The sequence below is a fragment of the Triticum aestivum genome, chromosome 7D (genome assembly GCF_018294505.1).
Source record: "Triticum aestivum cultivar Chinese Spring chromosome 7D, IWGSC CS RefSeq v2.1, whole genome shotgun sequence".
NCBI classification, from domain to species: Eukaryota; Viridiplantae; Streptophyta; class Magnoliopsida; order Poales; family Poaceae; genus Triticum; species Triticum aestivum.
In genome coordinates, this window is record NC_057814.1 from 47,108,657 (window position 1) to 47,180,029 (window position 71,373).

The following is a 71,373-nucleotide window of genomic DNA, read 5'->3' on the forward strand; positions in this document are numbered from 1 at the left end:
CATCTCCCCCGCCGGTTCCAGCAAACCTCGTGGTCGGATGTAACATCTAAATTTGCAGCGCATCAGAGGGCATGGCGTCATCGCCCCCAGCCGCCCCTTGCTGCAAAAATCGGGTGCGGCCGTGTCAGGGGAGAGGTAGACGCCGTCCCCTGTTCGTTCGCCGACTTCGGGCTCACCGCATCACCGAAGTTCACTGTCGTGCGTCCTCGTTCCCAGTACCCCGGTGGCTTGTTTGCAGCATTTTTCTGAGCCGCCGTGTGCCGCTCATGGAGTGGAGTAAAAAAGACGGTCGTTTGGTGGCACCGGCAGGCTTGGGCATGGAGCCATGGATTGGGAGCACGCGGGGTTGCTTGTGTGGCCGGAGAGCAAGATGGAGATTGGGGAAGAAGAAGAAGAAGAAGAGATAAGGCAGCAGTGCTATGGGTCCACAAGAACATGTGGCTGGGACGTGGGAGGGAAGGAGCAGCGCCGTAGGATCTGTTGTGATCCGACGCAGCGCGCGAGACCGGTCGAAGACTCGGCCGGTCCGCCGCTGTTAAACGTTTCCCTTGTTTTCGTCTCCAAATAGCCCCACGCAAACGTCTCCCAATCTCCCATCCGCGGATCCGCCCGTCTCAACTCAGCGCCAGCCCTAGCCCCATCCATGGACCGCGACCGCGGTGAGGACCGCCACACCACCAACCACAGCGGCGAGGACCCCCACCGACGCCGCCGCTGCGACAGCGACGGACATCACCACCGCCACAAGGCTCGGGATTCCGTGGGGCGCCGCGATTCGGCCGGCTGCGAGCCGCTGCCGCCGCCGTCACGGAAACGGAAGGACCACGACAGCGGCGAGCCCGGCCGGGAAGGGGGCAAGCGGCCTAGGGACTCAGTGGATCCGCCTCCGCCGAAGGAGGAAAGGCCACGGCGAGAGCGCAAGCAGCTAGAGTCAGGTGCTAATGGAGATCCACAGCGCGCCGCACCGCCTAATGTAAGGGCGTATCCTTTACTGTTTGTTTTCTTATACTCCATAGTGATGTGATTTATGTTTCTGAAATTTGCGAAGTGATTCCTGATATGCTTGAGTACCAATTTGATGTGATGAACTCATAATTATGCAGTTAGTGATATACCTCTCCTACTACTTTCTGGTTATAAAACCTGTGAGGAAAGGGTTGCTGTTGCATTTGTGTAGTACTCCCTCTGTCCCATAATATAAGAACGTTTTTGACACTACACTAATGTCAAAAACGTTCTTATATTATGGGACGGAGGGAGTAGTTCATAGCGCACATTGCTGCTGAAGATGATATTTACATTGCTGCTGACTGTGATACTTATTTAGTGAATGTATGTATGAGGGCAAGCTGGACTAGTACTTACCGTTTTATGTAGAATAAATTTGGTCTACAGTTCGTTTTCTTTTTAATTAAAACGTTCATGTCAGGTTCATCATTGGATCCATTCATATGCTGACTTTGCATCTTAATTATATTTTTGCAGGATGGTGCTCGGCAGCTGCTCAATTCTGCACCTGCTGTTGCGGTGCCATCTGCTGACCCTGTTCCTTCAAAGGTATATGCTCAATTCTGCATCTGCTGACGAAGTTACTGGAAAATCTAGTGCAGATGGAACTGCAAATTCATCCTCTGGCACAAGTAGCAACTTAAGTCTTGATGCTTTAGCGAAAGCTAAAAAGGCTTTGCAACTGAAGAAGGAATTATCAGCAAAACTCAAGAGATTACCTGTGGTAAGACAATACACCTATTACTGCTAGTCCTTTGCTCCATTCTTCTTTTTAATCTTTTGTAACCATTCTAAGCTCATCTTTGCAACTGAAGAGTGAGGCTGCTGCCAAGAAGGTGTTCGTAGATGCTAAAGTTGCACACTACTGGGACCTGGCTGTCAACTTCTCGGAAGATTCGTCTTGAGCTCAAACTGGTATTCAAGACAATGAGAGCGATTGCTGTGGATCACTCTACTATGCCATTGATTCGAACATATCATTGTCAGACTGTTGATCAACTGAACACATTAAAGAGCTGTTGGATTTTTGCAATATGCTTTCAAATATATCTGCTAAGGCTTATCAATTTGAGAGGAGAGGTTCAGGACCATGGTCCACCCGAACCCATGGTTGGTGCCCTTTGATCTAGTACTGGTTCCCATGTGGACCTGTGCCTGGTTAGTATTCAAATTTCTTGGTTTAGCTTAATCCTCCTCTTCGTTAGCTTGCTCGTAGGGCTGCACCAGCTGGCCTTTTCTGAAAAGGATGGACTGACACTCTTCCCTATGTTACTATAGATTATGAAGCACAGCCCAAAGAATTTAAAAAACATTCTGCTCAAACCTGTCATAGTACAGTACTGTTTATTACTCTGGTTATTTCCCATGAGTTCGGTTGGCTCAGTATTTGTTTTGTGTACACTAGGTAAATTATTTGTACTGAGTAGAACAAAACATAGGTAAAAAGAACCTTTCATACAGTTAATTCTGCTGGTAAGATTTAATCCTTTTTTCTGCAAAATGGGGGAGAACACGGTGGTTTGATGACGTATTTATCTGTTGGTTCGAGTTATGTGTGGTTGCCCTCAGTATCCAACAATTACTTTTGCTTACTCGAAAAATTATATGAGACTAAAGCTCAACATTTTGGATAGACATGTGTTGCTTTCTAAAGAGTGTTGATACAGAAGTGCATCTGGGAAAAAAAACAGATTTTTTTTTCTAAACTCCTTCAGATAGGCGAGAACATGTTTTTTTTTCTTTCCTTTTCTTTTCTTTTCTTTTCTTCTTGAACAACTATGAGAGACTTGGCAATTGGTTGGACATGTTTTTCACGTTATTCAGTACAACAACTCATAATGAACATTTTATTCTACAGTGATGTCAATGTCTACACCTGGGAAGCAGTGCGGTTCATTTCAAAAAAGGAAAAGGAGATTCATTTGACATAGGAATAAGGTCATTTTCAACAAAAAAAAGGCAAAGTTAGAAAAAAAATTAGAACTCATGCGAAGTCGTAGGAACTATCATGTGATGTACGGCCTGGAGCATGGGTTCGGCTGAACCATGGCTCTACTTACTATTTTTCATTGTCAGAAGTTATTATGCTGTTTTTTGATGGACGTTGTTGTAAACTTTGACCTAAATTTTTTCGTCACTGAGTATATATTAAACAAGAGCTAGCTAGTCATGCAAAACCACATCTTTTGTTGCTAGGGTTTCACTAAATAACATGTTTGAATTTCCCTTTTACAAAACCATATCTTCTCTAATCTTTCACAACGGTCCCTAAATCAACCTTAGTGGCTTTGGCAGCAAAATTGGCAGCTCAGGTGGTTTTGCGCTAATTTTGCCAAGCCGCTTCCCTTCTCCTCTGTGCTAATTTTGTGCCCTCCCTCCCCCCCTTATCCCCTGCTTGACGATCTCATTGAGGAACACCGGCCGATGGCTGTGACTTATATCCTTCAGCTCACCTCACACCATGCCTCAAGCAGTCAAGCCTCTCCCTCTTCCTCCTTGCCCCCCTCCCCCCCAAGCGCCCACTAGGGAGAAGACGAAGCATGGGGATGCCAGTGTCAATTACTCCCTCCGTTCCTAAATATTTGCCTTTTAAAGATTTCAAATGGACTACCACATACGGATGTATATAGACATATTTTACAGCGTAGATTCACTCATTTTACTTCGTATGTAGTCACTTGTTGAAATCTCTAGAAAGACAAATATTTAGGAACGGAGGGAGTATTACATTGTTCCCAAAATTAAAAAATGTTCGCAAAATTTTAAAAAAATAATGAATTTTCCCAAAATTTTAAAAATTATCTTGACTTTAAGGAATAAAAATGTTCAAATTAACTGAATAATAAATAAATAAATAAATTTATAAAATGTTCTGAATCTAAAAAAGCGCGGTTTTTAGAAATGTTATGGAATTTAATAAATGACCCAAAATTTCAAAAATTATCTTGACTTTAAGGAATACTCATGAATTGAAAAATGTTTATGAATTGAAAAATCTTCCCTGATTTCAAAATATATTCTTGATTTTGAAAATGGAAATAGAAAAGCAAAAAGAAAAACAAAAAACTAGGAGAAAAGCGAAAGAAAAACCGGCCAAGGACCTTCCCACAACCAACCGGTGGAAGAGGCAAGCATGGGCCGGCCCAAATATAGCATGTCGAAGCGACTTCGGCAGACATTTTTAGCGTTAAATATTGTGACGAATTAATAAAGCTTCACAAGATTGTCTAAAAAAAAGTCTATCTCATCAGGAGGTACAATCGCCGGAAGATAGATGTTTTAATGAGATTGGATCGAAAAGTGAAAATCCTAGCGTCAATGGTACCTACCGGCAAAGTTCTCTTACACTACTGCTATAGAAAAATGTTTCTGCGTGTTTACCAAATATTCATATTTCCGCTTGCTGGCCCACCATGTCCATCACATGCAGGCATGGCAGGAATATGGCAGAGCCACTCTCTCTTCTCTGGCACAATAAATCAAACATTTTATTTCACCATTCTAATTTAAATCAGCTATATCATTTTTACCATAAGTTTATTTTTGAATCTTTTTATATATTTGACCTCTCGGCGCAAAACCTTGAGAACAAAATCAATCTTGGATATATTTCAAATGTGTTTCGTTTCAACCGACTTATTTCACGTCATCTGTTTCAGTCATTTGAAGTTTCGATTTCAATTATTTCAGAAAACATATTTGAATTATTCCAATCAATTATATCAAAAAACAAATTCACAAATTGTTTCACTCAATTCTGGAATCTAATTTCATTTCCCCCCTAAAAAGTGTTTCAATTATAATTCGAAAAGACCGGTTTCATTTTCTCTTTCAAAAACCTGATTCGAGTTATTTCACATGATGATACCATTTCAAATATTTCAAAACATATATTTAAAATGTTCAAAAACCAATTTAAATAGTTTGAACAAAGAAATTTCAATTATTTAGTCCATCATTTTAATTACTTGAGAACTATTCAGGTCATATTTCACTATTTCAAAAATTAAGTTCCTGCATTTCACTTATTTCAGAACATATTCGATTTATAACTAAACAAGATCAAATATTCCAAAGAAAATTTCCTTGTTTATAAAAATAATTTTACTTAATGCAGATAAGATTCCACTATTTCAAAAACTTGAGTTCACTAATTTCAAAACATATTTCACTCTTTGGAAAAAAGCAAACCTTTTCCATAAATTGAAAACATATTTCACTATTTGAAAAAAGTGTATGTTGTTTTAAATGAAAATATGTGTAAGGTATCATGGTGAAAATACGTGACGGGTAATTAATGAACTTTTGACCAAATACACTTTGATCATTGATCAATTTCTATATGTTAGTTGTCCCACGACACGGATCACTTGTTCCTAGAGCTTCCCTTGCCGAAGGAGAAACTGGAGAAGTACATCAATGAGGCCTCGATGACTGGACCATGGAGCCAGAACGCGCTTCGCACCACCACAGATGCTTGGTTGAAGGAAGGGTTGAAATCTCGCTGCATCACTAGGGATTTGAAATGGGGCGTCCTGTCCCACACGAGAAGTAGACAAGGTTTGCCATCTGAGCACTTGGAGATTCTTTAGTATAATTTATCTCTCTCCATGTTTATATCGATGTTCGTCCATGCGATGAATGGGTTTAGGTGTTCTATGTCTTGTTTGATGTGCCGATTGGATATATTTCTAACATGACGTGCGACGCAACCGAGTGGGAGAAGCGGTGACATATCTCAACTATGAATCAGGTATCACATAGGTTTGTGTTTTCGCCATTTCCAGGCCATTATTTCTTCTTCTGGCTTTGAGTGCCTCATGTTAGAGATTTGCAGAGTCTTTAGCAATGACACCAACACAAATATCCCTACTGATTTTTCTCAGTAACACACAGGTGATATCCTATATGCTTATTTTCTACATATTTGTTGCAACTATTCATGTGCACCTATTTTAGTCTATAACCAGAAAGAACAAATGGTTCTTGTGCACATTATCTGCCTTGTACGATGTTCATATTGTTGAGACTTTGAGGTTTGTCCGGAAAGGTTGGAGGACTCGAAAATGAGTTGCCATCTATAGACCTTCAAGGGTAAGCTTGCATTAACCTATGTGAAATTCAAGTCTGCTTCTGTAGGTTGGTCAGAATCCTACATGTGATAACTTCATTAGTTTATTCCTGAGTTTCTTAGTTAATTTATGAGGTAATATCATCGGTAGTCATAGAACTTGCGCTCGATGTTCAATTTGACGCTAGAACTTTAAAAATACAGAATTAAAGTTACTCAACTTGACTCAAGCATGCACATATATACAACCACAAAGTGCATATCTGGGCGTATTCGTGTGTATGGCCTCACCCGTTAGTGAGTGATGGCGCTTAGACGAGGCATTTTTGCACAAAACCCACTTTTATTTTTTTATTCAACAAAAAACGACCACCATGATGCATTTTTGCACAAAACCCCCTCATGATTTTTTATTTGCAGAAAATAAGGAAACCAAAAATTAACACCAAAAATGGATGCGCCGGGTCTCGAAACAACAACGCTTACAGCCAGTTTAACCACTCGACCAAACATGTTCACATGTCCACTATGGATAACAAATTTATATGTACTGAACAAAAACACATGGGGAGCTTAAATGGGCTGTAGATACTGCGACCCATTTTGCACGTGCTATTAGTGTGACGTGATGGCCGTAGTGGCCAGACTAGCCTGTTGTAGACGATGGTCCTGGGCACGGCGCCCCCTCATTTTTGGTATTAATTTCCGTAGTACAGTGGTTGACATTTCTGTAATTAAAAAGATTGTGAGGGGGTTTGTGCAAAAATTTGTTTCCATGCTTGGTTTTTTTGGCGAATAAAACAAATAGAAGGTTTTTTGTGAGTGTAGTGACTCACTGACAGGTGGGGCCATACACATGGATACGCCGCATACGCATTTTGTGACCGTATGTGCACGCGTGAGTCAAGTTAAATGACTGCAATTCTGTATTTTCGAAGTTCTAGCATCAAACTAAACATCGAGCGCAAGTTACATGACTCCCAGTAATATTACCTCTTAATTTACATATGAGATTAATATCTATTTGAGCATGGCTCTCCCGTGTAGGTTTTAAATTCCGCGACATTTGTTTCACCAAGTTTGGAATATGTTGGGACTTCACCATGGAAGTGATTCGTGTTTTCCATATGTTTCGGTTGACAACTAGCGTGACGATCTGCATTAGTCATGGTTTGCTACTGATTCTTTTTTGTTCAGTTACGTATCTTTGACTATCCAACTCCACGAATGAATACATGTACATGTCTTTATTTTCCTGTTTTGTCTTGAGAACACACATACTGAGTTATGCAGTGTACATGTTCACCAAATCCGTGTCCGTAAAGGTTCATGCAAGTTTTATTATTTAAATCTAGGAGTAGTATTTTTTTGAATTTACTATTCATAAGCGAGCAGGTGATATCATGTTCAAAATCCGCGTCCGTAAATGTCCATGCAAGTTTTCGTTTTAAATATTAACCGTACACTCTGATGCATCTGACACACAAACACATGCAAGTTTCTCCTTTTCTCAGTCAAACCATCCCATACAATACACGTTTCCCCAAAAAGAATTCCATACACGTTTTCCCAAAAAAAGTTCCCATACACGTAGCACCAGTTTGACATAATGCCGATTTTTAAAGATAAAATAAAATAAATATGAACATTTGATCATCAGTTTAACAAGATTGTTAATCAGATCGTTCTAAAATATATTAGTCAATACATTTGTTATTGTGTAAATAAATAATAAAACTTTATTTATATGTTGAAGCTGCAAATAGTAGAAAAAAATAGCAAACCAATTTTCATTTCAGGTTGGATTTAAAAATAACATTTCCTTTTCTTTCATTGAATGAACGCAAAATATTCACCACACACTCTGACGCATCGAATACACAAATGCACGCAAGTTTTCCTTCCTTTTTTCCCATCAAAGCATCCCATACACGTTTGCTCAACAACAACAAAAATCCGTTAGACGTAACAACAGCTGGACGTAATTTTGATTTTTTAAGCTAAAATGAAATTAATATGCACACTAGACCATCAGTTTAACAAAACTATTAGTCAGCTTGATCTAAAACTATATTAGTAAATACATTTCATATTGTGTAAATAAATAATAAAACTTTATTCAGACATTGAAGCTGCAAATAGTATAGAAAAATAGCAAAACCGTTCTCATTATGTAAAAAATCAGGGGCGGAATATAAATATAAAATTTTACCCGTAAAGATGAATGTGAAATATAAGTCTAAACAAAAAGGCAATACAATTACCACTTGATAGAAATGTAAGTTTCGGTAGAACAGCAAGGACACAAAAACTATATGACTTAAAATTCAAGGGATTGACTATTTCTCAGTAGACTTAAAAATATTGTTTATCGATGATATTCATAGCAATCCAACGATAACCTTCTTATTCTTTCTAATTACATGAAGCTATCAAGTGGTTCTTACCAACTATCGCAAAATAAATCCTTTACATAGCGACTATTTATCTTACACTTGTCCAAGAACTCGCAGAGCTAATATGTTTCGTACCAATTTCATATAAATATTTGGTTGCGGGTGAAAATAGTGGCAATAAAAGATTAGTTAGAGAGATACATAGATAGATTTTTCATTCATGGAATAAGATGAGAAATTTGTTGTTAGATAGATAGATTAATTTCTCTCTCTCTCTCTCTCTCTCTCTCTCTCTCTCTCTCTCTCTCTCTCTCTCTCGCGCGCGCGCTCGCATATGGAATAAGATGAGGAATTTGTTGTTTTTCCCCTGCGAGTTTTTTCATAGGTGTGCATGCATGGTTATCGATGTTTTGTTTCGTATCAATCTGGTTTTAGTGAGATGTTTATATGCAATCTGGATCACACAGGTATGAAAGAAAAATGAAACGTGCTTTATAAATTAAGTTTGTACCCTAAATAACATTTCAAAACTATTTAACAAGTAAAATAATATCATATTTAGGTTTTACATATTTTTCTAAGCAAATTCCATATATAACATGTTAAACTCGGAGTTAGAGTTTAAAAGATATGGTAATTTTTAAAAAGAATTTGTTTTAGATGGACCGCGAATTGATTAACCCAAAAATCAGTGGTTTTCTACTAAAATACAAAAAACGACTCATTTTGACTTAAATATGGATCGCGGGTTAATTTCTTGAAAAGGCAGGGGGTTTTCTGGAAAGCTGCAAAAAAGGTTTACCTCTCACTCAAATGTGTATTGTAGGTTAATCCAGAGAGAAGACATGGGTTTTTCTGTATACTTGTGTGACACACATGCAGAAACACTCCTTCCTTTATTGGTAGTACTAGCAAAAGAATTTGTGCATTGCAACGGGAGAAAAAAATACGACACAACCTAACTCAACAACCATAACTCAAGACCCAATAGATCCACTTCCTTTATTTCAATATGACATCCCATATTTGTTGCCGTTTATACTCCTTTCCACCCTCGTCGACGGTGGCCTCAGTGCTCACAAAATGACAACTTGTTTGAATGTAGTCAATCCTAAGGCGTCTCTCTCGCTTAAGATGAGAAATTTGCTTTATCATCGCCGCCCCCCCCCCCCCCCCCCCCCCCGAGGTTTTGCTGAGGCATTCATACGTGCTTCTAGGATGAGGTTTTTCATAGCCAATCTTGCTTTGCTTAGGTTTTCTTTTTCAATCCTGATTGGCAGAAAGAAAGACGGATCATGCACTATTGCTTAATGTTGCACCCTAAATAACATTTTAAAAATGGTTAACAGGTAAAATAGTATCATATTTATATTCTACATATGTTTTAAGCAAATTCCATATATAACATGTTAAAATTGAAGTTAGGCTTTAAAAGGTATAGATATTTATTAAAAGCATTTGATATGGACTGCAGGTTGATTATCAAAAACAACAGAGAATTCTCTACAAAAGCGAAATATTTTCCTAATGTCACTTCAAACCAGGCTGCTGGTTGATTACCTGAAAAAGCAAGGGGTTCTCTGCAAAAGCAGAAGACTCACTTAAACTGCATTGCAGGTTGATTACTAGAAACATCATAGAGTTTTATGCAAAAAAGCGACTAGGCATAGATGTATATATAAAGTGGTATAGATAAAGTGCAATCGTACGTGAATATACGTGAAGTTTTTCTTTTTTCAAAAACATGAAGTCTGAGGGCTCTTTAATGACAGGGACACAACTGTCGGTATGTAGTATTTGGATATTCATCCCCTCAAGCGGTCATGCATGATGCATCCCGTTGCTTTTCCCACACACCGCCTTCGTGATTCGCTAGATCGGCTCCCTCCGGTAGTAAGAAACCACTGCCTCGTTGAAACCAGCCCAGGGAATGAACCCAGCTGAATTATGTTAAGGAGGTCTCAGAAAATCAAACCCCACGCAAAATTTAACCAGATGGCTAAATCGCTGGCGAGGAGGTGAGAAAGATGTCTAATTTTATTTTTGGACCGCGACGTTTATCAAAAAGTTCTTTATGCATGTGTCATTTTCTTTAATGACATATGGCGATATTAACTAGTTTCTCGCGCCATGTGTTTTCTAATCAAAGAAAAAACTTTCCCGTTCATTATCTAAAGTTTACACCCAATTTCTCGCCCCATTTTTTCCACCCTGCAATTCCCCCCCTAATTTATTGCGCCTTGTGATTCCGGCTTGAGGCCATGTGTTTCTAGCTCAATTTGTCAGAACATGTGTTTCCTTCAGAAATTTTCCGGCCCAATTTTAGGCGGGAAAAAGCTTCCAAACAACCGACTGATCTTCTCGCCGCATCTGCCGCTTGCGCGGTCGTCAGATTGCAACCCTCTGGTCCTTTGGATCATGGTTGCACATGCGCCTTGGTACCACGCACCGATTGCCTTTGGCGATAGCATGCAACGATGACCACATGTGCGAGGCAACGATTTTGCAGAAACAGAAATCAATCGTTCAATCCCCTCGACGAATCTAGCACCTACTCCCTCGTTTTCTCGCCTTCAATCCCCCCGGTCTCGTCTCTCTCCCCATGATGCTCTAACACTTCCTCCCTTCAATCTGCTTTTAAAATCATCCACGGCCCAAGCTCAAGCCATGGCGGACGGGGGTGTCAATCTGCTTCCCAAATCATCCACAGTCCAAGCTCCATCCATAGCGAGCGGTGGTGTTGATCTGTTTCCCAAATCATCCATGCGGCCAAGCTCCGGCGATGGTGAACGACGGTGTCAATCTGCTTTCCAGATTATTCACAACCCAAGCTCTAGCCATGGCGGAAGGAGAAGATAGAAGATATTTGATTTTGCAGCAAAGGGTCTGTTGCAACTACAACAAATCTCTTTTTGCAAAAGGCCCTACTGAAGTATAAAAAAACTCACAAAAATGATTCTGTAACAAGAAATTTGTTGTGAAAAAGTTTCTACAACAAGACCTTTGTTGCGAAAAAACTCGTAAAACTGACTCTGCAACAAGATCTTTGCTGCGAAAAAAAAATCTACAACGAGCCCTCAGTTGCAGAAAAACTTATAAAAATGGTTCTGCAACAAGACCTTTGTTGCAAAAAATTTCTAAACAAGACGTCTGTTGCAGAAAAACTCAGAAAAATGATTCTGCAACAAGACCTTTGTTGCGAAAATTTTTTATAACAAGACCTCTGTTGCAAAAAAATTCTGTAACAAGACCTCAGTTGCAGAAAATACCGCAACAACACATTTGGTGCAAAGATGACTTGTCACATAGATAGATCGGACGCCATGCGCAGCTCCATCCAATGGTCACGGATGCGGCGGATCTTTTTATATTATCCGCCGGCGGACGCGTAGCATCGCCCATTTCTGGCGTGTGTTTCCCACCTAAAATTTTCGCATCGTGTGTCTCCTGGCTATTTATTTTGTTGAGTGATCGAGGAAGACCTAGCTACTAGCTAGGCCCACTCCAGCACGCGCTAACAAAACCTACTCGGGCTCTACAACCAAAACGAAACCAAACCGGATACAAAACGAGTAGGATACGGACGCCTACACAATCGTTCAGCACGCATGCCAACTTTGTATGCGTTTCACCTTTCAAAAGAGTTGCGCGAGCACGATCCGTAGCTACAGGGTGTGAAGCAACAACACACGCCCGCCACCGGTGGAAGAAGCCATCGCCGCATCATAAAGAACAGGCCGCATCACAAAGAACAAGCCGGTGTCCGGACGAGAAACATCTACAAGAACTGCAAGCGTCCCGAGCAGCCCCGGCCGTCGTACGTCCTTCTCTGCGCCCCCACCGCCCGTTTCACGAGCAACAGGCAGCAGCATCGAGGAACATGAATGGAGGGGTCGAGAAACCGGCAAGCAGCAGCGCATTATTCAGTCCCAAGGATGCTGGTTTAGGCAGACGCAGATCGTCGTACAGGGAGATGCTGGAGGACGAGGAAAGGGACATGGTTACATATCGTACTAACTGGGAACACGTTTGGGGCCCCACATGTGGTTCCTTCTAAGACTACAGTCAGTAATCTACTCTTCTGATCCATGCTCTATTATTACTGTACTAATTAGAGGCATGACAGGAGCTAACTAGTTGCATCTTTCACTTTGTTTGGCTGCAGCGTTTGTGACTCCCACACTATATACATATGGAAGGATCCCAATAGATGCTATGCCCCGCAGTTTCTTGCAGAGCTTCTCCATACAAGTCATGGAGAATGAAGAGTGGAGAATCAGGTGGCCACTGGAGGTATAGGGCTTCATTGCCGCTCGAGACTATGTGGATCACAACCGCAACATTCTCTTCAGCCGTACGAGGGATGATCCCCAAATCCTGACCCACCAGGTATTTTCTTCTTCTTAATTCTCTTGTCGTCGTTACTAATAACATAACCTAATCTGGTATATTGCCCTCTGCACCAGCGCATCTTCCTCATCCAGACTTGACCTGTATCTCTAGACATAACACCAAACTGAGAAGCTTTTTCGCTGCCTGCATATATATATGGGTGGAGAGGGGATGGCGGTCGCTTGTTAAGTTGGTTTTATTTTTGAAAACATTATTTAATTGTAAAAGGAAACTGCCTTTAGGGTGTTCAACTACTATTTGGATATGGTCCACTGAATTGTAACAACTGATGCTCTTGCAGGATCCATTTTTGCAGTTGACTGGCCCTTTGTCGCCCAATTGTGTTGTCGGACCCTATTGACTTCGAAATTCAACTAAAAGTGAAGGGCACAACATATTCTGAAGATGAAACACTGATGGATCGTTGGTTTCAAAACGGACATTGTGAGGGACCCTATGATGAACTTGCCTGCCGTCGCTGGAGGGGTAATTTTTGCGCATTAGAGGTCACCTCTGCGCTGATTGGTAGCACGGTTGCAGCAACCGTCATCTGTGCTGATATTATAGAAGGGTCATGGCCTGATGATTTCAGAGGTCGCGTGGTTTGCCGCATTGCTCCCTTGGATAAGGAGCTTGTGCTGCTGGACTCTGGAGAAGGACCGTTGCAGGTGGATCCAGATGGACGTATCATCCTTCAAAGGGGTGTTGCGAGTGTGCAATGCGAGGGAATGCTCACGGTTTCGGTGGATGCCTACTCAAAGACAGGTGTTCGTCATGCAGACTGCGTTGAATTCAGGCCCAGAGTCTCTCTCACAAGTAAAGGTACTTGCAACCTTGGATTCTGCAGGGTGCAGTTTATTGTTGGTTGGTCCTATATCTGCAACAAGGATGATCTGATGTACAGTGGCAACTGAGCTGAACTGCATCTATATCTAGTGTTCCCATCCCAGTTGAAAACATGTTAAGGATGTCGGGGAGCTAATTATGTGGTAGTGTAACAAGTGTGCAAACATTTTCAGAGGTCATGTTACTATTTATAAGTCGTGTTTGGTCAAGTGTCAGTGGCTGCATGCATCACTCTGATGCAGAGACCTGGGGCTATCCCCCATTTCAAAAAAAAAGGTGCCAGTATCTCGGAACACCATGCTTCAGGAACTGTTTAACTGTTGTGGCCAGTCTATATGCTCTACTTTGTTGTTCTGTTATCGTGAAATGGTAGAACCGGCCGTGAGATCGCTTGAAAAAAAATGTTTGGAACTAGTACACTTTCCATATTTGTGTATCGGGTGTAATTCTCTTTTGCGGTTTTGATTTTATGTCTGCAAACAAAATGCCGTTAAGTGACAGTCATTGATTGATCCCTCAACACACAATGGGCATCACTGGCTCCTTTTCTCCAACTCTTTCTTACATTTTAGACATATAAGAATAAGAGACGAAAAGGAAAGTTATTATTTCCGTAAAAAACACCAACAAAATGCCTTAGTTGACTACGCCACCAGCAAGGCCGGGCCAATAACAGGGTGAGGTGGACGTTTTTTTTCAGCCCTGTTTTTGGTGAGGGTTGGTTTATGGTTTTCTTTTTCTGGTGTTTTGGCTTAGGGTCTATCTAGGATACATCTAGATGTTACATGACATAGTTATGTCACATCTAAACTGATTTTCACTCTGTTTGTGGTCTATTTTTTTGTCCTAGTTTTTTAGTTTCTTATTCCTGCATTATATATTTGTGGGAGGTTAGATGTGACATCCTTGAAAAACATCTAGATGTGAATTAGACAAATTGTTTGGCTTATATATTTTTTGGTTTCCTGTGTATCTCTTCTGGTTTTCATTTTTTTTTTAGAACCATGCATACACTATGCGATGGTAGTAATATACTCCTCAACCATCTGTTGCCTCACTGAATCATGCACTCCTGCCACCACTTTGTGATCACCTGATGCCCTTGTTGTGGCTGCAATCTGGTGAGCCAGCTCGTTCCGAGCTCAGTTGATCACCCTGACCTCAAATCTTTGGAAGGCATTTGAGGTCTTCTTTATGTCAGCTATGATTGCATAGCTAGACGACTTGCAGGGATCCTCCGAGAGCAAGTTCCGGCCCACTGCAGCGCAATCCACCTCCAGGATTATAGGTCCCCCATAAACGTTCAACCGTTCAGACATTCCCATCAGTACAGCAGCTGCCTCTGCCTCTTCTACCGAGGTGCACTGGTTCAGCCGGCATCCGACAGACAAGTGGACAAAACCCCGATGATCTCGAGCTACTGCTCCTCCCCAAGTGTCCCCTAATTCTTTAAGAAAGGCCGCATCACAGTTGATTTTTACATATCCAACTGCAGGTGCTATCCAGCGATTATTTTTCAGGGGTACAGGCTTGGTTGTGCTCTGATCAAAAAGTGTGATTGCTTGCTTGCTATCAGGCATGTTAGCTGCCTGCTCGGCCGCTAGCAAATCTTCGCCCAGTCTGAGGAGTTGATGCACTGCTCCCGTGACAGTATCCTTCCCATCCCCATGGATGGTGTTGTTCCTGAGGCTCCAGGTTTTCCACTGTATCATCAAGATGTTGCTTCTGATGCTAGCTGATTGTGGCAGAAGGAGGTTCTGAAGCCAATCCTCCCCCGTTCGTCTGAACTCAACTTCCTTGGGGATGTCCCATTTAACCCTCATGGCAGCTCTCAACGCCCTGCTTCTTGTGCATGAGACAACCGCATGGAACTCATCTTCACTTTCCATTCCACATAAATCACATATATCTTCCTTCACAATGGTCCTTCTGAAGGTGTTGTGTTTTGTTGCCAAAGCTTGGGTCGCCACTCTCCACCCAATTTTTTTTGTTTTCTCTGGAATGTTTGCTTTCCATATGACATCCCAAATGCTTTCTGTTCCCGGGTTCACTCGACGAGCTAGAGGGAGCCTCCCTTCCATTTCTTCTTAGTGTGACAGCATGTTTGTAGGCGCTCCTGACAGTAAAGACATCAAACTTTTCATAGTGCCAAGCCACACAATCCTCTACTTCAGCAGAGGGGATTCGGATTTTGCAGATTTCGTCTGCATCAAAAGCATGAAAAATTCTCCTTATGAGGTCAACGTTCCATTCCTTTGTGTCCGAAAGCATTAGTTGGTTGACCCATCTCAGTCTGGAGCGACTTATGAAAGCGCTGTTTTTAGGCCTTCGTCTCGTGGAATCCATTGGTCTCTCTCAATTTGGATTTTCCTTCCGCTGCCCACTCTCCAGATGAGACCCTTTTTCAGAAGCTCGAGTCCAAATTCAATACCTCGCCACGCGGGGGAAGCATCTGAGGAGAATACAGTATTCAGTAATTCACCATTGGGGTAGTATTTAGATTTTAGGACCCGGGCACACAAGCTGTTCGGAAATTGCAGCAACCTCCATCCCTGCATGGCTAGCAGCACTTGATTGAAATAATGCATATCTCGGAAACCTATGCCTCCATCCCTCTTAGGTTTTGTCATATTCTCCCATGACATCCAATGAACTTTTCTATGTTCATCCTTGTCTCCCCACCAGAAGTCTCTGATTATTTTTTCATACTTATCGCAGAAGCTTTGGTTGAGCTTGAAAACCCCCATGACGTATACAGGCAAAGATTGTACAATTGATTTAACATGGACTTCTTTTGCCGCTTGGGACATGAATCTTTCATTCTAGTTATTACATCTCTTTCCAAATTTGTCCAAGATCGGTTGGAAGTTCTCATCTTTCATTCTTCCCTCCGGTGTTGGCAGCCCCAAATACTTACCCTCAAATGTTGAAGTTTCCACTCCTAGGGTGTTCATAATATCTTTCCTTACATTGTCTGGACATGCCTCACTCAAGAGTACGGAACACTTACTTTAAGGCTCAACAATTGACCCGAGCATTTCTGAAAAAGGTCTAAGAGCTCCTTCACTTTTCTTGCTTGATCTACAGTGGCTTTGAAGAATAGCAAATTGTCATCCGCGAAGAGGAGATTTGATATACCCGACTGCCTCGAGCGATTTTTAGTGGGGAGATAGTACCTTTTTCTACTTCTCTGTTTAGTAAGGTGGCCAATCCATCAGCCACAAGTAAGAAGAGGTATGGACTCAACGGATCCCCCTGCCTCAGGCCTCTCGAGGGCACAAATGCATCCAGCAGCACACCATTGCATTTAACCAAAAAGGTGACTGACCTCACGCATATCATCACCGATCTAATCCACTTCTGATCAAAGCTCAGTTGTATAAGAGCACCCTCAAGAAAATCCCAATCAACCCTGTCATAGGCTTTGGCCAAGTCCAATTTGTAAGCACAATGGGTATCTCTCCGGTTCTTGCTGTGTTGGATTTTATGGAAGCACTCAAAAGCGATGATCGCATTGTTAGTGATCAGTCTCCCCGGGATGAAGGCACTTTGAGTTTCAGAAATGAGATCACTGCTTGTTTCCGGGACGATGACACCTCCCCGCATACTACTTCTTTCAAAAGGAGATGCGCGTAATGCTGCCGAGAATCTCATCTCTTGGAGATCCTCCAGGAGCTTACAATCGCGCTGCCCATGCCCTAGATGGCCACAAGCACTACAAAACCTAGGGAGCCTCTCATATTTTACATTCAGCTTGTACATTTTCCTTCAGCACTACCATAAGTCTCTAACTTACTCCTAATGGGTTCATCCACATCATGGTTAACGCGAACACGCATATAGTTGCCCCAGATTCTACCATCCTTGTTAGCATCCACTTCTAGCACCTCACCAAGCTCGGCGCCGAGGGCACGGGCCACCGACTCAAAGAGCATGATCGGAGGTGCATCGTAGATGCGTGCCCACATTGGCATGTGGGCGACCTCCACATCACCTGGCCTGGCGCTCCCGTCCACCGCCACCATGAGGAAGGCGTCTCCTTTATGGGTCCACGACCCATTGTTAAGGATGAACCTGAGGTCCCCCTCGCGCTCAAACTCGAGGGTGAAGCGGTTGTTCTTGAGTGGAGTGTAGCTGAGGCGCCCCCTCAACCCCCACTTACTCTTGAGCTCATGGAAGAGCCCGTTGATGTTGAAGATCTGCACCAAAAAGAATAGGCCGACGGCGATCCACCTTGATCGCATGTCTGCCCTCTGCCTCGCCAAGTTCAGCTCCACCACATTTGACCTCTGCATCTCCATGTTAACAGGGAACACGGGAGCTATCACATGTTCATTCACATCATACCTTGCTCCGTGGGAATCCTGTACTCTTTGGCCGACAGGGGTGCAGAACAAGTCTCCCCTGTCCCTTGAGGAGCCACCATGGACTAGTTGCCTCGAGCCCAGCTCCGAGTCGCCCGTGGCGGCTACCTCTCCACCAGGGTTCATTGGCGCCTTGTCCCTGCGGTTGCTCTGATCAGCCATGGTTAGCACGCTCTTGTCGATGTTATGCTGCGGAGGGTGTGTGGAGGTCAGGTCCGCCCCAATCTGAAACTTTATACCATCTGATCCTCTCTCCCCTAATGATGATTGTATCTCCATACAGGGCACAATTTGATTTTCCTTCCCATCGATGATCCCTGGATTTGCTAATTGGTGATCCTTTTCCTTTCCCTTGTCCGGCGGATCCTTTGCGTGTTGACCTCCGATCTCCCTTTCCCTGGATTCTTGGTTTCCTCCTAAATTACCAGCGTACAGATACTTTCTCATATCCCCTATCCTGCACTTGATTCTATCAAGACCCACGCACAAAGGCCTCCCCGGATTACCTGAGATCTGTTGACTCGGATTCATGGCTGATATCTTTTTCTTTGCATATTTCCGAATCGTCTCCCTAGTCTTGATCCAATCCTCCCGTAACCCCAGCGGATCTACCCGCGCCTGATGCCTCCCTCTTTCATCGCTCACGATCACATGTCTCTCTGGCTCGGCAGATCCCACCGTCCGGCCGGGATCTTCCCGTTCGACACGGGATCGCCTCGGGGTCGCCACGACAGGGGCTCCGCTAATTGCGCACATCTCTCTTTGGTTTTCATTTTTTCCTTATTCATTGTTTTTATATTTATTTTCTTTTTTAGCTTTCCTGTTTTGTTTCTTTACTAGCAAAAGAGCCCGTGCGTTCCAACAGGAGAGAAAACATAACACACGCTCTTAACGCAACAACCATCACTCAAGACTACAATAGGTCCATCTCCTTTATTTTTGCGAGGCATCATATTTGTGTTGCGGCTTATCCTCCTTCTCACCCTCACCGGCGATGGCCTCGTTGTTCACACAAAACAACAAAAAACATGTGTTGAATATGGTTAATCCTAAGGCGTCTCTCTCTCCCTCTCTCCTCCCTCTCTCCCTCTCTCTCTCTCTCTCTCTCGCTTTCTCTCACTCTCGCGATGAGAAATCTGTTGTTCTCCCCTGCGACATTTTTCAGAGGTATGCATGTGTAGTTATCGATGTTTTCTTTTCCCTGTATGGTTATAGTGGGGTGTCTATTTGCAATCTGGATCGCCGCCGGTATGAAAAAAAAGGATCTTGCGCTATAAATTATAAGTTTGCTTCCATAACAATATTTTAAAACTATTTAACAGGTAAAATTAACATCATATTTAGATTTCACACATTTTTCTAATAAAATTTTATATATAATATGTTAAAATCGAAGTTACGGTTTAAAAGATGCAGATAATTTAGAAAATCATTTGGTTTGACTCAAATATATTCCAAAATAATATTTAAAAATACTTAACAGGTAAAAATAATCTCATATTCATATTCTACATATTTTTCTAGTCAAATTTCATATATAACATGTTCAAATCGGAGTTATGGTTTATAAGATATGGATGATTTTAAAAAGCATTTGTTTGACTTAAATATGATCCGCGGATGAATTACCTAAAACATCAGGGTTTTTTTTTTGAAAAATGTAAAATAAAGGTTCGGGTGGGACTTAAATCCGGACGGCCGGTTGAATTCTCTGAAATAGAGGGACTTTTCTGAAAAATGCCATGACGGACGAAAGAAACCCAATTTGCTTTAGGGCACCAATAGGCGCCGGCGCACCGGCCGAATCGTTCGGCCGGTCAGCCCCTAGCCGCATGATGCGCGCGTCTACACCGCACGATTCCTCCCCTCGCCCTCCATGCGCTCGTCTTCTTCCTCTCGATAGCTTCCCCAAGCCTCTTGCTTTCCTCCCCCTCGCTGACAAGCCGTGACTCCGCGTTTGCCCCTGCGCCGCCCGTGCTCGCCGGCCGCCCGCGGCGCCGCGCTCATCCTCGTCGGCCGCCCGCGCCACCGTGCTCCCGTCGCTGTCAAGTGGTTGCAGCTTTTTCGCCGGGCGTTTCCAGCATCCTTGATGGAAAGTTCCAGCACTGCCGGTGGTGACCACCGCAACTCCGGGGAGCAGCGTCGCCGGCGCTCCGTTGGACTGGTTCCAGCACCAATCTCGCTCCACCGGTCCACGGTTGCATCATCCCAAAAAATCAAGAGCTCGCCCCCTCCCCTTGGAGCTCCACTGCACCGCGGTTCCAGCACGCCGGACAACGGTTGCAACATCCCAGCCGCAGGGGGGTCGCCTTGCAGCTCCGCTGGACGGCAGTTCCAGCTCTTATGGCCATGGTTGTAGCTCCCCTTGCCTGGTTGCGGCACGCCATGCTGGCAGCCATGTCGTCCCGCCGTCACCGATAAAGCAAGATTGGTCACCCATAGTAGCAAAACAAAACCACGGTTGCAGCTCCCGTTGCAGCCCCCGTAGTAGCAAAATTGGTCGTCCCGACGGATGTAGCAAATTTGATCACTGGTTCCAGCAAATCCAGATGCCCGTTCCAGCAAAAATAACTACCACCGTCGTTGCTCCCACCGGTTGTAGCAAAAAGACGTCCGGTTTCAGCATCTGGTGTGGTCGGTTGTAGCAACAAAAGTTGCTGGTTGTAGCTCTAACCCTGGCCGGCTCTAGCACCGGCGGTGAGCAGCTGGTAGCGTCCCCCATGGCTCAGCACCAGCGTCGGTGATGGTCGAATCCAGTGTAGGTGGTGGCAGCAGCGGGTGGCGCTTGCTTGCTAGGACAGCTCGCGGCCATGTCACGCCGACGGCCTGGCCATGAACGGGCGGTGAGGAGAAAGAAGATGGCGTCCGTTGTGAACGAGTGGAGGAGAGTACGCGTGAAAAGATAAGGCTCGCTCGGTGTGTGGTCCCATCCCGCCTGTGTCCGCGTGAGCTGTTCAATCAGCTTTGACCACGTGGTGTGCGTGAGTCCGGCCCAAGATTCAGCCGGTCCACCGGCCCTAAACGTTTCCCTTTGCTTTTTTATGAGGTAAAGATAAAGACTGAACATTCTCTTGGACAAATACGCAATCATCCCTTGAGCAGCTAGCAGTAATCACATGGCGATCATATCATGATCAGTACGTAGTAGCTTTATTGAAGCAAATTAACTAAAGACGATTTTCCATGAGCAGCAGGCAGTAATCTTTCCTCATGTCCTTGGGAAGCGCCAAAAGTGACCTGAACTTGAACTGGCTCCCATCACACACAAGAACGCTATACGTTCTCAGCATGTCATCACGCTCCAGGTCACCTATCTCCCGGAGTGTCGCCAACATCTCCCCAGGAGAAGCCATGGCCGCCTTGTTATCCGATGAGTTGAGTTCATTAATAATTGTTGCCGCTGCCGCCATCGGTGCTTGCTCATGGAGCTTTGCTGGAGGACGGCAGCTGCGAGAGGAGGCGTCGAAGTACCGGGAGATCATGCAGGGAAAGAACTCGGGAGGAGAGCAGAAACCGTCGTCGTGCTCGTCGTAACAGACGACGGATCGCAGCTCCATGCGATTCGTGTCCACCTCGATCATCCGTATCGCATGGTCGCCGTCAACGTCCTCCATATGGTATGGGAGCTTGTGCACCATGAAACAGAGGACATCGGGGTCGTCCAGGCTGACGATGGGGTACTCCGGCGTGATGCGTGGCACGACGCCGCTGTAGCCGGGGAGCGACCAGAGCTCGTCGGAGTCAACCACGCCGACCTTGTCCCACGTTGCCAAGTCATCGTCCATCCTCAGCGCCCACGTGGTTATGTTAAAGGCGTAGCGGGAGCGCGAGCAGAAGGTCGCGCCCGGGCAGCCGCAGCAGCAGCGGGGAAAGACTTCCACGAAACTCACTGCTCCACCGCCGTCCGTTGCGCACACGCCGCGGTAGCTCGAGCCGCCGTCGTGGTCGTCCGGTCGGCTTTCCAAGGGCTCCACGGGAAGAGACACGTATCGCAGCTGGGGCGTCTCCTCCCACGCGTCCGAGAAGATGATGCCGCGGTAGTAGTCCACCCAGTACAGGAACCGGTCGCCGACGGGGATGACCGCGTCGGTCTGCCAGAAGGACACCTCCTTCCGCTTGCCGTCGCCGTGGAGGACCGGAAGACGCTTGAGCTTCCACTCCCACTCACCGGATCTGAGCAGGCAGAGCTCGGCCTCGAGCGGCGCCTCTCCTTCCGTGCCATTGAGGGTCAGCCGCGCCACGAGCAGGTCCTCGTCGCCGCGGCGCAGGAGGCCAGTGGTTTCTGCAGGCATAAGTCGCTTCCACCTGGGTGACCCCTTGTGGTAAGGGGGCAGCAACGACAGCGACGGCGGGCGGGAGGGGTCGGCGGCGGCGGCGCCGGCATTATAGACGAAGTAGTCCAACGAGTCGCGTTTGTCAGTATCAAACCTGCCGGGTCTGCTGGTCTCGACCTCTATAAGGACCGAGTCCGCGTTGGCCGCGATGATCTCCGCGAGGAGCTGGGTGCCGTCCGGCAGGCCGGGGATGTCGACGCGCAGGCGTGACACCGCCGGTGGCGCCGCGAGGTGGAAGGAGACGCGGACGTTACGGCCTCCGGAGGTCAGAGCATCCGCCACGGTCTCGGCGTCGAGATCGTCGCTGGCGATGGGTGTTGTTGCTCTGGCGGCGGGATCCTCGCAGATCATGTTGCCCTGGAGCAACACCCAGCGAGGTTGCCCCGGCGGAGGATCGCCGGATGGTGGTTGGCGATCCGTTCGGGCTTCCATGTCGATCGCGCGGATTTGCTGGAGATCGATCACGGCTGCGAGAGAAGCGCACACGGAGTCGGAGGTTTTTATCTCCAGGAAAAAAGGGTGAGCAAACCGACTTTTACTTTGGCTACGACGACTCCCCATGGCTCGATCCGGCCCACCGCCATCCAGTCTGCTTTAGATTTTGTTAGGGCCTTTTGTAACTTAAAAAAAAAGGTATTAAGGCGTTTTGTTAGGGATTCTTATTCGTCGCTTTGTGCGAAATGGGGGCATCTAAGAGCATCTCCAACGGCCGCATAAAAATCTCGCGCCCAATAAAAGTTATAGCATGCCACTGTAGCACTTTTAATGCGCCGGGACCAAGATTGCTTTAGCAGACGCCCAAAGACGCGCGCCCAAAAAGCAGACAGTGCAAATTGTGAAGCGCGCGCAAACCGGAGCCCAAAATATGCTGCGCGCGATAGCGTTTTTCAGCGCGCGCCCAAAAACTTTTAGCGCTACAGCGTCTGCTGGAGCTGCTCGGCGCCCAAAAAAGCAAAATTTTAGTGCGCGGAGCTCTTTTTAGGCGTCTGTTGGAGATGCTCTAGCAAAGGGGAGTAACCAACTGGAGGGCAATAGAGATTAAAGAGATGGGGCTGGACTATGCAAAGTATGAAGTAAGTAAATGCCCTCGTGAAGCAAACTGTGTAGCTGATTGCATAGCTAAATCATCTCTAGCTAATAGATCTTCAAAGGTTTGGGAAAATGATATCCCGGACTTTATTTCTCATCTTATTGTAAACGATCTCGCTATTATTTGAGAAATAAAGTTTTGCCTTGTCAAAAAAAAAAAACCGGAGGGCAATAGAATGGGAGGAGCTGGTCGAGGGGAAGGGGCTGATGGTACATGGAATACGCGGCAGCGGAAGGGGAAGGAGAGGCAACCTTTTTGGTGCACGAGGACATGCAAATGCAGAGAATATGGGAAGTGACGACATGGAAAATGGCACAAAAGAGAAGAATGTGATGGGCGCTCAAAGCCTCAAACCCATATTCTGGGAGAGGGAGTGATTACAGAATATGATAGAAATCCCCGCAAAAAAAAAGAATATGATAGAAACATAAGTTGGCGTTACAATGCTTTAGCAGCCTCAGAAGGGAAAGAATTTCTAACTGGCCAGAAAAGCGAGATACAGAAGGAAGGCCCCCTCATATTAGGGAAAAGGGTAGCCAGTGAACCGGTTGACCCTAACACTGCTTTGGTTTCGGTGGGAATTACTTCTGTGATTGCTAACCAATTTGAAGTAGCAGATGGAGGCCCCACAGATGGAGGAGGGACACCGCAAAAGAGTGCAAACAGAAAGAAGTTAAAGGGCAGCGATGGCATGGCAGTGGAGAGCAACAAAACAAGTGAAGAGGCGGACTCCCAGGAGGAGGACCGCCCAGCCAAATGACACTTTTATGTTGGAATTGTCATGGGGCGAGCAACCCTGCAACAATTTGAGAGCTTCGTGAGCTGACGAAGCGTTTTGCCCCTATCATTCTCTGCATCTTAGAAACCCAAATTGAGGATGGTAGAGTTGAAAAAATTTCAGTTTCTTTAATAAGAGCTTTGCAGTTAGTACCTCAAGTTGAAGCGGTGGTCTTGGTATAATGACTCAACAAAAGCCAAGATTCTTGGTTACCCTCCATATCACATAGATGTGGAAGTGGATGATTTGGGCAGCTCACTTTCAGGAGTAACATTTGTATATGGAGATGCCCAAGTGCAAGAGCGGTATAAAACATGGGATACTCTTAGGGGAATTGCTAGTGTGAGTAACCTTCCATGGTTGGCCCGTCAAAAAAAAAAAAACCTTCCATGGTTGGCAGCGGGGGATTTCAACGAGGTACTACACGCTCATGAACATGATGGAATTGGGAATAGGAGCCATGCCCAAATGGATGGATTCAGGGACACCGTGGACACATGTGGCCTGTCGGACATAGGGTACAGAGGAAATCCGTGGACATTTGAGAAAAAAGTCTCAGGGGGCTCGTTCACCAGAGTTCGCCTGGACCGTGGAGTGGCAACGGCAGCTTGGTTACTTGCTTATCCTAGTGCACAGCTCGAACATAAGGATACAACTACTAGCGACCATGCAACACTATTTGTGAAACTAGCCGACGTGCATGCATGTAGTAAGGGTCCAAAGAGTTTTAAATATGAGATTGTATTAGAGTTGTGTCGAATATTGTGTACAAGGTAGGTTACAGTTGAACTTGTAGTTGTATTGTGTTTAGATAGGATATCTAGTCGTGTCCAAGTGGGACACTTGTATCCTAGACCTCTCATATATAGCGGGGATAGACACACGATGTAACCTATGCCAAAATAATAGCACGGACACGCGGGGGAGCCGTCGGTGTGTGCCGGCGCCCAGGCGACCGGGTGCGGTATTGTAGCAGTGTCATGGCGAGGAGCGCCCATAGTCAGGCCTCGGGGATGTAGCCATATCGGTGAACCTCGTTAACAAATTTTGGTGTCGTGCTTGTGTGATTGCTTGGTTCTCTAATGATCGACGAAGTGCCTTAGATTTATTCTAACAAGAGGTATCATGAGCTAGGTTGTTCGGAAGTCGTATTTGTATTGATCTAGAGAAGGAAGATTCGGCGTCGTGGAGCCATCGAAGGATAGACAACCGGCGGAAGCGATCAGAAGATGTCGTCAGATCCAAGAAAGCAATCGGAAGTGGTCTCGGCGTGATAATGTGCAGCAGGTTGGCGGGGCATGGCACATGGGTACACGGCAAATTGATTCGATGCGGGCTCCTGTGGCTGGCCTTTGGATCGAGGCCGACCGGGCGGCTGTTGTGTGCAGGCGAAACTCAGCAGATCAGATCGAATCTGACTCGAAAGCGACTCGGTGGCAGCTTGCATACTTCGCGTGCGGAGGCCCCAGGAAGAATTATAAAGGTGGGGGTGTCCCCTTCTAACAGGCTAATCTTTTGGGGGAAGAGGGCCCAAGGCCTCTCATAAATCGTTGTTACTCTTCGGTTGGGTTTGGTGACGCAGGTAGGTCGAAACGCTGGTGTTAGCGAACCCGGAATTGCGTAACAAATTGCATTGGGAAGCTCATGCACAGAGTATTGATTCGGCGTGGGGACCGAGGAGCACAAGTACTCTGGAAGAATTGAAAGAAAAGTTGAAGGAGGTTTCGGCTGATTTGGCTACTCCAGGCAGATTACGTCCCTCACATGCAGAAGGAAAGATCTGTGATAGGCTTGTCGAGCTATACGACACGGAAAAAATATTATGGCGTCAACGAGCTCCGGTAGAGTGGTTAGCGCACCGAGATAAAAATACATACTCCCTTCGTCTAGGTGTGTAAGTCATCTTAGGCTGCGCACCGTGATCAAGGTGGAGGGGAAAATGAGAAAACTTAATGTGTTTTTGCTAATTAATAACATTGCATGCAATGAACTAACCACTGCATGTCGTGTTTGATAGTATCAAGTCATTTAAAGAATGCATGGCCCACATCTCTTATTGGTTGATATGTGACGAAACAAGAAACGAGATGAGAATTAATGTACCGCGTCTAAGTATTTTAAGATTATTTGGTTTTCGTAAGATAATTTACACACCTAAACGGAGGGAGTGGTACTTTTTCAACCTTCAAGCAAGCAGACACCAAAAGAAAAATCAAATAAAATCAAATCAAAGCATTGCAGATGCCCGTTGGAAGGTTGACAGAGGATGTAGGAGAGATGGTGGAACTGGCCACAAGTTTTTACACCAACCTATACACGTTAGAAGGGGTGCATAACATGGAACGAGTGCTTGATTAAGTCCCATGCAAAGTCACACCGGAGATGAATAATCTCCTGAATGCCGATTACAAAGCGGACGAGGTCAAAACAGCGCTTTTTCCAAATGTTTCCGACTAAGGCGCTACGGCCAGGCAGTTTTCCAGCACACTTCTTTTAGCGTCGTTTTGATGTCTGCGGTGAAGAGGTGACAAAGGCAGTATTACGAGTTATTCAAGGTACGGAATCAGCAGAGTGTATCAATGAGACTATTTTGGTGCTAATACCGAAGGTAAAAGAATCCTACACTACTGTCTCAGTTCAGGCCTATCTCTCTCTACAACGTTTTGTACAAAATTGCATCAAAGGTCCTATCTAACAGACTGAAGCTAGTTCTACCAGATATTATTGCAGTCTGATTTTGTACCGGGGGGAATCATCACAGATAACATAATTGCAGCATATGAGTGTCTTCATTTTTTGAAGCGAAACAAGGCAAAGAGAAACTGTCATTGTGCGTTGGAATTGGATATGATCACTAGTAGAAAATATGCCTTTAGTCCCGGTTCGCAAAGGCCATTAATCCCGGCTGTGCAACCGGGACTAAATATGCGCGACTAAAGGCCCCCCCTTTAGTCGCGCCTCTTACGAACCGCGACTAAAGGCCCGTCCACGTGGGCGCCAGGAGTCCGTTGGAGCGGAGGACCTTTAGTCCCGGTTCTCGTGGCTAACCGGGACTAAAGGCCTCCTCCGCAGGTTTAGGGTTTTAGCCCCCCTAAACCTGGTTTCTTTTTAATTTGTAGTGTTTTATTTCTTTTATATTTTATTTTGTGTTTTATTTTAATTTTGATGAAGTTTCAGTACACATATTCTACGCTACTATATACATGCATATGAAATTTCAAACAAGAAGAATTCAAGAGGAATATATAATATATATTCAATCTCGGGTGACCATATACAACTTCGAACAAGTTTCCATACACAATTAGGATGGATGACCATATACAACTTCGAACAAGTTTCAATCTCGGGTATGCATATAAATTTCTTCGTCCTCGGTATAGTGTTCTCCTTTAGGATTGATGACTTCCCTCATGAAAAATCCTGCTAATTCATCTTGAATTGGTCGGAAGCGAGCTTCTGGACTAAGCCTCCTCCGCAAGTTATCCGTCGCCTTCCGCACGCTATCCGATGCCTTCCGCTCAGAGGTGTGTCTCCGGATGTCCTCACAAACATAGTATCCACATCGATTGGTCCCCGGTGGCTGCTTATCCACATTAACTAACCTTCTAAAATCTAGCTCATGTTTGAATTCACCGACAATTTCTTCTGAGAACCGTCTCCAAACCCTACAGGGCAAAGAAAATTAAATGAACAAGGGAGTTATTAGTTACTTGATATTAGGAAATGAACGAAAGGGACCGATCGATATAGAGCTCAAATGATTGAAAATAATTATTTTTGCAGCATTTTTCTCATGTCGGCCCAACGCTTTGAATCCGAATCCATAGAGTCCATGATTAGAACTCTGAAGGTGTGAAGTTCAATATTTAGCAGAATCCAGTGGAACCTGCGGACACGTTACATGCACAGTCATGCATAACTCATCGATTAGACATACCATGCATGGAGTAAACAAAAGAGAATGGGCACAAGACAGAAACACTCACCCAAAATGGTAAGGAAATAGAATATGACTTTTGAGTTGATGCTTTCTAAGAAACTTGTACAAGTCTTTCTCCACGTCTTGGTCGTGATTTTATAACACATGTCCATTAACGATATATGGGTCAATGAACCCAACATCATGGATGTTTCTTATTTTGCATTCCCAAATCTTCAATCTGCATAATACCGTACGCAACAATATAGTTAGGACAATATATATATATATATATATATATATATATATATATATATATATATATATATAGTGCAGGCAATGAAGAACGAGATGAGGTAGAAATAAATCACTTACAGAACGTAGCAACTCAGGATAGATTTGTCGAGCTCGCGCAGATTGAACAGCTGGAACAATTCACTCATATGAACTTGTACAGAGTACCGTTTGGTGTGATGCTCCTCTGTAACATCCGCATAAACATATTCTTTGTCGGCCCATGTTATGAAATGCTTGTACCAACATAGCAGATTTCGCATTTGTGGTGGTAGACTCTTTTCCCGCGCAGGCTCGACGAGAGGCCCATTCCGCACATATTGTAATGCTATCTCACATACTGGCGCATCCTCAAGGCCTAACGAGGCACGGAGAGTCAAACCCATCTCAGACGCTTGTTTCATGGCACTCGCTACAGTCAATCCAAGTGCTGCGGCAGCTGCTATGATCTCGGGGTCCTCTTCCGGACCGGCTTTCACTATGAGCGGGGGGATTGATTGTTTATTCTGCATCTCGGGGTCCTCTGTAACAGTACGGGTCATTGTCCTGGGAAAACCCTACTTTCCACGGAATTCTGCCTTTGCCTCGTACATGTCCTCTGTGTTCATCATTCCCGAGGGCTGTTGTCAGTGCGTCTTTCTCTCTGTTGAACTTGATTAAGCCCTCTTGAGCTTGGGTCATTGCGTCAATAAGGGCTTGGGTGGGAGCAAACTGTTTCTTCCGGTGAACACACACCCCTGTCTCCGGGTCTAGCGATTCCCCATGCCCGTACCACCAGCTTTTGGCCCTTGGGTCCCATCCCTCTGTACCTAGAGGGATTCCTCGCACCCTCAGGTCCTCCTCCATCTTCTGCCACTTAGGCTCCGAAAGGCGGTATCCTCCTGGCCCCATAATATGATGGTACTTTTTCTTACTCGCATTATCCTTATTTTTTTCGATATTTCCTTGAAATGCTCCGATTTCTTTTGCCTCACAAATTCTGGCCAATCATCTTTCAGTTTCTCATGTTGTCCATTGAAATCCGGAGTCTTGCCCTTGTTGACATAGTCACGGGTTAAATTTTTCATGAAGTTCCGGAATGCTTCGGCCATCTTCTGAAGAGCGAACTCTTTAACTAGCCTCCTCCTCTCACGTCCACCCGGAACCTCGTTACCGAATTCATCGACTTTGTTGTATTCCGGAGGTAGAATGGAATGTTCCATAAGCTTTCTCCAGCAATCCTCTTTCGTTCTCTTGTCGACAAAACTGAAACCAAGACGTGCCTTCTTTGGCTCCTTCCATTCCTGGATGGTGATCGGGACGTTGTCTCTAACAATGACTCCACATTGGTTGATAAACTTTGAGGTGTGCTGTAGGGGCTTGCCGGTTTCACTGACAAAATCAATGGTATATGTTTCTCCTGTTTTCATCGACTTGGATTTGCCACGCTTTGTCGTACTCGATCCGGCCGAGGGCTAAAAAAAGAAAGAGAGTCGCGCGCGTTAATACATATGTATTCACATTTCAGTAAGTTTGTATCACGAGAGGCTCAATGTATATATATACCTCGCCGGAGGTGGTTGCTACTTGCAATTCGAGATCGTCGTTTGTTGACGGTTGACCTCCGTCGACAATGTCCGTTCCTTCACCTTCTTGATCATCGACAATGTCTGTTCCTTCACCTTCTTGATCATCGACAATGTCTGTTCCACCGTCAAGGTTCAGAAAAGAAGAGACTACATCCTCTTCTTGCTCATATTCTGAGCCCGGCACATAAGGAATCTCGTTGTTTATGATGCCCATTAAATAACGTTCAGCCTCCGGATCCCTAAGCGGCTCGGCTCTATCGTCCGCCATATGTCACTCCTGCATGTAGTAAAAATTAATTAAGTATAAAGGAATTAAAAAATAAGATTAAGGGGACATAGAGGAGGAGCAGCGACGGTTGAATGATTAAGAGCTATTAAAAAATAAAATTGATGTTTTTTGGTCAAATTTATACAATTATTCCCAAATAAATTTCCTTTTCTTTTTCCTCTCTGCTCTCTCTTTCCTTTTCTTTTTCCTTTTCAGTTTTTTATTGAGCACTAATTTGCATAGAAGTTTTTGTTTGAGCACTGCCAAGTATTTTGTTTTTCCTTTTCTTTTTCCTCTCTGCTCTCTCTTTCCTTTTCTTTTTCCTTTTCAGTTTTTTTATTGAGCACTAATTTGTATAGAAGTTTTTGTATGAGCACTGCCAAGTATTTTGTTTTTCCTTTTCTTTTTCCTCCGCCGCCGCTCAAATTTAATGATTTATACAATTATTCCCAAATAAATTTCCTTTTCTTTTTCCTTTTCTTTTTCCTCTCTGCTCTCTCTTTCCTTTTCTTTTTTCTTTTCAGTTTTTTATTGAGCACTAATTTGCATAGAAGTTTTTGTTTGAGGAGGACGACAGGCGGCGGCGGGCGGCGGGCGGCGGAGGACGGCAGGCAGGCGGCGGCGGGCGGCGGAGGACGGCAAGGCGCGCATCCAGTACGCGGCGACGAGGAGGACGACAGGCGGCGGCGGGCGAGAAGGCGGGCGAGAAGACGACGGCGGCGGTCCAATCTTCTTCTAGGCACGCGAGGAGGACGGCAGGCGGCGGCGGGCACCTACCGGAGACGAGGGCGGCGCGGAGAAGACGAGGGCGGCGGCGCGGAGAAGACAAGGGCGGCGCCGCGGAGAAGACGAGGTCCTGGCCGGATGCGTTTGGTGGTTAGCGCGGAGAAGACGAGGGCGGAGAATATATAGGGCAAGCCTTTAGTCCCGGTTGGGGACACCAACCGCGACTAAAGGTACCCTTTAGTCGCGGTTGGTGTCCCCAACCGGGACTAAAGGGGTACCTTTAGTCGCGGTTGGTGTCACGACCCGCGACTAAAGGTTCTTTCGCGCCGTTTTCGTTCCCGCGCGGAAAGAGCCTTTAGTCGCGGTTCGTGTCACGAACCGCGACTAAAGGTCCTTTTTCAAATACTTTCCATTTTAAAATCTTAAAAATACAAATAATATATCAAAAAATTCAGAAAAATAAAACTAATTCATTTTAAAATCTTAAAAATACAAATAATATATCGAAAAATTCAAAAAAATAAAAATAATTCATTTGAAAATCTTAAAAATACAAATAATATATCAAAAAATTCAAAAAAATAAAACTAATTCATTTTAAAATCTTAAAAATACAAATAATATATCAAAAAATTTAGAAAAATAAAACTAATTCATTTTAAAATCTTAAAAATAGAAATAATATATCAAAAAATTCAAAAAAAATAAAACTAATTCATTTGAAAATCTTAAAAATACAAATAATATATCAAAAAAATCAAAAAAAATAAAAATAATTCATTTTAAAATCTTAAAAATACAAATAATATATCAAAAAATCCAGAAAAATAAAACTAATTCATTTTAAAAATTCAGACCGATTGTTTTGTTCTACATCCTCGATCCCTTGAAGGTTTGACAAAAGGTTTGATACATCATTCAGTTCATCAACCAAATACAAATCATCCGGATTCGCCATCATACGTCCTGCCGTGCATTTGGTATGCATATATGCACTCAGTAGCCACGGCAGGGCTGTATGATGGCGATACCGATTGTTTTGTTCTACATCCTCGATCCCTTGAAGGTTTGACAAAAGGTTTGATACATCATTCAGTTCATCGACCAAATACAAATCATCCGGATTCGCCATCGTACATTTTAATTCACATGATCCATTCAACAAAGTTTGGTATAATAAATTATTACACATCAATTCTTCCCTTGTGTCCCTGCTTGCTTACGATTGTGCCGTATCCATGGAGCATCCTCATCATTTAACTTAATGCTTGGGTCAGTGTTCACTTTGAAGGGCGGAATTTCACCAAACATATTATAATCTTCTGACATGTCTGTCTTGTCCTCCACTCCCACGATGTTTCTTTTTCCTGAAAGAACAATGTGGCGCTTTGGATCATCGCATGATGTACTGATCATTTTCTTATCTTTCCGTTTCCTCGGTTTGCTACTCATGTCCTTCAAATAAAAAACCTGAGCGACATCTTTGGCAAGGACGAATGGTTCGTCAAGGTAACCAAGATTGTTGAAATCCACCATTGTCATTCCGTATTGCTCGTCCACCTTTACCCCAACTCCTGTTAGCTTGAACAATTTGCACCGGAACAAAGGGACCTTAAAGGAGGGTCCATAGTCAAGTTCCCATATCTCCTCTATGTAACCATAATATGTGACCTTTTGCCCATTCTCGGTTGCTGCATCAAAGCGGACACCACTGTTTTGGTTGGTGCTCTTTTTATCTTGGGCGATGGTGCCATTTATCTCGTACCCTTGGAAAGTCGTTATAGTCGAAGATGGTGTCTTGGCCAACATATACAGCTGATCTCCAACATCATTGTCATTCATTAAATGTTTTCACAGCCAACTGCCGAAAGTCTCCATGTGGGCCTTTCTAATCCAGGATTCAGGCTTCCCCAGGTTGTCCGAGCGTAAAATATTCTTGTGTTGCTCGAAGTACGGAGCCACCAAGCTGGAATTTTGCAGAACTCTGTGGTGTGCTTCAGTCATAGAATGACCGCCCATACATATCGTTGATTTCCTTCCGATCATGCCTTTTCCACTTAGTCTCCCCTCGTGCCGCGATTGAGGAATACCAATCGGCTTAAGGTCAGGAACATAGTCAATACAGAACTCAATTACCTCCTCATTTCCATAGCCCTTGACGATGCTTCCTTCTGGCCCAGCACGGTTACGAACATATTTCTTTAATACTCCCATGAACCTCTCAAAGGGGAACATATTGTGTAGAAATACAGGACCGAGAATGGAAATCTCTTCGACTAGGTGGAGCAGGAGGTGCGTCATAATATCGAAGAAGGATGGTGGGAACACCAACTCGAAACTGACAAGGCATTGGACCACATCGTTCTGTAACCGTGGTAGATCTTCTGGATTGATTACCTTCTGAGAGATTGCATTGAGGAATGCACATAGCTTCACAATGGCTACTCGAACATTTTCCGGTAGGAGCCCCCTCAAAGCAAACGGAAGCAATTGCGTCATAATCACGTGGCAGTCGTGAGACTTCAGGTTTAGGAAATTTTTGTCCGCCATGTTTATTATTCCCTTTATATTCGACGAGAAGCCAGACGGGACCTTCATACTGCTCAGGCATTCAAAAAAATGACCTTCTCTTCTTTGGTAAGAGCGTAGCTGGCACGACCTTGAAACCATTCCGGATGCCGGTCATCTGGGTCTTTGAAAAGTTGCTGGTCCTGCCGTGCTTCCTTTGTATCATTTGTCTTCCCATACACGCCCAAGAAGCTTAGCAGGTTCACGCAAATATTCTTCGTAACATGCATCACGTCGATTGCAGAGCGGACATCTAGGACTTTACAATATTCTAGCTCCCAAAATATAGATTTCTTCTTCCACATGGGTGCGTGCCCGTCAACTCCCCGTGGAACTGATTGTCCGCCAGGACCCTTTCCAAAGATGACTTTCAAATCCTTGACCATATCAAATATCTCAGCACCAGTACATTCCGCAGGCTTCGGCCGGTGATCTGCCTTGCCGTTGAAATGCTTGCCTTTCTTTCTTACGTTATGATTTCGGGGAAGAAATCGACGATGACCCAGGTACACGTTCTTCTTACAATTACCCAAACGTACACTTTCAGTCTCATGTAAGCAGTGCGTGCATGCATTGTATCCATTATTTGTCTGTCCCGAAAGGTTACTGAGAGCAGGCCAATCGTTGATGGTTACAAAAAGCAACGCTCGTAGGTCAAATTCCTTTTCTTTGTGCTCATCCCAGACACGTACACCAGGTCTGCCCCACAACTGTAAAATTTCATCAACTAATGGCCTTAGGTACACATCGATGTCATTGCCGGGTTGCTTTGGACCTTGGATGAGCACTGGCATCATAATGAACTTCCGCTTCATGCACAACCAAGGAGGAAGGTTGTAGATGCATAGAGTCACGGGCCAGGTGCTATGACTGGAGCTCTGCTCGCCAAAAGGATTCATGCCATCAGTACTTAGACCAAATCTTATGTTCCTTGCGTCAGCTGCAAAATCTTTGAACACTCTGTCGATCTTTCTCCATTGCGTTCCATCAGCGGGGTGTCTCAACTCCCTGTCGGACTTACGGTCCTCTTTGTGCCATCGCAACGACTTGGCATGCTTTTTGTTCCTGAACAGACGTTTCAACCGTGGTATTATAGGAGCATACCACATCACCTTGGCGGGAACCCTCTTCCTGGGTGTCTCGCCCTCAACATCGTCACCAGGGTCATCGCCTCTGATCTTATAACGCAATGCAGTGCATACAGGGCATTCATTCAAATTCTCGTATTCACCGCGGTAGAGGATGCAGTCGTTAATGCATGCATGTATCTTCAGAACCTCTAAACCTAGAGGGCAGACAACCTTCTTTGCTTCGTACGTACTGGCGGGCAACTCGTTATTCTTCAGAAACATATTCTTCAACATTTTCAGCAAATTTTCAAATGATGAGTCAGCTACACCTTCCCGTGCCTTCCATTTTAGCAAATCCAGTGTGCAGCCCAGCTTTTTCAGACTATTATCGCATCCTGGGTACAACGACTTTTTGTGATCCTCTAACATGCGATCCAAATTCTCCCTCTCCTTGTCAGTTTCGCAGCGTCTCCGTGCATCAGCAATGGTCCGACCAAGATCATCAGCGGGCTCATCATGTGCCTCTTCTTCACCTTCACCTAACCCTTCCCCACCTTCAGCATCATCCTCCATGAAAGTATCACCGAAATGATCATGATAGTTGTCATCGATATCATCCCCTTCTTCATCTTCTTCCATTCTAACCCCTCTTTCTCCATGCTTGGTCCAACAATTATAGCTTCGCATGAAACCGTGCCGAAGCAGGTGCATGTGAACGTCTCTTGAGGAGGAGTAACCCTTCTAATTCTTACAGACAGCACATGGACAGATAATAAAACCTCGCCGCTTGTTCGCATTTGCCACTACGAGGAAATCTTTCAAACCCGTAGTGAACTCGCCGGAGAGTCGGGGACCGTACATCCATTGCCGATTCATCTGCATTATTATTATATAAAGTATATAATTAACCATCATGCATTTGTTAAACTAACTAGCTAGAAATAATACAAATTAAACAATGAACTACACACACGCATATTTTATCAATGACACATGAAAGGTTCAAGTTGCTAACCGCGATCGCGGAGGAAAAATAAATGAGAAAGCTCAAGTGTGGCTCGGACAGTTCATATCATGTTTGTTTCATGCTCTCGGGCATTTCATCGAACACCTTGTGTGCATATGAGGAACCAAAAGCAAACCCACTACCCCCCTTCTGAATATTGTGAATAGAAGTGGCACCAATTGTGGCTAAGTGAAGTGAGCTGAGTCTTATATATAGGGATGGGCCTTTAGTCCCGGTTGGCCTGGCCAACCGCGACTAAAGGCCTTCGGGCCAGCCTGAGGACCTTTAGTCCCGGTTGGCCAGGCCAACCGGGACTAAAGCCCCTCCCGTCCGCCAGCTGTCGACCGAGCGCGCTGGGCCCAGATAGTTGGTCACGGGTCTCCTCCCGAACCGCGACTAAAGACCCCTTTGGTCGCGGTTCGATTATTTTAGGGACTAATGGGGGCGTATGGAAGCCTCTTTTTCTACTAGTGATGAAAGCCTACGATAGAGTTGAGTGGGAATATTTCAGGCTATGATGCTTAAACTGGGTTTTGCTGAAACGTGGGTGAATATAGTGAAGAGTCTGGTAAGGACAGTTTCTTTCTCAGTATTGTTTAAGGACAAAATAGCAGCTTGCAGAAAATCAAGGTTTACTAGCTAGTCTGATGTGGTGCTGTTGTACTGAAAATCAAGGTCTTACTTTTAATGCAGCTTATTGTGATTGAAATGTGGCATTTCTTTTCTCTGCCGGGCCTTGAAGCATGCCATTTTCATTAAGAAAATGCTCAGATGCTCGAATGATAGATATTACAAACCACCGCCAACAAGAAAAGCTCTTATATGAAGTTTTTTGGGGTATCAATTATGATGTATAGTAGCATCCTGGTTGCATGAGGGAAGGATAAATACTTTGGTGACATACAGTCAAATCTGAAACACAATATACATAGTTAAGGGCTTCCATGGGACGCGCATGGAGCCCTCCTTGGGGCCTGTGCTCGACCACATAAGGCATGTGCATCCCAAACACCTTGTCCCACATCACAAAGAAGGGCTGCGAAAAGTTGTATCTGCCGGGGCGCGTCTGATGGTGGACGTCGTGGCAGTGGCGGACCCAGAAATTCAAGTTAGCCGGGGCGAACATGTTAGGACAAAAAAATTTGAGGCACAAATGCAAGTGTTTCCAACACAATAAATGGCCTTGAAAGATTCAGTTTTAATAGAGATAAGATTCACCTATTAAGAACATGGAAAATTATATTTTAAAAAAATCTTAGAAACTACTAACATGGTCTCTTGTTGCCTGAACACACATTGGCTGTAAAAACATGACCCAAAACTCCAAGCAAAACCTACAACATGTAAAAAAGAAAAAATATGTATCCAAATCTCATTGCCTACTAACATGGTCGTGAAGGTGAGCTAGGGATTGGAATTTGGATGCAGTGTGGGAATTTTTCTCCAATCAAATAGTACTGAATCGAACGATTCAGCAGGCTAGCTACAGGCGCGTGCTGTGTTGGTTCCTGAAAAATAAGTAATGGGCCTTCCACAACTAACTAAAACCTACAAAGTCCAGCCGTCTAGGCCCATCTTTTCTTTCTTCTTCCTCAGGAACACAACTGTTCCAGAGAAACGAATCTCATCGTCAATGGCGCGGCTCCCCTTTGACTAAAACTGAAAGTGGCTGAGCTGGGGTACCTTGCTCCGCATCAGGAGAGCCGGGGCGGCCGCCCCTGCTCGCCCCAATGGTAGGTCCGCCACTGCGTCGTGGTATACCGTGTTGTTCCAACACTACTAGGAAAAGGCTTATACATAGAAGTTTACCAGTAGCGTGTGTTATGGACCCCCACGCTACTGATAATTACCAGTAGCGTGTTATAAAGCGCGCTACTGGTACAACATAGTAGCAGCGTGAGTTTATGGAGGCCACACTACTGGTAAGTTTGCCACAGCACATCACCCGACCAAACAATATTAGCAGCGTTTGTAGTCTAACTAGCGCTACTGTTAAGAAAGTAGTTGTAGCGCCTGTGCATATAGACGCGCTACTGTTATTTCTTCTATGGGTAAACTTATACATGTAGCATTGTTTTTGTACAAGCGCTATAGCTAGTACGTATTTTGGCTGGCACTCATAGCAGTAGCGTGCTTTGGCACCCCGCGCTACTGCTATGGTCGCCAACCACCTACCATCTTTCCCCTCCTTCCTCCCCTTTCTTCTTCCTCTCCCCCTTCCTTTCTCCCCCTTTTCTTGCACCTTGCTTGTTCCGTTCAATGCTCCCCCTCCACCACCCCTCCATTAGAGCCCTCCCTCCCCCTCTTCTTTGCCCTCCACCACCCCCTCCATTAGAGCCCTCCCTCCCCCTCTTCTTTGCCCTCCACCACCCCCTCTTCTTTGTGCCCTCCACCACCACCCCCTCCATTAATGCCCTCCCTCCCCCTCTTCTTTGCCCTCCACCCCCCTCCATTAATGCCCTCCCCCCCCCCTCTTCTTTGCCCTCTATCCCCTTCCATTAACGCCCTCCCTCTTCTCTCCCTCTCCTCTCCCACTATCTCCCTAGCTAGCTCTCTCTCTCTCCCTAGCTAGCTAGCTAGCTAGCTAGTTGGAGCTATATATCTAGAGCTACTAGGCAATTAAGAAGAAAGGTGCTTGATATCCCTCTCAACACATAGGTGAGCAAAAAAAGGTGTTTGTGTGGATAGGACCGCAACTATATATATGGGCGATATGAGAATATATATACCGAATTGTGTGTGGCATAATTTTAGTTGCCTACATTGTGTATTTGATGAAATAATGTGGGTGACATGAGTTGCCTATGTTTTGCCGAAATGTCGATTCAATTCCGTTTCGGCGAATTTCAGGCAAACTCAATATGTCCTATGTTAAGGTAAGGTCATGCCGAATTTTTGTATGAATTTGATCCATGCATGCATGTATACGTGGTTATAATATTTGCTCCGCGCGCAGGTGATCATGAAGGTCAATGGAAGGATGGTGGAAAGATACTGGCAGTCCGCTGTGGACGACATGTATGAAAAAAGACTGAAGGATGTTTTATGTCCGTGTCGAAAATGCAAAGGAATAGTCAGGCTCGACCCCTTTGAGGGTGGCACATTCAAGGCGCACCTGCTCATGCATGGTTTCATGCATGGCCATACTCGGTGGATAAGTGAAGATGATGATGATGAGGATGTCGACGGGGCAGGTATAACGACATGGGGCCACCAGACGAAGAGATGACCGATTATGTGCCCGAAGAGGAAGACGGCCTCGGAAATGTCGATGGCGAAGAGGCAGTTCAAGGCGGAGAAGACGCGGACACGCCGCTGTCTTCGTCGCTACTAAGTTAAGCCATGCAGGACCCGCATGTTCGAGACCTGCTTCGCAAGAAGACGACTAGCGACAGAGCTGCTTCTAGAGAGAAGGCCAAACTGGCGCAACTGGAGGTAGACTCGATGACTCCTTTGGATGATGGTTGCAATCCCGAGGTGACCCGCTTGAGTTTCACACTAGAACTTCTAAAGACGTAGGCAAAAAACAAATGGACAGATACAAGCCTGGATGAGCTTCTGAAGTATCTAAAGAAGGTTCTTCCCGCGGGAAGCCTGTGTCCTACTAGTGTCGAGGAGGAAAAGAAAATCGTGTGCCCTCTTGATCTGCCACACATTAGATATCACACATGCATCAATGATTGCATCATATATCGGAACAAGCACGCGGAAAAAACCATCTGTCCAAAGTGCAATGCTTCACGATATAAAAAGGTTGGAAAGAAAGCTCCACAGAAGGTTGTATGGTACTTTCCGATCACTCCGCGTCTACAGTGGTATTTCGTAGATCCTAAGGAAGCAAAGCTTATGCACTGGCACGCGGAGAGGGTGAAGCCAGATGACGGAGATGAGCCGAAGCTGAGACACCTCGCAGATGCTAGCCAGTGGAGAGCATTAAATGCTGAATTTGATTTTTTCGCAAATGATCCAAGGAACGTCGTGCTTGGCGCTAGTAGTGATGACATGAATCCATTTGGCAACCAGAACACCAATCATAGCACATGGCCCGTGTTTGTATGGATGTACAACCTCCCCCCTGGTTGTGCATGAAGGAAAAATACATACACATGGCTATGCTTATTCAAGGGCCGAGACAACCGGGAAATGATATAAATTTGTATCTCGGGTTACTAAAAGAGGAGCTACATACCTTATGGACAACGCCGGCCAAGACATGGGATGCAAGCAAAGGAGAGTATTTCTACATGAGAGTCGCGCTGATCACGACGGTGCAGGACTATCTCGGTTACGGCTATCTCTCCGGCTAGGCGTGCCACGGATATTGCGGATGCATGAGATGCATGGATGATACGACTTCTCTGCAGCTATCGAAAGATGGCGGGTCTTCGAAAATCGTTTACATGGGGCGTCGAAGATGGCTCGGGAAGGATGACCCGTGGAGAAAGCGTGGAGATCTATTCAATGGTAAGGTTGAGCATCGAGGTCCTCCACGTAAGCGTAGCGGTGCAGAAATATATAAGTTATTGAAGAACTGGGAAGAGTGCCCCTCGCCGGGAAAGACGAAGAAAAAGGCGCCGGAGCCCCTGCTGAAGGTATGGAAGACGAGATCTGTTTTCTGGGACTTGGAATACTGGCCCATACTCGACACGCCTCATAGCCTTGATCAAATGCATATCACAAAAAATATCCTTGAGAGTTTGCTTGGAACATTGATGAACATGCCGGAGAGGACCAAGGATGGGCCGAAGGCAAGAAAAGACTTGGAATTTTTGAATATCAGGAAAGATCTCCAAATGCCCGGTAAAAGGTCGTCAGAGGAGACTGAGACGGAGACGGAACATAGGGGCAAAAAAGTAAACAAGAAGGAAGAACAATATTGCCCCCCCCCTCTTGCTTCACCTTAGATCCGAAGGAGGTCGATCAGTTGTTCAAGTGCCTTGCCGAAATCGAAGTTAGTTCTGGATACTGTGGGAAGAGAAGCAGATATCTAGACACTAAGAAAAAAAGGTTCAGTGGGATGAAGTCTCACGACTGTCATGTGATGATGACGCAGTTACTCCCGGTTGCACTTAGAGGGATTATGGACACACATGTGCATGAGACGCTTACTGACCTATGCCACTTTTTTGATGCTATCTCTCGAAAGTCGATCAATGTGAAGCAACTCCATAGGCTATAGGAAGAGATTGTTGTCATACTGAATGAGCTAGAGATGTACTTCCCGCCCGCGTTCTTTGATGTCATGGTGCATCTATGTGTCCACATCGTGGACGACATCATCGACCTAGGGCCGACATTCCTGCACAACATGATGCCGTTCGAGAGGATGAATGGCGTCATCAAAGGATTCGTTCGTAACATGTCCCGGCCAGATGGAAGCATAGCCCAGGGATATCAGACCAAAGAGTACATCTCTTTCTGTGAGAGTTATCTAGTAGGCACCGGAGACCCTGTTGTTGGTTTTCCCGTCAACAAGCACTGTGGTAGGCTCGAAGGCGAAGGTCACACCAACGGTCATAGGGATGTGAATATGTTACGCTCGTGCCGACAAAATGACCTTGACATGGCAAACTTAGTAGTGCTACAACACCTAGATGTGCTAGAAGATTTCGTGACACTGCACAAAGAGACCATCGCAAAGAAGTACCGTGACCGTGGGGTGCACAGGACGGACTCTGAACTTATTAGAGAGCACAACTCCACTTTCTTGCGTTGGTTCAAAGAGCGAGTTCTGGCTAATCCCCCGGAAGAGGGTTGTCCGAACGGAATGCTCATATACGCCTTAGCACATGGCCCCTCGACTAACCTTACGACTTATCAAGCATACGATATCAACGGATACACGTTCTACACGGAGGAGAAAGATATAAACAGTGATGACCAAACCTCAGGGGTGACGATGGAAGCCATGACCGGGAATGTAATTGAAAGATATTACGGAAGGGTCGAAGAGATATGGGAGCTTAACTACTCTGGATTGCATAGCGCGACGATGTTCCGTGTCAGATGGGCTAAGAATGTACAGAGAGAAAACCGACATTTCACTATCATGTGTATACCCGACTCCGATAGCGGTACCGTCAACGCCATTGCCAAAAATGAGCCATGGGTACACGCTAAACACGTGACACAATGTTTCTTCATAACTGATCCGATCAATCCCAGCTGTGTTGTTGTGAGGAGAAGCAAAAGGAGCATCGCCGGAATGGATGGAGTTGCCAACGAGGAAGACTACGACCAGTATGGTGATTCGATGAGGGAAGATGATGCTGATGACGACGAAACATACGTCAAAAGAAGAATGAAGACTACATTACCTACGAAAGATCGTAATCCCTGGAGAAGGAAAAGTCATGACCATGGGCTCAATTATTCGACAACGAACAAAAGAGGGAAGAAGATCAGTCTAAAGCGTCGTCGTCACCCATGGTGACAAACTAATCCACAAATTTTGTGTGTGTCTAGCTATTTTGTATGCCGCCGATAGCGGCCGGTCAAATGATGTAATATATATTATACTAATTATTATCCGAGGGTAACAGTGGTATTGCTCCAACGACAGACCAAATTAAACCCTAGCTAGCTAGAGCTATATATAAATAAAATAAAAAGGAAGAAAGTTTGTGGAATATGAAAAAGAACAAGAAAAAGAAAATGAAAATGAAAAAGAAAAAGAAAAAGAATAATAAAAGTAAAAAGAGAAATAAAAATAAAATAAAAAGGAAGGAAGTTTGTGGAATATGAAAACGAAAAAGAAAAATAAAAAAAGAAAAAGTCAGCAGTAGCGCGTTTTGGCTTGGCAAGCGCTATAGCTAAGAAAAAGAAAAATAAAAAATAAAAAGAAAAAAATTAGCAGTAGCGCGTTTTGGCTTGGCAAGCGCTATAGCTAAGAAAAAGAAAAAAATTGCAGTAGCGCGTTTTGGTTTGGCAAGCGCTGTAGCGCGTTTTGCCAAGACGCGCTATAGCTAAGTTGTGTATACAGAGCCACTGCACCCATCCATCTCTTTCCTCTATCTCACTCTCGCTCGATCCGATCGATCCCCTTTCTCTGTGCCGCCCCTACCCCGCCGCCAACGCCGCTGCCGACGCCGCACCGCCCACGCCACCGCCGACGCCGCACCACCCCCGACCTCAGCCCCGACCCTGACGCCGGCCTCAACCCCGACCCCGACGCCGCCCTCACCCCCGACCCTGACGCCGGCCACCGACCCCCTCCCGCTCTGGTAGGACCCCCCGCCCCCTCTTCCTCCCGCTCATGTTCAAGTAAGCCAGAGCCAGAGAGGAAACTAGGTGTCTTGCTGCTGCTAGGTGTCTGTTCTTACAAAATCGTTAGGTGGTATACACTGATAGATCATCATCATAGAACAGAATGTGATAGCTGCAGTGCTACTGCAATTTTGAAAATAAACTTCTGCTCCCTCTCTAAGAGGGAATTTTTCTAGGTTTGATAAGTACAGTGAACTTTGGTCATATTGCTATAGGTAGTGAAGCTAAACTAATGCTTTGCCAAGCTAACTAAACTAAACTTATTACTTGATCTAAGGTTGTGAAACATAGCAACCATATTTTATGTTTTGGCATGTGGCAGCCTTTCCTGGTATCTCCATTGCATTTTCCTATGGGCCAACCAGTTGGTAACCATCAGGGCTCATTTTGTGGCAGCCATATTTTTTGTTTTTTGGTGGCTTTTGTTCATGAACTGCAATAATGTAAGTTGCAGCGCAGGGCTCATTTTGTTAGTACCTGAAGTTTACTTGCATTGTCCATGGCAGTGACATAACTAGTGGTTGTGCGGTACCTAGATTGGCCAAAGACAAGTGTGGATGATCATGCTGCTTTGATTATGACTGCTCTGTTGCTACCACGACAGCGATAAATTTGGTTGTTGATTCATTTCCCAATTGCGAGTGACCTATGTTTTGCCGGAAATGTTAATTCATTTCCATTCCGGCAAATTTCAGGCGCTGTATATGTGCACTTTCTAGCAAAGGTCATGCCGAAATTTTCCGTGAATTTCGGCATGACTTGTGCTACAAAGGTCACTTCTTTCATTATTCACTTTATTATATAAAGCTCGATAATTAAACGACTACGACATTGAACCCTAGGAAACATGACCGACATCGATGAGGCCGGAGGTTCTCAGTCCCAATTAGGTCGAGCACACGCCTACCTCGACTTTCTGGCGGATCAGGAGAGACAGCAAGCTGGGTGTCCGGACCCCCTTGTCATGACGGATGACGACGGTGGTGGCGCCAGCGCCGACACTGATGCCACCAACGACACCGGCACTGAGACTGGCGCTGATGATGTTCCTAACTACAACACGGAAGGTGGGACCTCCCAAGCCAGTGAGGGAAAGAAGGAAAAGAGGACACAATGCCCAAATGAGCTCGGCACCGGAAGACTGGTGGTCACGGCGGTGCACTCTGGTGAGTTCGAGCCAATAGAGCCGCGGGAAGTGGCAGCGTGTTACGGCAACCAACTAGCATGCATCTCTGGTAGGACCCCCCGCCCCCTCTTCCTCCCGCTCATGTTCAAGTAAGCCAGAGCCAGAGCGGAAGCTAGGTGTCTTGCTGCTGCTAGATGTCTGCCCTTACAAAATCGTTAGGTGGTATACACTGATAGATCATCATCATAGAACAGAATGTGATAGCTGCAGTGCTACTGCAATTTTGAAAATAAACTTCTTCTCCCTCTCTAAGAATGAATTTTTCTAGGTTTGATAATTACAGTGAACTTTGGTCATATTGCTATAGGTAGCGAAGCTAAACTAATGCTTTGCCTAGCTAACTAAACTAAACTTATTACTTGATCTAAGGTTGTGAAACAAGCAACCATATTTTATGTTTTGGCATGTGGCAGCCATTCCTGGTATCTCCATTGCATTTTCCTATGGGCCAACCAGTTGGTAACCATCAGGGCTCATTTTGTGGCAGCCATATTTTTTGTTTTTTGGTGGCTTTTGTTCATGGACTGCAATAATGTAAGTTGCAACGCAGGGCTCATTCTGTTAGTACCTGAAGTTTACTTGCATTGTCCATGACAGTGACATAACTAGTGGCTGTGTGGTACCTAGATTGGCCAAAGACAAGTGTGGATGATCATGCTGCTTTGATTATGACTGCTCTGTTGCTACCACGACCGCGATAAATTTGGTTGTTGATTCATTTCCCGATTGCGAGTGACCTATGTTTTGCCGGAAATATTAATTCATTTCCATTCCGGCAAATTTCAGGCGTTGTATATGTGCACTTTCTAGCAAAATTCATGCCGAAATTTTCCATGAATTTCGGCATGACTTGTGCTACAAAGGTCACTTTTTTCATTATTCACTTTATTATATAAAGCTCAATAATTAAACGACTACGACATTGAACCCTAGGAAACATGACCGACATCGATGAGGCCGGAGGTTCTCAGTCCCAATTAGGTCGAGCACACGCCTACCTCGACTTTCTGGCGGATCAGGAGAGACAGCAAGCTAGGTGTCCGAACCCCCTTGTCATGACAGATGACGACGGTGGTGGGGCCGGCGCCGACACTGATGGCACCAACGACACCGGCACTGAGACTGGCGCTGATGATGTTCCTAACTACAACACGGAAGGTGGGACCTCCCAAGCCCGTGAGGGAAAGAAGGAAAAGAGGACACAACGCCCAAATGAGCTCGGCACCGAAAGACTGGTGGTCACGGCGGTGCACCCTAGTGAGTTCGAGCCAATAGAGCCGCGGGAAGTGGCAGCGTGTTACAGCAACCAACTAGCATGCATCCTACGGGATACAGCGAACATCAACACCACGAAAATACGGAAGAATGAAAATTTGAAGAAGCTGCTCCTAACTAGGTTGCACACAAGATTCTTGTTCCCCGGTCGAAATGACGATGTCGACCCATGGGATGATGATGCCATGAAAAAAATCAACAACAAAGCCCTAGGGAAGTTCAGCAACGCATTGAGCGCTTGGAAAACTAGGGTGAAAAGGTGATTGCAGTAGACCATGAAACTTACGCCGAGATTGTTGCAGAGAATCCGAAAATTACGATAGAGGACTTTGAAAAGTTCAAGGAGACTTGCAATGAAGAAGCTGCCAAGGCCAGGTCGGAGAGAGGCAAGCAGCTGCAGGCAAAGAACATAGGAACCACCGCCTTGGAAGTCGTGGTTACACGGGAAAGAGGCCCGTGTGGGCTAAGGAGGACGCGGAATGTGAACGGCAGGGGATCCTAGACCCATTGACTGAGTTCACCGACCAGCTGGAGCACGACTTCATCAGGGCCCGATTCTCTTGGGACCCCAAAAAAAGATTTTCTTCACCGACGGGCCGACTAGGAAATTAATGAGAATATTGGTAATTATCCTTTTACCACCTTACATATTAGCTTCTAATCAATGAAGTCTACTACATTCTAGTCGCATTCCTAAATGATTCACGGTCCATTTTGCAAAGAGAGCAACACAAGCTTGCGGCCGAAAGCGACTCGTCGACTCAGTCGACTCAGTCGTCGGCGAAGTACAAGTGGGACACTCCTTTCAACCGGGCCATGAACATAATGATGGGACACCCGCCCGGCCAGCGGCCGCAATATGGACGTGTGCACGGCGTCAGGGATGGCGCCACGTGGAAGTACTATTATAATGAGGACCCCGAGGCCAAAAGACAGAGAAAGAAGTTTAGTCAAGTGACTATCGACGAGAAGGTGGCACGGGCGATGGAGAAAGCAAAAGCTGAGACCAAAGCTGAGATAATCGCTGCCTGTAGACATGACATGGTGGCTGCCTTTACAAGCTTGATTCCAACAGTGGTCACATGGGTGACACAAAATCCGAACGCGCCACCAAGTGATTTTCCCATGCCCAGCTTCACCGGAAGCAACTCAATGAACACCGCACCCATACTCGTACCTACTATGGCAACCGCACCCGCACCTCCTCCAGCACCTGCTCCTGCACCCAGCTCTCACGGCAGCCCTAGCTCCGTCTCTGGCTTGAATGTCGGGCCGTCGACATTGGCTGAGCTCGATGCCCTCACGGTAAATACTCGTCGCACCTTCGTAAACTCAACTAATTAATTAATCTTCAGTTGCCGTTATTTTTGGATCTCTGACGCCGCACGTATATGTCTTTGTAGGCCGACTCCACTCCGTGCACCCTCCTTTACCACATGAGGGGCGGGTTGGTGCATGTGGGGAAGGGTACTATAGTCAAGCCTAAGGATCGATTTTTTCACCGCCGGTAGATGCCTGATAACGCCTTAAGGGTCTCCGTGGCGAGTGTGAAAGCGGGCTACGAGGGTTTCCCTCGTCCGATACAAACCGATGGAGAGGATGACGAGACCCCGACGCAGCTTGGCCAATGCAAAAATTGGCCGATCCTGTGGCCGAAAAATCTTCTTCGTGTCGAGGTAGCCGGGAGCACACCAACGGGACCTCAGGAAGGTATGACCACAACACCACCTACACAAGTACAACCATCGTCTGTGCTGCTTGCTGAGATCGAGAGACATGAGGAAGGAGGGCCAACCGTTCCGGCAGATGATGCCATCTGCCCCATGGAAGAGGATAGGGATCATGACATGGAGGAGGCCGATGACCCTAACCAGTATTTCAATACTGCCTTTGACAACGAAGTAACAATGAGTCAACCATATGAATATGAGATGCATGTACCAGAGCCGGAACGTCCTCGGGAGTGCAAGAAGTCTTTGTTCATGCAATCCTCGCAGGACACGCCTCCAGATGCCGGCTCCACCCAAGCTCAACTAATTAGCCAGAGTCGTCCAATGCTGAGCCCGACAACACTAGGGGTGGTGCTCAGGGAGGGTCTGACAGACCCACCAGCACCTGAGCCCACCAAGAAGAAGCAGAGGAAGAGACCGGCGGCGAGAAAATCCAATAAAGCTGGCAATGTTGGTTCTAGCAGCCAGCCGCCTTCGACCAAGGTTGACCGTGTACCGATGAAACATGCGCCATTAATCCATGTCGCGGGAGAGCCAATGGTACCGGCGAATGCACTAGCTGCCATAGCAGGGGATCTCAGGAGACTCCATGACCATGTGCTTTCGACAGAGAGAAGCCTCCTCGCCTCGGATGATCCAGGATACCCACTTTATACGGTTCATGTGCCGAGCAGTTGCAAGATGTATGTCCACACATGCCCCGCGGACCTCTTCTTCCTGAGGTTTGATTACATCTTCCAGATGTTTCAAATGAGGACACTCGATTTTACGTTCGTCCGCCTGTATGCGCTGCACATGAACTACATCATCAGGAGAGAGCAAGTCACCGGTCTTGCGGTCGCGGACCCATACTACATGCATGAGGGCTTCTTGTCAATCAATGACGCCAACCGTCAATATGCGAGTCAGTACATCGAAGAATTCGTGGTCAGCAATAAGGACAAAGAAACGATTCTCCTACCTTATCATCCCGGGTAAGTCATCCGCGGATAGCACTATAACACATACGTGCATTTCAATAGTTACTTTGCACGCATGGAGGCTAACTTGATCGTGTATTTTGCGCAGCGGGGGGTGTCGTGCCGTTCTCATCGTTCTTTACCCGCGTTACTCCCGCGCTCTATATTTGGACCCGTCAAAGAACATACAGAAGAAAGATTACACACACATAAAGTATATTCTGGAAAGAGCTATGCTGGGCTTCAGCATGCGGGGTGGCTACATCCAATGCAAAAAAACAAATAAGGTCGGGCTTTGTTTCGGCCACAAGACTGACTTCTGTTGCATCCAGCAACCGGCAAGAAGTGAGAATGATGGATTCTACGTCATCCATCTAATGATGGAGTACAGAAGGGATGTGCAATCACTTTGCATGAAATCTTCATCCGATACCCATATCCAGAGATGGGCCGAAGCCTTTGGAGCCGTGCCGGATAATCGACTTCGAAATGATTTCTACCGGATCCAGCAGGAAATTGCGTCCATCATCATGAAAGATGTCCTCGAAGAGAATGGGATGTTCTACGGCGGCCCAATATCGCGAGCTGATGTCCGAACCCGCATTGCCCTACAGCGTCAGGACATGACGCCTTTCACTAAGCTTGGGTGCACCCTTCCGGATATGGACAGATGGGAAGAGTGCACTGCTTAAAAACAATGTGTCTGTTTAGTTACTTGTTACTTTCTGTACGACGAAACTTGGAATCTCTCAGTACGACGAAACTATTAGATGTATGGTGCCGCGCTCTAGTTAATTACTTTCGGTACGATGAAATTTGTTAACTATGTTTACTAGATATGTTGCTTCTATTTCATAACTGTTTCGTTGAATTCGCTTCATGATATATATATATATATATATATATATATATATATATATATATATATATATATATATATGTATGTATGTATGTATGTATGTATGTATGTATGTATGTATGTGCATCTCTGACAGGTATATAGATCAACGATGGCGAGGAAGTGGTATGCCGTGTATGTAGGGCATGTTCCGGGTGTGTATGATGAGTGGCCAGAGTGTCAGGCCCAAGTCTCTGGCTTCTCCGGCGGAAGCCAGAAAGGGTTTGATAGCAGAGCGGAAGCCGAAGCTAGTTACTTGAGATTCATAGCACAACAGGGGATTCAGAACCAGCGCCGCTGCAAAAACTACTACATAGTGCCACTTTTGATCATCGTGATCGCTCTTATCTCGTATGTCATAGTTTAGGTAGATGATGAAACATGTGTCTACGGTGACAATGTAAGAGACATGTGATCATTAACTTGTATCGCTATTTCGAGATGATGATGAGATCGACATCATTTGTGTTGAGACTATGTTGAGATGATGAGACTATGTTGTACCACTTCGATGATGATGATGAGACATTCCTTTTTCATATAGTTTCAGTGTATGTGTATGTTGTAATTGTATAAAACCTGTAAAAATACGAATACAGCAACATAAAAAAAAGAAAATACTAGCAGTAGCGTGGGGTATTGGAGTAGTAGCAGCGCTGCTTACCAGTAGCATTGGTTGTAGGGGCACGCTACTAGTATTAGCAGTAGCGATGGACAGAGGCGCGCTACTGCTAGATATAGATAGCAGTACCGCTGGTTCAAACAAGCGCTACTGCTAAAAGATAGCTATAGTGTCGTAGCAGTAGCACGCCTGCCCGCGCTACTAATAGCCAAAAAACCAACGCTACTGGTAAAGGTTTTCCTAGTAGTGCAAAAGCAGAGGTGGAACACGTTCCCCCGACAACCACAACCTGTAGTGGTCGTCGACGCCCTTGACGGTGCAGAGTGTGAAGAAGATGACGGGGACGCGACGCGACATACCGGGGGCGAGGAAGGCGAGCACGCCGCCGACGGTGTCGAGGAGGAGGCCCTCCACAGGGTGGTTGTATTGCGTGCCCAAGGCGTAGGGCACGATGAGGCGGTGGTGCCATGAGTGGACGCGCTGGTACAGGAACTTGTTGAGGTGCATGCACCGGTGCCACGCGTACTGCCCTCGTTTCCCTGAAGATGGAATAAAGTTCATTTAGGGTTTTTGTGAGTTCGTTTAGGTGTTTTTATGACTTTGTTTAGGGTTTGTGTCGTGCTTAGAAAGGCGAGACGGTGGCGGCTCCCTGAAGATGGGATAAGGTTCTTCCTGTCTAGCCCCCGTTACAATGATGCATCTAGCATTGTTGGAAGGCGTGTGGAGATGTGTCTCTGGCGGATCTCATAGGATTCGGTCGGTGTTTGTCTTTGGTGGGTCTGCTTCGGTCCAACGTTTGCTCATCTTCATTCATGTGTATACATGTTGGATCCTTTCTATCTATACTTCTCATCAGTGTTGGTTGCTGTTCTGGTGCACTGGTTGTATGGAGTCTTAGCACGACGACCCAATTGTCTACTACAATAAGTTTGGCCCAGCTCCAGTGAGGGAGGAGCGATTGCAGCGTCGCGCATTCGGCTTGCTCCAATGCTTTTAGTGTTCTTGGGCCGGCCCGTTCAGCCGCTCGCTCCGTCAGCTATCTGCGATTGGCTGACATTTCATCGCACAAAGCGACGAATAAAAAGAAGTCAGAATTTTGTCTCAAACAAATTCTGCCTGGACCCATGGGGAGTCCCATATAGCCAAAGTAAAAGTCAGAATTTTGTCTCAAAAAAAAGTAAAAGTCGGTTTGGTTTCTAAAAAAAAGGGAGTAAAAGTCGGTTTGCTCAGCTCTTTGCAGATAAAACCCTCCGCGTGTTACTTTTGTCGCAGCCAATTGATCTCCAGCAAATCCGCGCGATCGACATGGAAGCCCGAACGGATCACCAACAAACATCGTCCGGCGATCCTTCGCCGGGGCGACCTCGCTGGGTGTTGCTCGACAGCAACATGTGCTGGGACGACTCCGACGCCATGGTCTGCGAGGATCCCGACGCCAGAGCAGCACCCATCACCCAGCGCCAGCAAGGGTCCCGCCGTCGGGATCATCCCGACGCCGAGACCGTGGCGGAAGCTCTGTCCTCCGGAGGCCGTCACGTCCGCGTCTCCTTCGACTTCGCGCCGCCACCGGCGGTGTCACGCCTGCGCGTCGACAGCCCGGGCCTGCCGGACGGCGCCCAGATCCGATCGCAGATCATCGCGGCCCACGGGGACTCGGTCCTTATAGAGATCGACACTAGAACACCCGACCTGCTTGATAATTACGAACGCGACTCGTCAGACTACTTCGTCTACAATGCCGGCGACGCCGCCGCTGCCGACCGCTCCCGCCCGCCGTCCCTGTCGCTGCTGCCCCCTTGCCACCTCACCTGTCGGCCTCTCTGTCGGCCTCAATACGAGGGAAAACCCAGGCCGAAGCGACTCATGCCTGCGGAAACCACTGCCCTCCTGCGCCGCGGCGACGAGGACCTCCTGGTGGCGCAGCTGACTCTCGATGGCACGGAAGGAGAGGCGCCGCTCGAGGCTGAGCTCTGCCTGCTCAGATCTGGCGCGTGGGAGTGGGAGCTTAAGCGTCTTACAGTCCTCCACGGCGACGGTAAGCGGAAGGAGGTGTCCTTCTGGGAGACCGACACGGTCATTCCCGTCGGTGACCGGTTCTTGTACTGGGTGGACTACTACCGCGGCGTCATCTTCTTGGACGCGTGGGAGGAGTCGCCCCAGCTGCGATACGTGTCTCTCCCTGTGGAGCCGCAGATGGAACGCCGGCCGCACCACCACGCCAGCGGCTCGAGGTACCGCGGAGTGTGCGCCACAGATGGCGGCGGAGCAGTGAGTTTCGTGGAAGTATGTCCCCGCTGCTGCTGCGGCTCCCCGGGAGCGACCTTCTGCTCGCGCTCCCGCTACGCCTTCAACATAACCACGTGGACGCTGAGGATGGACGACGATATGGCGACGTGGGACAAGGTCAGCATGGTCGACTCCGACGAGCTCTGGTCGCTCCCCGGCTACGGCGGAGTGCCGCGCATCAGGCCAGAGTACCCCATCGTCAGCCTGGACGACCCTGATGTCCTCTGCTTCATGGTGCGCAAGATCGGATACCATATGGAGGACGTTGACGGCGACCATGCGATACGGATGATCGAGGTGGACACGAAGCGCATGGAGCTGCGATCCGTCGTCTGTTACGACGACAACAACAATTTCTGCTCTCCCCCTGAGTTCATTCCCGGCGTGATCTCACAGTACCTCGATGCCTCCTCTCGCAACAGCCGTCCTCCGGCAAAGCGCCATGAGCAAGCACCGACGACGGCGGCGGCAACAATTATTAATGAACTCAACTCATCGGATAACAAGGCGGCCATGGCTTCTCCTGGGGAGATGTTGGCGACACTCCGGGAGATAGGTGACCTGGCGAGTGATGACATGCTGAGAACATATAGCGTTCTTGCGTGTGATGTGAGCCAGTTCAAGTTCAAGTTACTTTTGGCGCTTCCCAAGGACATGAGGAAGGGTTACTGCCTGCTCCTCTTGGAAAATCGTCTTTAATTCGTTTCATTTAAGAAAGGAGGTGCGTACATATGTACTCATGATATGATGCTGGCCCATGCATGTGATGTCTCTGAAATAAATACAACGTGAACACGACAGGGATCATTCTCAGTTGTGCACTCGCAACGAGATTCAAATGTTGGTACAAATTTCTCAGTCATATTTGTATTTTTCTTATTTTATTCTAACATGTGAAAATACAATCAGATAAGAACCCAAATAAACACGAAAACCACCCTAAACAAACGGAAGACTATGACTACAACTATATACTTTCAAATTCTTGCCACAACCACAATTGAACTTGTCGTCGTTGTATCACCATAGTCACGTCAATAGTGGACAATATCGAGAAACGCACCGAAGTACACAAATCTCATTGAATTGCCATGTATGACGCGCCAATCAAATTGATGGGAGGTCACCCTGATATACACAACCAGCTACCCTATTATCGCCAGATCAAGCCAACGATGCAGCTCGCAAAGGCTCAAATGAAGAGGTTGTCGAAGAAGGTAATATTGCCACCGCCGATGCAAGTAGCTAGAGGTGGCCGATGGCTCGTTACCTCCTCCATGGTCGTTGTATTTTGTTTCCACGAGCCAATGATGCAGCACAAATCCTAGAAAACAACTTGTTGATAAGACTGTCACTATGCTTTTTTTTTTTGTCTGCCATGTACTATCACTACGTTACCGTAGAGAGCACCATGACACGACTCATTAATAAAGACAGGCACAAAAAAATAGTTTTTTTCGAAAGTATGCCAAAGGCGTACTATATTTTTATAGAACAAAGCAAGGGTAATATAAAAGACACCGTGGATGGTAACATCAATAGCAACTCCACTCCTACACTAGCCAGAAGAACTACTCACACATGTCGTCAACTCCTTTACAACCAGCAAGTTTCCACAACTTCAGCTCCTGAATGATCAACACAAGGAGCTGGGCTATGTTCTTCTGTAACTGCCTGTTGCCAAAGACGCGTGCATTGCATTGCTTCCAGAGGCTCCAGCAGATCAACAAGACAAGGGAGTCCAAATCCCTTCCTCCTATTGATTGGTTCTCTATCGCGCAAACGCAATCACCAATTCTCAAGTGTAATATCCAGAGCAATTAATTTTCAGAAGAGTAAGGCAGCAGTGCCAAAGCTGACGAGCATAGACACATCCCATCAAGATGTGGTCGGTTGTATCTTCAGCTTGGTCGCACAAGTAGCAGGCGTCCACCTCGTCCTGCATGCCCCGTCTTGCTAGCCGATCCGATGTCCAAATGCGATATTTGAGAGCTAGCCAGATGAAAATTTTGCAATTCAGAGCAGCCCAGCTGTGTTCGAGAGATGCTTAGCACAGGGCGAGCAGACGACACCCTCCCACAACATGCGATAGGTGGAGAAAGCAGAGTAGGTACCCTCTGCATTCCAAGGCCAGAGAGGCTGATCTGGCTCATCGCGGATGAGCTTCTCGGCCATGACGGCGTCCAAAAGATGAACATATTGGACCGGACCTAAGGTGGATAGGCTGCCAGCAATGTCAGCCACCCATCTCTTGTCCATCAAAGCTTCCTGAACGATCAGGAAGCAAGGCGTCGTGGATTCACTTTCTGGAGGACAAGAGGTGCCATGTCCGCGTATTTGAGGGAAAATTTCACGAATTTAAGGGAAAAGTTCACGGAAAATGGAAAATAGTTTGCAAGTTTGGAAAAAAGTTCATGAATTTAAGGAAGAAAGTTCACTGGATTAGAAAATGTTCGTGAATTTGGAAAAAAAATTGCGAGTTCAAAAAATTTCCTCAGGTTTAAAAAAGGAAAAGGAAAAGGAAAAACAAAAAAATCCCAAAAAACAAGCCCATAAAAGTGAAAACCCGAATAAAGAAAACACCGCCTCAAAGCTTCCAAAAGTTTCCTAAAACTGGCCCTGGAAGCTTCTGGGAGCTTCTGAGAGCTTCCCGTTGATGCCAGCTCATATATTTAGTTGGGCAGCCCATTAGAATATACTATCAGGGAGAGGGTTTTGCATTGTGTACGATTAAGCCCATAACTATGCACGCATGTGACCTCACAATGTTCTAGGGCCGCCCCGTTCGGTTGCTCGCTCTGTGATCTATGTGCGATTTGGCTTGCCTAAAATAATATGTGCGATACATATAAAAATCATTAGTCAAATGTCACCGTCACCTTATCAGACATGGACAAGTGGCGTACTGCAGTGGCAACCTGAATGTTTTCTTATTTTTTTCTTATAGTCGCTTATTATCTCTCGAACCATGCGTACAAATCTTTTATCTCTTGAACCCTGAATCTAGATCCCGAACCATCTTCACCTTTGGATTTCTCATGCCAAGATCTTCGAAACTAGATCACATGTTAATAGGCTCCAATGAAATTATTTTTCAAGAAAAAACCGAAAATTTAAACCTGAAAATCTTTAAGCAGAAGCAATGTCTATATTAAGGTACTTTGGTTCAGGCTAATGCTAGACTTGAAGATCTTTAAGCAGAAGCAAAAAATCTTTGTTGACATTTTCTTAATAAATTATCCATTTTATGTCATGTTCCTCTCCATTGCTTAATTTCCTATGATAATGAGCATATGAACAATGTCTTCCTACATGTCTATATGGTATTGAAAACAGATTCTCCTCTTTCATATAGGCCCTTTCTCAACTAAGATGTCTCTTGCTTTATTATCAAGATTACCCCAATTTCTTGGATCATAAATATCAACCATATAAAGTGGTAGTTCATCAAACACTAGCGGACGATGCATGTGCATTCGATGAATTACCTACGTTCTCAGAGCCACTTACAATGTCATCGGCGATGTTGGGGTCAACATTTTCTTGTTGTTGATCGGATTCCAAATTCCCATTACTTGGTTGCTCTTTCTCTATGGCAACTATCGCCAACTCATCATCTGGATTTATAGAAGTACTACAAGCACCAGTATTAATCTTGAAAAAATTATGAATATCTACACGCTGTGGTTGTTGAAGTCATCAAAAACTTTCTTACTTTTCCTTTCATCGCTACTAGATAGATAATTTCTTCGACGAGACGATAAGAAACAATGTTGAAGATAAATAAAAAGAATTTTTTTAGGGGAAAGAGAGCTCTTTCATTCATTCATTCATAGCAAGTTTACAGTCATTCTCAATTACATGTAGGACATTCAGTGGCACATTCTGCAGTATATAAAAATCTCCATGAGCTCTAGCATGAGCTGCTATCTCATGTGCGGCCACGTTGCACTCTCTTCCAATTTTACTCACCTGCACGAACTGAACTCCCGCATTATAGTCTTTGCTTCTTCATAAGTAGCCCACCACTTAGTGTTGATTCTTTCATCTGTATTCACAGCCGCAACGACAACAGCACAGTCTGATTCCACAAATAAAAAGAATTTCATCAATTGTTGAACAGTCCCTTTGTGCCGGCTATTTATCTAGGCACCGCAATATGAATAGAGGATATATGTGGATAGTCGGATGGTCGAATCGCTGATGGACGAAAAGCAAAGCGAGGTTGCAATAAGCCTCCGGAGAATTGAAATTGGCGGAAGTACTAAATTAGCAAGGAAAGGGAAAAGGAGTGCCGAGGCTAAACGCGCAGTAGAGAAGAGACGAATCATCAGCGACCGCTGGGAAATTGGGAATTGCTACGCTGAATGTGTGCATGATGGAATAGGAAGGTATCAATCAGTTCATTTTTTTACATGAACGTACTAACATAGGAACAAATCAGTCACTGGCTTCCTACCTTCGTTGAACTAGACGATACCCCACGCGTTGCTGCGGAACTGTATGCTAAAAATAATTATCTTGAGCATTATTATATGCTTCATCGCAATAAAAACATCCATTGGAATTTTGAGTCAATAAAGAGACACTGTGCACACAAAAGACTTCTTTTTTATAAAAGATGTGTAGTCGAGAACGTTGGGGAAGTAATGGTAAAAGTAATTGACATGTTTATTGAGTTAAGTTTTATTGATGTAAAAGGATTAAGCATCCAAATATTGTTACTATCAGTGAGAAAAATAGTAGTGTTGTAGAAGTAGTAAATGTATTACTATTCCACAAATCTTTGTCCAACAATCTGGAAGCACCAGAGAAAATTCCTAAAGCAGGGTCTCCCTAGAGGTAAGTATTATCTGAACTTGTGAAGGCCACCGGTTCGGTTGGAGAAGCGGTTCGCTTCCGCTTCTACGGGCCGATGAAGGAGGAGCGAACGGGAGGAGCGTCGAGCGGACAGGGAGGGTCAATGCTTGGCTGCAGATCAGCCACACACGGGCAATCAAACGGTAGAATTTTTTTGGGATGACGTGGACGCATGAGAGGGCTGAGAAATCAGGTAGTGGGGTGCTCCTATTTAGATATACTCCCTCCGTCCGGAAATACTTGTCGAAGAAATACATAAAAATAGATGTATCTAGAACTAAAATACGTCTAGATACATCCATTCCTCTGACAAGTATTTCCGGACGGAGGGAGTAGTAGATGTGTGTGCGGTTATCTTGTTCCCTGAGCTGAACAACTATTCTTTTTTTTTGTCGTATCGTCAAAATGAAAGTAATTCGTGTATCTTCTAGAATAAAATAACTATAGGAGACAAAAAAGTGTTACCCCATAGACGAAAACTTGGAGGGCAAAGTCACCTTCTTTAACTGAATTTTAAACCAACCAATGCAGCAAAGCCAATAATCACCAACCTGCAAGTCTGAAGAACAACCAAATTACCATTACCAAGATGAACTAATGTACCCCAATATAGCACAACTGAAAAGCCTGGCGAAAGAAAAATTATTCAGACAGAAACTATGTATGTATCCAATGTCAAGATGAAGCGGAAATAAGATTCACTTATGTAAATTAACACCTATACTACGTAAAAGAGACTATACTGGAATTCTAATAGGAAGGTATGTTTCAAATTGGCATGGGAAACAATAATTCAAGAGAGGATCTGACGTGTTAGTACATAGTAAGATGAGAATGTAATCATTCGCAGCGAGTAAGATAACCACAAGCACACACACATAGAAAATAGGGGATAATCTGTACAGATGACACGCATGTACGCATAGGCGAGAGCAAGCGATTCATCTCACCGTGGCCGAGATTTACTCCTCAAAGGAGTCCTGGTACTTGTGGACTTGTGGTAGAGCTGCTGCGAGTCGTCGCGCGGATGCTTCTGCATGCATATCAGATCGGATCTAATCGGGCATATGCTAGGCATGGACGGAGGGAGGCGGGGATGAACGCGACTTACGCGTACAGCCTTATGTGGTCCTCGGAGTTGTACTCCGCTCTGGCTTGCCCTCGAGGACGTTGATGTGCTTGTTGATGCCCCTCCGGATAAAGTCCCATCCATCCTCCAGATCGACGGTCTTGGAATCCTGCGTTGCCCCGCAAGCCGCCATCGCCGCCGGTTCCCTTCCTGATGGCAGCCGCGAACCTTAGAAGAGGCTGGGGTCAATTAGGGTTGTTTTTGGCTTTTTGTCGATGTCGAGGCATCAAGTAGGCCAAGTTAGGGTTTTTGGCTTTTTATTGACATCGAGGCATCAAGTAGGCCAAGTTAGGGTTTTTTGCTTTTTATCGACATCGAGGCATCAAGTAGGCCAAGTTAGGGTTTTTGGCTTTTTATCGGCTCCGAGGCATCAAGTAGGCCAAGTTAGGGTTTTTGGCTTTTTATCGACTCCGAGGCATCAAGTAGGCCAAGTTAGGGTTTTTGGCTTTTTATCGACGCCGAGGCATCAAGTAGGGTCAAGTGATGGTTTTTTGGCTTTTTGTCGATGTCGAGGCATCAAGTAGGCCAAGTTAGGGTTTTTGGCTTTTTGTCGACGCCGAGGCATCAAGAATATCACAGCATCATGACTATCACAGCATCATGACTATCACAGCATCAAGAGTATCACAGCATCAGCAATACTACTAGAATGCCATAGTTTGACACAAATTGATCATAACAGTTGATCATCACAGGACTAATAGAATTCCAGAGTAGCATAACTGGAGTAGTAGAACAACACAACATAGTTTCACAACACAACCAAAATGCCATAGTTTGATACAACATCAACACAACCAAATCACCATCATCATCATTTTGCACCAGAGGCAGTCAAGTAATCCTTCATTCTGTTGCTGGGCTTCCTGGCTCTCTGGGAACCATCACTTGGTCTTGGAGGCATGAAAGCTAACCTTGGTCCCTTCGCAGCAGCTGATGAAGATCTGGTTGCTGGTGCCTTACCCTTGGGAGCAACTGGTGCCTTACTCTTGGGAGCAGATGATGAAGATTTACTGGCTGCTGCCTTACCCTTGGGAGCAGCAGCAGATGTTGCCCTCCTCGCTGGAGCTGGACTAGCAGCAGATGTTGCAGTCCTTGCTGGAGCTGGACTAGCAGCAGATGTTGCCCTCCTTGATGATCCACCAGCAGTGGCAGCAGCAGAGGCTGCAGTCCTTGCTGGAGCTGGACTAGCAGCAGATGTTGCCCTCCTTGATGATCCACCAGCAGTGGCAGCAGCAGAGGCTGCAGTGCTTGCTGGAGCTGGTGTGCTTCTACTATCAGGTGGGTAAGATCTGGTGCTTGGCTGCAATGAAACAAGTAGTTTAATATTAGTAAGCAACAAAGTAACAACAAATTTAGTCTTTCTCATAGCAGAGTGGTTACCTGATGTTTGTTCTTTCTCATAGCAAGTGCAGGCTTTAGAGCATCATGGCAATTGGTGTACCTATGGCCCACCTTTTTACAGTTGGAGCAGGTAATTGAGGCCATTCTTGAAGTGTCTTTGGGAGCTGGCTTCTCAAATTGGCCCTTTCTCCTCTTAGTCTGTGCTCTGCCCTCGTGTTCTTTGAAAACAGGAGCCTCAATGTCCAAACTATCTGTCCTTGGCCACATGTCAGGGCCAGGTACAGGATATATTATAGGACTGTAAGCTGCTAGGTACATAGGTTTTTTGAAGAAATCATCAACAAAGTCCTCTGGCTGAAGCTTAGCCTTGTGTATAGTAGAAACAGCATGATTGCAAGGAACTGCTGTCATATCCCACTTCTTACAACCACAAGTCCTATGTGCTAGGTTGACAGCATATGTTCTCTCCTCACTGGTAACTTGGTAAAGGTTGGGGCCAGCCATCAATGATTGGCAGTTTCTAGACCACTTCTTTGCTTCCTCCAATTTCTCTGCATATGTTGGACAAATCTCCCATCTGACAGTCTGAGTCTTGGTTCTATTTGCATTAAACTTGACCATTAATTTTGTTCTAATTCCATCAACCATGGTCCTTATTGGCTTAGCCCTGACATCTAGAACCCACTTGTTGAAAACCTCACTTAAGTTGTTAACTACTAAATCTGTTTTGCAATTTGTGTCCATGGCATGTCTGGCCCAAGTGTGCTTTGGGATTTTACTAAGCCAAGCCCATGCTGCCTCACACTCTCTCTTAAACTCATCCATTGCAACATTATAACCATGTTCAGTGTATGAGTAACTTGCTTCATCCATGTATTTCTTTAATTCTGGCCCTCTAAACCCAGCATTTTGAAAGTTCTGGTAAATGTGTCTCAGGCAAAACCTTTGTGGACAATTGGGAAAGACTCTGTTTATGGCTTTAAGTAGGCCCTGTGTGAATTGAAGTAAAGCTAACTTAGTGACTACACCTAAATGATTGTGTAACTACTACAAAGAACTAAATGATTGTGTACAAAAAGTAGCTACACCTAAATGCAACTAACTACTAGAAAGAACTAAATGAAAGCTAGCACAAGTGGATTTCATTACCTTCTGCCTATCAGAAATTATTGTGTACTTGCCAAACTTCCCAGATTGGCCACCTAGTGCTACCTTCAGCTGATACAGAAACCAAGTCCAGGAATCTGTGTCCTCCTTATCAACAATTCCAAATGCAATGGGAAATATATTATTGTTCCCATCTCTTCCAGTAGCAGCAAGGATCTGTTGACCAGTAGTGAGCTTTATGAAGCATCCATCCAGACCTATAACAAGTTAACACATTAGGCAAACTATTTGAAAACACACATTATTCAAACACACATTAGATACCAAGGAATTACCTATGAATGGTCTGCAGCCACTGAGAAACCCTTCTTTGCATCCATTTAGGCAATAGAATAATGCATGAAACCTAGGGTTTGTGCTTGGATGCTCCCTCAAATGTCTTGTTGTCACTATACACCTTGAACCTGGATTAGTATCTAGCACAGCCTGCAAATAATCCCTAATCCTGGTGTACTGGGCCTTCTGATCTCCTAACACAACATTCTTTGCTGCCTTCTTAGCCCTGTATGCCATGTGGGTTGATATTTCCACTCCATACTTGCTCTTTGCAGTGTTAATTATAGTAGTGATTGTTGTGCATGGGTCATTTCTGATTGCTTCCTCACAAAACTTTGCAACCCACTTAGCAGTAACTTTTGTGTTCTCTGACACAGAAGGACAAGTGTGCACCACATACTGCTTCCTTATGGTAAAAGTCTTCTCATTTTCAATCTGAGAAGCTGCTATATAAAAAGGGCATGTCTCATCTATGCATTGTGCTATAACCCTGTCACTGCAATTTCTATGGTACTCATAGTTCCTGTTCTGTGCAATGTGCATTGTTTGAAGTGCATTCCTGAACTGGTACACATCAATGAAGCAAAGATGCTTCACAAATTGCTCAGCTGGGTGAGCTCTCTTCTCATCATACCATAACCTTTCCTTCATCTTTTTAGCTCTGCTTTTCCTGCCATTGGGCATAACATATGCCAATGCCTCTGCACCATCATCATCTTCCACACCCAAGTCCATTGGTTTCTTGTCTTCATCAGAAGATGGTATCCAGTCCTCCTCAAACAACTCCTCTACACTTGCATGTCCTTTGCTTGTTGGGCCTTTTCTGTGTTTCTTCTTCTTTTTCTTCTTCTGTCCATCTTGCTCCTGCTCCAGATTACTCTCTTCCTCCAGAGTACTCTCTTCATCCTCTTCATCCTCTTCATCCTCTTCCTCCTCTTCTTCACTTTCAGGCTCATATAGTGCATCCTCCTCCTCCTCTGTCTCATACATTTCCTCAACATTTGTCTCCCCTTCAAAATGAAGGAGTGGATCTTCCCTCTATCTTTTCATCTCCTCAAGCCTAGCAAGGATATCACTATATTCTTCCAAATCATCATCATCACTGTCCTCCTCATTATCCATCACTGCAGCTTTTCTCTTCACAAAAGTGACCTTCTCTTTATTTTTCTTATTCTTTCTAAACATTTGAATTTCCTTCCTCCTTGTCTCCTCCATAACCTTTTCAATTTCCATTTGCTCCTCTGAATTGTATACATGATTTTCTTCCACTTGTACATAACCTAAAGCAACTTGCTCCTCCAAATTGGTGCTATGCTGTGTTTGAAACTGCATGGGCATTGGCTCCACTTCTGCTGCTTCTGAACTTGCTGCTGCTACATGCACATCTGGTGCACTGAACAGCACTCCTTCTTCATCTATCTGATACAGTTTGGGCTCTCCAATTTCTTCTAGAGGGATTTGCTGCTCAATAACATTGGAGCTGGTGTTTATACTTGCAGCATTGAGAGAACTGGCCCTAACAACTGTCACATTCAATATCTTCTGATTTTGCAATGCTATGTTGTCTAGAATTTCCTCAAGCTTGTCATCATCATCTATTTCTTCCATTCCTTCTATCCCTAGCCCAGGATCCCTGACATAGTACATGTAATCTTTAAATCCATAACCTTCTGTTTCTATCAGTGCTACTAGGTTGTAAAATGTTATGTCTGACACCATCATAGATCTCTCAATGTTGTCTCTGTCATGGAAATGCATCCTCAATTCCCAAACCTCATCATCCAGACTGCAAATAATATAAAGCACTAATGAAACACTAATAAAACTAATAACCAAATGTAAACCCTAGGGCACAGGACAAACAAAGCACAACATCAGAACTAATCTAAAAGTGTCAACCCTAGGCACAGGACAAACAAAGCACATAATCTGAACTAATCTAAATAATGTCCTAGGGCACATGACAACAAAATCACAACATTTGACACTTGTACTGCATCTGATAGGATAGAACAATATGAACACTAATCCTAGGAGTACCCTCGCAACGCAATTGAATGGAGAATGGGAAGGGAAGAGCAAAGAAAAGTGGATCTCACTATACGCCGCCGAAGGATGACGCGATGTGCTGGCTTCCCGTCGGATTGGCCTTCACCGCCGCGGCGAATGCTCTGGCCGCCCTGTATTCCATCGAATACTGCGGGTCCTCCTCCTCCTCTTCCTCCGACGGCTTGCTAGGGTTCGAGCTCGCGCACAGCTCGCCTAGATCCACTGCGGGTCCTCCTCCACTACGTACGATGTGTGCGGCGCTGCCGGGCAGAGAGCCGCCACCAGCATCTCCACCTTTCGCCGGACTGCGCATCTCTATGTTTCTATGGAATGGCGACGGCACCAATGGGGGAGGGCGACGGCAGCGGGAGCGAGGAGGAGGGGGAAGAAGAATGGGGGAGGGCGACGGCGGCGGGAGCTAGGAGGAGGGGGAAGAAGAATGGGGGAGGGCGACGGCGGCGGGATCGAGGAGGGGGAAAAGAGACGGATGCGGGAGTGGATGACTAACGACGAGCCCGAACGGCGCCGTCTAACGGCTGTCGGGACGGCCTGGAGTGCCACGTACGCGAAAAACGGGCCCCACCTGTCATAAACTCATTTAACTCAGCCCGATCCGCCGATCAGTGGTTTTTGCAAAACAATTACGCAAGACGTGGTGCTTTCTGCAGAGAATCTGTATCCTAGTGTTTTTCGCAAACCGAGCCCTCAAAGTGGTGGTTTTATGCAATTTACTCTGATAAGTGCCACATGTGTGGCACGAAGCAATTTGACCCTAACGTTTTTTATGGCAACTTTAGTTATCCGGAATCTGAGCTCTAGTTGTGAAGCATGATAAATTTTTGTTTGGATTGTAAGTTTCAGCTCTTTGGGGTTTCTTTTTTATTTGGATGACAATTTTAGTTGTCAAAACTTCAGGGGTGTTACTTCATACAACACGTGACATCTATCATTTGGGTTTGCTTTTGAGTAGTTACAAAATGCCCTAAATCTAAAGCAGATTGGATGGCGGTGGGCCGGAGCCATGGGAAGTCGTCGTACAGCCCATGTAAAAGTCGGTAGCCCTCAAAAAGAAAAGGAGTACAAGTCGGTTTGCTCAATTCATTGCAGATTTTGCTAAAAGAAAAAAAACCTCTTTGCAGATAATAAAAACCTCCTCCTGCGCTTCTCGCGCAGCCGATTGATCGATCTCCAGCAAATCCGCGCGATCGACATGGAAACCCGAACGGATCACCAACAACCATCCGGCGATCCTTCGCCGGGGCAACCTCGCTGGGTGTTGCTCGAGCGCCGGGGCAACATCCGCGATGATGCCGACGACATGCTCTGCGAGGATCCCGACGCCATAGCAACACCGAGCGAGGATCTCGACGCCGAGACCGTGGCGGAAGCTCAGGCCTCCGGAGGGCGTCTTGTCCGCGTCTCCTTCCGCTTCGCGGCGCCACCGGCAGTGTCACGCCTTCGCGTCGACAGCCCCGGCCTGCCGGAGGGCACCTGGATCCACGCGCAGATCATCGCGGCCCACGGGGACTCGGTCCTTATGGAGATCAAGACCAGCAGACGCAGACGTGGCTTGTCGTGGAGTATTGACGAACGCGACTCGTCGGATTACTTCGTCTATAATGCCGGCGACGCCGCCGCCGACCCACTCCGCCCTCCGTCGCTGTCGCTGCTACCCCCTTGGCGCGTGGGGGCACCCGGGCGGAAGCGATGTATGCCTGCCGAATCCACTGCCCTCCTGCGCCGCGGCGACGAGGACCTGCTTGTGGCGCAGCTGACTCTCTGGGGTACAGAAGGAGAGGCGCCGCTCGAGGCCGAGCTCTGCCTGCTCAGATCCGGTCGGTGGGACTGTGAGCTCAAGCGTCTTCCGATCCTCCACGGCGACGGCAAGCGGGAGGAGGTGTCCTTATGGTCGACCGACGCGGTCATCCCCGTCGGCGACCGGTTCTTGTGCTGGGTGGACTACTACCGCGGCGTCATCTTCTCGGACGCGTGGGAGGAGACGCCCCAGCTGCGATACGTGTCTCTCCCCGTGGAGCCCCAGCTGGAACTGGAACTCTGGTCGCAAGACAGCGGCGGCTCGAGCAACCGCCGCGTGTGCACAACGGACGGCGGGGGAGCGGTGAGCTTCGTGCAGGTCCTTCCCCGCTGCTGCTGCGGCTGCCCGGGAGACGCCTTCTGCTCGCGCTCCCGCTACGCCTTCAACATAACCACGTGGACGCTGAGGATGGACGACATGACCACGTGGGACATGGTCGGTGTGGTAGACTCCGACGAGCTCTGGTCGCTCCCCGGCTACGGCGGCGTCGTCCCGCGCATCAGGCCGCAGTACCTCATCGTCAGCCTGGACGACCCCGATGTCCTCTGTTTCATGGTAAAGAAGCGACCATACGATATGGAGGACGTTGACGGCGACCATGCGGTACGGCTGATCGAGGTGGACACCAAGCGCATGGAGGTGCGGTCCGTTTTCTGTTACGGCGACTACTCCTCTTCCCCCGACTTGATCCCCTGCCTGATCTCCCAGTACTTCGCTCGCAGCCGTCCTCCGGCGAAGCGCCATGAACAAGCACCGACGGCTGCAGCTTTAACAGTTAAACTCAACTTATCGGCCATGGCTTCTCCTAGGGAGATGTTGGCGACCCTTCGGGAGATAGGTGACCTGACGCCTGATGACATGCTGAGAACGTATAGGGTTCTTTCGTGTGATGGGAGCCAGCTCAAGTTCAGGATACTTTTGGCGCTTCCCAAAGACATGAGGAAGGATTACTGCCTTCTGCTCATGGAAAATCGTCTTTAATTCATTTACTTCACAGTAAGTCAAGGTATGTACTCGTCATATGAATGTAATGTGATCTCATACAACGTGAACACGACCACGGATCATTCTCAATTGTGCACTCGCAAGGAAATTCAAATGTTGGTACAAGTTTCTCAGTCATATTTGTATTTTGCTTTTTGGTTCACATATGTATCGTACTCATGATATGATTGCAATGTGATCTCATACAATGTAAACACGGCCACGGATCATTCTCAGTTGTGCACTCGCATTGAAATTCATATGTTGGTACAAGTTTCTCAGTCATATTTGTAGTTTTCCTTTTTATTCACAAATGTATCGTACTCTTGATATGATTGCAATGTGGTCTCATACAACATGAACACGACCACAGATCATTCTCAACTGTGCACTCGCAACGAAATTCAAATGTTGGTACAAGTTCCTCAATCACATTTGTATTTTGCATTTTTATTCAAATATGTATATCGTACTCGTGATATAATTGCAATGTGCTCTCATCCAATGTGAACACGACCATGGATCATTTTCAGTTGTGCAATCGCAATGAAATTCAAATGTTGGTACAAGTTTCTCAGTCATATTTCTATTTTGCTTTTTTTCACATATGTATTTTTTGAAGGGTCCGACTATATCACATCCAGATGTGAGATAATATCTCACATCTGACATGACATCATCTTATATTATGGCCTCTTTTATTTGTTTTCTTTCTTTTTTTCACAGTATATACACACAAAAAAGCTACAACGCGTACAACTACACTCTCAAAAGAGTTTGGCTGTTGCCGCTAAAAAAAAGCTACTCGTGCACATCTTGCTAGCTACTATACAATCGAGGTGCTTGCATGCGTGTTTCGTTTGAGACTTGCTTTGCACGTACTCCCTCCGTTCCAAAATAGATGACCCAAAGTTAGTATAAAGTTGGGTCATCTATTTTGGAACGGAGGGAGTACAAGTGAGCGGCAATGATGGTAGTGTGCTGGGACGATGCTAGCTTGTGTGCGGACGTTTAAATATCTGTTTTTCTTTTTAAAAAAATTGACCAAATTTAGATTTTTTGAACTGGGAACAAATTCTGAAATATCGAATATTTTCTGGAAATTGTGAACATTTTTCCAAATTCTGAATATTATTAAAAAATATGAACAAGTTTTTTACAAGATGGGGCCCCCAGTTGCGAGTCACGGGTGGACTTGCAACTGGGACAAAAAAGGTTGGGCCCCAGTTGCGAGTCGAGGGTGGACTTGGAACTGGGACAAAAAAAGTCAGGTTCTAGTTGCGAGTCGAGCATGAACCTGCAACTGGGACAAAAAAGGTCGGGACCCAATTGCGAGTCGAAGATGGACTTGCAACTAGGACAAAAAATGTTGTGGCCCAGTTGTGGTCAAGGGTCGGATTGCAACTGGGACAAAAAATGTCGGACCCTAGTGGCGAGTCGATGATGGACTTGCAACTGGGACAAAAAAAGTCGGCTCCCAGTTGAGGATCGACTTATAAATGAGACAAAAAAGATCAGGCATCAGTTGTGAGTCGATGATGGACTTGTGAAAAAAATTGGTTGGGTCCCGGTTGCTAGTCAAGGGTGGGATTGCAACTTGGAAAACAAGGTTGGATCCTAATTGCGAGTCGAGTGTGGACTTGCAACTGGAAAAAATGGTCGGGCCACAGTTGCGAGTCGAGGGTGGACATGCAACTGGGACAAAAAAATCAGGCCTAGTTGCGACTCAAGGGTTGACTTGCAACCAGGAACAAAAAAAAGGCTAGGCCCAGCTGCGAGTCGAGGGTGGACTCGCAACTAGCATAAAAAAATTGGTCCCCAGTTACAAATCGAGCGTGGACTTGCAACTGGGACAAAAAATTGGGCCCTAGTTACGAGTCGAGGATGGACTTGCAAATGAGACAATAAATATCGGGCTCTAGTTACAAGTCAAGGGTGGACATGCAATTGAAAAAAAATGTTGGGTTCAGTTGCAAATCGACATTGGACTTGCAACCTAAAAAAATAGGTGTACCCCTAATTGTGAGTCAAGGTTGGACTATCAAATAGGACAACAAATGGTTGACCCGAGTTACGAGTCGATGGTGGACTTGCAACTGGGACAAAAAGGTCGGGTCCCAGTTACGAGTCGAGGGTGGACTTGCAATTGAGACTAAAAAAAGATCAGGCTCCAGTTGTGGATCGAGTGTGAATTTGCAATTGGGACAAAAAAGGTTGGGTCTTAGTTACAAGTCGAGGGTGGACTTGCAACTGAGAAAAATATATTGTGACCTAGTTGCGAGTCAAAGGTGAGATTGCAACCGGAAAAAAATGTTAGGCCCAAGTTACGAGTTGAAGATGAATTTGTAACTCGGACAAGAAAAAAAACAACGCACAGTTTGATGATCAACATTTAACTTTCAAGAATTTAAAAAAATGGAAAAGAGAAAAGAAAAACATAACAGAATGAGAGTGGATGAGGGAGTGCAAGTGAACCGAGGAACCACAACCTCCCTTGTCCCTCACTTCACTGGGGGCTGGAATGCGAAGAGAACGTGGACAAACAATGCCCAGGAGACGCACTACTGCTACACCCGTATCTATTGTGCAGTTCACGTGCACGCGCTACTGCTATGTAGCACTAACGCCCCATTTTAACCAGTGTTACTGCTAAAGTTCTGTGTACAAGGTTTTCCCTAGTAGTGCCAGGTAGCACAACAACGCGAATAAAAACAACAAAAACAGTCCGCCTCCCACTCGTATGGACCTCGACACGACCGCCGCATGCGAGACCACGACGCCAGCAAGCGCACGAGCGAGGTGATCAGGTTGCGCGAATATTAAAGAAAAAATAATCAGCGGCTCTAGACTTAGATGTGAGATAAGTATTTCACATCTATATGTGAGATAGCAATCCCGTTTTTTGAACGTACTATATCTACTTTATCTTAGATCAACATGGATACAGAGAACCCATAAGCACGAAAACCACCCTAAACAAACGGAAGACTATGACTACAACTATATGCTTTCAAATTCTTGCCACAACCGTAATTGAACTTGTCGGTGTTATACCACCATAGCTCACGTCAATAATGGACAACATCGAGAAATCCGACCACTAAAGTACACAAATCTCATTGAATTGCTGCGTACGATGCGCCAAGCAAATCGATGGGAGGTCACCCTGATCTAGATAGGCAGCCACCCTATTGTAACGCCCGGATAATTAGGCTACAGTAAAACTCTCCTGATGATGTCATGTCATCTCTGTTACTGTTGCTAATCAAGTGTTAGTTCAAAACATTTTAAATTCAAAAAATGAATTAGTGACCAACACCCAAAGTTTTCAAAAGTCAAAACAAAAATGTTCGGTGGGTGCCAAAATATTGCACTGGTAATTATTGTGGAGAAAACAATTTTTTAGAAAATGCCTAAGTATTTTAAAGTGAAATAAAACAGAAAAGAAAAATAAAGAAAAGAAAAGAAAAGGAACCCCCCTCAATGGACCAGGCGGCCCAGCTCACAGGCCAGACCGGCCCACCTGGCCTAGCTGGCCAACCCCCGGCCCGCCTCCCCCTGCCGCCTCCTTCCCTGTTACCCCGACCCAGGTCGGAACAGGGGCGCGCTCCCGCCCGACCACCTCGCCGGCACCGACGCCGGAGAGGATAAGGTCGCCAGCGCCCCCGCCTCCTCGGGCCCCTCTCCCACTCACCCCCACTCACCCTCTCGGCCTCTGCGCCTCTCCCTCTCCCCCCAGATCCACGCCGCTCCCTCCTTCCCACTGCCCGAGCGTGCTCGCCGCCGTTCTCCGTCGTCCCCGCGGCCACCGTCATCGCCCTGCACCCCCGACATGCCGTAGGCGTCCGTCGTCGTCCTCCACGTCGACCGGTGCCCGCCGTTGGAGCCGGGAGGCACCACAGCGCCGGATCCACCTCGTCCCCTTCCGCCTCGGCCGCCGGTGATCCCCGTCGACCGTGTCCTCCCTCTGCGCTCCCGTTCACTCATGGGGCCTCCTTGTGCCCGCACGGTGAGCTCCACCCCTTCCTCTCCCCGTCCTAGCTCCGTTTACGCGCCGTAGCAAGCTGTGCGCGACATGGCGCCATTGCCGCGCCCGGGCTCCGCTGTCGAGCTCGTAGCCATCACGGTAGGGCTCGTCCCGGTCCGCCGAGCTCACCAACGCGTTCGTGGCTTCGAGTAGTCGCCATAGTAGTAGCGCACCGCCGTTTTGGCCTCCGTTTCATCGCGCGCGAGTTCGCCGTGCTTCGGTTCTCCGCCGTCCCTGTCGCCGGCGGCGGCTCCGGCCATCGTAGCTCGTGTGGCCACCTGCGTTGGATGCGGCGTTGCTCACTCGTTCGAACCCGCCAACGCACGGGCCAAATGGCCCCCTGTACATGGATTCCGGCGAGGTCCCGAGCGCCTCCGCCGTATTTTCGTCGCCGGCGTCGAGCCACCGCCAACGTGGCGCACCTGGGGCCACCCCAGGGTCACTGCCAGCGGGGCCCAGTTGACTGGGTTGACCCAGTCAACTGCTGGCTAGGTTGCCCAGTGACACTAACGTGTGGGCCCCCCTTCAGTTAATTATCCAAATAAACATTTTTATAATTAAAACTAATTAGTTTAGTTAAATAGACACTGACAGGTGGGCCCAGTAGTTTTACTAACTAAATTAGATTAGTTTGAACTCTGTTTAACCCACTGTCTATGACAGGTGGTCCCCCGTGTCAGTTTGACCTGGTCAACCATACTGTTGACTGCTGACATCACTCATACGTCATGCTGACATCATATTCCTTTTCTGTTAATTTGAGTAATTTCAGAAAATGATTAAATCTTTAGAAAATCATATAAAATAATCCGTAACTCGGATGAAAATACCTTCTACATGAAAGTTGCTCAGAACGACGAGACAAATCCGGATACGCAGCCCGTTCATTCACCACACGTCCCTAGCATAGTGAACCTGTAACATTTCACCTCCGGTCCATTTGTCCGAAAACGCGAAACATCGGGAATACTTTCCCGGATGTTTCCTCCCCTTTGCCGGTATCACCTAGTACCGCGTTGGGCACACCTAGCATCACGCTTTGTCATGTCATGCATCGTCATGCATCTGTTTACATTGTATTCATTGTTTCTTCCCCCTCTTCTCTCCGGTAGACTACGAGACCGACGCCGCTGCTGGTGCCCCGACCGACTACGCTGTTGGCGACCCCTCCTTCTTGCCAGAGCAATCAGGCAAGCCCCCCCCCTTGATCACCAGATATCGCCTATTCTTCTCTATACTGCTTGCATTAGAGTAGTGTAGCATGTTACTGCTTTCCGTTAATCCTATCCTGATGCATAGCCTATCCTTGCTACTACTGTTGTTACCTTTACCTGCAATCCTACATGCTTAGTATAGGGTGCTAGTTTTCCATCAGTGGCCCTACATTCTTGTCCGTCTGTTGTGCTATACTATCGGGCCGTGATCACTTGGGCGGTGATCACGGGTATATACTTATATACTCTATACATGACACCTGTGGTGACTAAAGTCGGGTCGGCTCGTAGGAGTACCCGCGAGTGGATCTTGTGGCGGAGCGACAGGGCAGGTTGAGACCACCTAGGCGAGAGGTGGGCCTGGGCCTGGACGGCGTCCGCGGTTACTTCAAAATAACACGCTTAACGAGTTCTTGGTATTTGATCTGGGTCTGGCCATTTGGTCTATACGCACTAACCAACTACGCAGGAACAGTTATGGGCACTCGACGTCGTGGTATCAGCCGAAGCCTTCGTGACGTCAGCGACCGAGCGGCGCGCGCCGCATTGGACCGTAAGCTCGCACTTGTATTCAGGGGGCTAGG

The 71,373-nt window shown here is 46.1% G+C and overlaps 4 protein-coding genes and 1 long non-coding RNA gene across 5 annotated transcripts; 2 read left to right on the forward strand and 3 right to left on the reverse strand.

The window, feature by feature from the left end:
• Nucleotides 1-537: 537 nt before the first annotated feature.
• Nucleotides 538-2,075, forward strand: LOC123166157 (protein RDM16). The gene is made up of 3 exons (XM_044583928.1): nucleotides 538-973; nucleotides 1,486-1,732; nucleotides 1,824-2,075. Exons 1-3 carry the CDS (start codon nucleotides 942-944, stop codon nucleotides 1,911-1,913), a joined length of 369 nt encoding a protein of 122 aa, XP_044439863.1. The 5' UTR covers nucleotides 538-941; the 3' UTR covers nucleotides 1,914-2,075.
• Nucleotides 2,076-21,087: 19,012 nt separating this feature from the next.
• On the reverse strand, nucleotides 21,088-22,991 carry LOC123166753 (uncharacterized). Its single transcript, XM_044584554.1, has one exon. It carries the CDS (start codon nucleotides 22,970-22,972, stop codon nucleotides 21,245-21,247), a length of 1,728 nt encoding a protein of 575 aa, XP_044440489.1. The 5' UTR covers nucleotides 22,973-22,991; the 3' UTR covers nucleotides 21,088-21,244.
• Nucleotides 22,992-36,340: 13,349 nt separating this feature from the next.
• On the reverse strand, nucleotides 36,341-51,052 carry LOC123170742 (sphinganine C4-monooxygenase 1-like). The gene is made up of 6 exons (XM_044588520.1): nucleotides 50,968-51,052; nucleotides 49,905-50,176; nucleotides 40,811-40,822; nucleotides 37,458-37,477; nucleotides 36,606-36,786; nucleotides 36,341-36,364 (listed from the first exon to the last, which is right to left on the reverse strand). Exons 1-6 carry the CDS (start codon nucleotides 51,050-51,052, stop codon nucleotides 36,341-36,343), a joined length of 594 nt encoding a protein of 197 aa, XP_044444455.1.
• Nucleotides 51,053-55,775: 4,723 nt separating this feature from the next.
• Nucleotides 55,776-58,050, reverse strand: LOC123163664 (uncharacterized). Its single transcript, XR_006481938.1, has 3 exons — nucleotides 57,734-58,050; nucleotides 57,249-57,342; nucleotides 55,776-56,004 (listed from the first exon to the last, which is right to left on the reverse strand). It is a non-coding gene; the product is annotated as an uncharacterized lncRNA (long non-coding RNA).
• A 5,823-nt stretch (nucleotides 58,051-63,873) lies between these two features.
• LOC123167612 (uncharacterized) lies at nucleotides 63,874-65,532 on the forward strand. Its single transcript, XM_044585451.1, has 2 exons — nucleotides 63,874-65,203; nucleotides 65,287-65,532. Exons 1-2 carry the CDS (start codon nucleotides 63,959-63,961, stop codon nucleotides 65,308-65,310), a joined length of 1,269 nt encoding a protein of 422 aa, XP_044441386.1. The 5' UTR covers nucleotides 63,874-63,958; the 3' UTR covers nucleotides 65,311-65,532.
• Nucleotides 65,533-71,373: the final 5,841 nt, after the last annotated feature.

What these genes read in the sequence shown, in the direction of transcription:
- LOC123166157 (XM_044583928.1), top strand. Translation starts at nt 942, where the DNA reads ATGGAGATCCACAGCGCGCCGCACCGCCTAAT. An exon ending in AGCGCGCCGCACCGCCTAAT is followed by an intron (nt 974 to 1,485) that starts GTAAGGGCGTAT and finishes ATATTTTTGCAG; the next exon opens with GATGGTGCTCGGCAGCTGCT. An exon ending in AACTCAAGAGATTACCTGTG is followed by an intron (nt 1,733 to 1,823) that starts GTAAGACAATAC and finishes TTGCAACTGAAG; the next exon opens with AGTGAGGCTGCTGCCAAGAA.
- LOC123166753 (XM_044584554.1), bottom strand. Translation starts at nt 22,972, where the DNA reads ATGGGGAGTCGTCGTAGCCAAAGTAAAAGTCGGTTTGCTCACCCTTTT.
- LOC123170742 (XM_044588520.1), bottom strand. Translation starts at nt 51,052, where the DNA reads ATGGCGTCGGAGTCGTCCCAGCACATGTTGCTGTCGAGCAACACCCAG. An exon ending in AGGATCGCCGGACGATGTTT is followed by an intron (nt 50,177 to 50,967) that starts GTTGGTGATCCG and finishes TTCCATCTTCAG; the next exon opens with GGAAACGAGGGCAGTACGCG. An exon ending in TGTTGGAACAACACGGTATA is followed by an intron (nt 36,787 to 37,457) that starts CCACGACGCAGT and finishes GGTCCGCCACTG; the next exon opens with CCACGACGTCCACCATCAGA.
- LOC123167612 (XM_044585451.1), top strand. Translation starts at nt 63,959, where the DNA reads ATGGAAACCCGAACGGATCACCAACAACCATCCGGCGATCCTTCGCCG. An exon ending in TGGACACCAAGCGCATGGAG is followed by an intron (nt 65,204 to 65,286) that starts GTGCGGTCCGTT and finishes CTTCGCTCGCAG; the next exon opens with CCGTCCTCCGGCGAAGCGCC.